This window comes from Lytechinus pictus, chromosome 12 (genome assembly GCF_037042905.1).
Source record: "Lytechinus pictus isolate F3 Inbred chromosome 12, Lp3.0, whole genome shotgun sequence".
In the NCBI taxonomy this organism is placed as follows: domain Eukaryota; kingdom Metazoa; phylum Echinodermata; class Echinoidea; order Temnopleuroida; family Toxopneustidae; genus Lytechinus; species Lytechinus pictus.
Genome location: NC_087256.1, coordinates 8,137,323 through 8,209,411, shown reverse-complemented (window position 1 = coordinate 8,209,411; position 72,089 = coordinate 8,137,323). Strand labels below are relative to the sequence as shown.

The following is a 72,089-nucleotide window of genomic DNA, read 5'->3' as shown; positions in this document are numbered from 1 at the left end:
ATTATCAAAAATAAATCAAATTCACATGACATAAACTTCAGATCAAGGGTCATCAGGTCATGTCATCAAAGGTCACCTGAAGGTCACAACGCGCGCGTACGCGCGCGTCAAAATTTTAAAATGCAAAAAATCACTTTTTGACCAAAACAGAGTACGTTTTAGGTCATTTTAAGCATTTCAAAAAATTGCGCGCGCAAACGTATGCGCGCGCGTTTCCGCGCGTAACGCCTTGAATGCAACTCAGAAACACCGTTTTTTTTATTTCATTGCATTGATCATATAATTTTGAGCAATTTGATACCTTGATCAACCTTCTACGACCATTAATAAGGAAATTAACACCCGTTAAAGTTTGCAGCACGTGTGCGCGCGAGCTCTCACTATAGGCCATATATGGGCAAAAACATGCCTATAGAAAATCCGCTGTAGCTCTTCAGAACGCATGGGGACCCCCAATTTTTTTTTCATATTTTGATAGAGTATGAACTAGAGATATAATTTCATGTCTCATTTGACCCTCAAGTATATTATGACGTCATCAAAATGGCGTCGGAATTCAAAAAATCCATTTTGCCTATTATGACGTCATTATAATTATGCAAATCTTGCTCTAACTCCGTGAATATTGGTCAATTTTCACCCAATTTTTGATATGTTGTAGCTTAGTTCTTACTCTTTCTGAGTTATTGCCTTTATTTTTCATTTTGATAGACAAATCATCCTCAAAAATTGCAAATAATAATGGCATGTCATTTTTACTCATTTTGCGTGTAATCTCTATGGGACATGACTTTTTCTCAAAACTAGATTCTACATTCTTCTATTTCGTAAGCCATATCTCCAATTTTTGTTGCTAGTTATCCCTGAGCTTTTAGTATGTTGTAGCTGAGATTCTAAGCTTTCGGTTGCGTTTCCTTCATTTTCCGATCAGATGTCGGGATCATGCCCGTAATTCACTTGCAAGATTGGATTTGAGATTCTGGTGTTTTGCTTACGTGTTAAGTCTATGGGAAATATTCTAGCTCAATCGGTTAGGCGTCAGACTTACTTCTCATTCCATCATGCAGGCAGGGGTTCGAGTCCGCGGGTGAACATGATTTTTTTTTTTTTTTTTTTTTTTTTAGCTATCTTGCCCACGATCAATTATAAGAATTCTAACAATTAATAGCTAAAATATTGCAAAATAAAACAGATTATAATTACTTTTTTATATCATATCTATTTATCTGTCTGTCTATCTACCTACATGACATATCTATCTCTCTGTCTAATATATATCTTTCTGTTTGAATACGTCCCTCTCTCTCTATCTATCCATATGTCTGTCTGTCTATCTACCTACATTGTATATCTATCTGTCTGTTTATCTCTCTCTCTCTCTCTCTGTCTAATATATATGTATCTATCTGTTTAGATATGTCTATCTATCTATCCATCCATCTGCCTGTCTCTATCTATCTATCTATCTATATATCTATCTATCTATCTGTCTGTCTGTCTCTCTATCTATCTATCTATCTGTCTATCTATCTATCTATCTATCTATATGTCTGTCTCTCTATTCATCTATATGTCTGTCTCTCTATCTATCTCTGTCTCGATCTCTATCAATCTATATGTCTGTCTCTGTATCTATCTATATGTCTATCTATCTATCTATCTATCTATCTATCTATCTATCTATATATCTATCTATATGTCTGTCTCTCTATCTGTTTATGTCTCTCTATCAATCTATATGTCTGTCTCTGTATCTATCTATATGTCTATAGATAGATATATAGATAGATAGATAGTATCTATCTATCTATCTATATATCTATCTATATATCTATCTATATGTCTGTCTCTCTATATCTATCTATATATGTCTATGTTTTATTAATATAACCACCTATAATTTATCTCTCCATCCATCACTCCATCCATCTAATATAATTATCTTTCTTGTATGTATCTGTTTGATTATGTAAATCTGTTTGTCTATCTATTTTTCAATCTAATATCTGTTTAAATATTTTTTTCCTGTTTATCTATCTATACGACAGACCACCTAATTCGTCCGCATGACGAATTAAAATCTAGTTTTTATTTCTTATTTTTATTTCCTCCATTTCTTGTGGACAGCAAATCTCAGAAAGTTCATATTCAATAATCATCAAAATATCAGCACATATCAACATCAATAAGACCTCAATTCTGCAAGAATCTTAATGTCATGACGTCATCATGACGTCATCTAGACGCCATTTTGTAAAATCACATTATCAATCATATCTCCATTATCAATTATCAAAAATAAATCAAATTCACATGACATAAACTTCAGATCAAGGGTCATCAGGTCATGTCATCAAAGGTCACCTGAAGGTCACGACGCGCGCGTACGCGCGCGTCAAAATTTTAAAATGCTCAAAATCACTTTTTGACCAAAACAGAGTACGTTTTAGGTCATTTTAAGCATTTCAAAAAATTGCGCGCGCAAACGTATGCGCGCGCGTTTCCGCGCGTAACGCCTCAATGCGACTCAGAAACACCGTTTTTTTTTATTTCATTGCATTGATCATATAATTTTGAGCAATTTGATACCTTGATCAACCGTCTACGACCATTAATAAGGAAATTAACACCCGTTAAAGTTTGCAGCACGTGTGCGCGCGAGCTCTCACTATAGGCCATATATGGGCAAAAACATGCCTATAGAAAATCCGCTGTAGCTCTTCAGAACGCATGGGGACCCCCAATTTTTTTTTCATATTTTGATAGAGTATGAACTAGAGATATAATTTCATGTCTCATTTGACCCTCAAGTATATTATGACGTCATCAAAATGGCGTCGGAATTCAAAAAATCCATTTTGCCTATTATGACGTCATTATAATTATGCAAATCTTGCTCTAACTCCGTGAATATTGGTTAATTTTCACCCAATTTTTGATATGTTGTAGCTTAGTTCTTACTCTTTCTGAATTATTGCCTTTATTTTTCATTTTGATAGACAAATCATCCTCAAAAATTGCAAATAATAATGGCATGTCATTTTTACTCATTTTGCGTGTAATCTCTATGGGAAATGACTTTTTCTCAAAACTGGATTTTACATTCCTCTATTTCGCGAGCCATATCTCCATTTCTGTTAGTCAGTTTTCTCTGAGCTTGGAGTATGTTGTAGCTGAGATTGTAAGCTATCGCAAGTGTGGTCTCCATTTTCCGATCAGATGCCGAGATCATGCCCGTATTTCGCTTTCAAAATTGGATTTGAGATTCTCGTGTTTTGCTTACGTGTAAAGTCTATGGGAAATATTCTAGCTCAATCGGTTAGGCGTCAGACTTGCTTCTCATTCCATCATGCGGGCAGGGGTTCGAGTCCGCGGGTGAACATGATTTTTTTTTTTTTTTTTTTTTTTTAGCTATCTTGCCCACGATCAATTATAAGAATTCTAACAAATAATAGCTAAAATATTGCAAAATAAAACAGATTATAATTACTTTTTTATATCATATCTATTTATCTGTCTGTCTATCTACCTACATGACATATCTATCTCTCTGTCTAATATATATCTTTCTGTTTGAATACGTCCCTCTCTCTCTATCTATCCATATGTCTGTCTGTCTATCTACCTACATTGTATATCTATCTGTCTGTTTATCTCTCTCTCTCTCTCTCTGTCTAATATATATGTATCTATCTGTTTAGATATGTCTATCTATCTATCCATCCATCTGCCTGTCTCTATCTATCTATCTATCTATATATCTATCTATCTATCTGTCTGTCTGTCTCTCTATCTATCTATCTATCTGTCTATCTATCTATCTATCTATATGTCTGTCTCTCTATTCATCTATATGTCTGTCTCTCTATCTATCTCTGTCTCGATCTCTATCAATCTATATGTCTGTCTCTGTATCTATCTATATGTCTATCTATCTATCTATCTATCTATCTATCTATCTATCTATCTATATATCTATCTATATGTCTGTCTCTCTATCTATCTATATTTCTGTCTCTCTGTCTATCTATATGTTTGTCTATCTATATGTCTGTCTATCTATCCATGAAGCTATCACGAGAAGGAGAACCATCTTCCAATTTCTCTCTTAATCCTTTGTTATCGCTTCCTTCGGGCGAAGGAACGATATCTAACATCAATTGGCGAGCCGCCAGGCGAAAGTTAGAGCCCGCTTACATAACGCGATAGGACCACGCAGCATGAAGCTATTACGAGATAGCTCGTAATAGCTTCATGATATGTCTGTCTCTCTATCTATATATATGTCTGTCTATCTATCTGTCTATCTATCTATCTGTCTGTCTCTCTTTCTATCTATATGTTTATATATGTTTTATTAATATAACCACCAATCATCTCTCTATCTATCTATATATCTATATATCTATCAATCTATCTCTCTATCTATAAGTCTGTCTCTCTATCTATCTATATGTCTGTCTCTCTATCTATATGTCTGTCTCTCTATATCTATCTTTATATGTCTATGTTTTATTAATATAACCACCTATAATTTATCTCTCCATCCATCACTCCATCCATCTAATATAATTAGGTGGTCTGTCTATGACAGATCACCTCTTATGTTTGTCCGAATTTTCTTTCTTTATTAGGTGGTCTGTCTATGACAGATCACCTCTTATGTTTGTCCGAATTTTCTTTCTTTATTTTTATTTATTTCTTATTTTTATTTCCTCCATTTCTTGTGGACAGCAAATCTCAGAAAGTTCATATTCAATAATCATCAAAATATCACCACATATCAACATCATTAAGACCTCAATTCTGCAAGAATCTTAATGTCATGACGTCATCATGACGTCATCTAGACGCCATTTTGTAAAATCACATTATCAATCATATCTCCATTATCAATTATCAAAAATCGATCAAATTCACATGACATAAACTTCAGATCAAGGGTCATCAGGTCATGTCATCAAAGGTCATCTGTAGGTCACGACGCGCGCGTCAAAATTTTAAAATGCTAAAAATCACTTTTTGACCAAAACAGAGTACGTTTTAGGTCATTTTAAGCATTTCAAAAAATTGCGCGCGCAAACGTATGCGCGCGCGTTTCCGCGCGTAACGCCTCAATGCAACTCAGAAACACCGTTTTTTTTTATATCATTGCATTGATCATATAATTTTGAGCAATTTGATACCTTGATCAACCTTCTACGACCATTAATAAGGAAATTAACACCCGTTAAAGTTTGCAGCACGTGTGCGCGCGAGCTCTCACTATAGGCCATATATGGGCAAAAACATGCCTATAGAAAATCCGCTGTAGCTCTTCAGAACGCATGGGGACCCCCAATTTTTTTTTCATATTTTGATAGAGTATGAACTAGAGATATAATTTCATGTCTCATTTGACCCTCAAGTATATTATGACGTCATCAAAATGGCGTCGGAATTCAAAAAATCAATTTTGCCTATTATGACGTCATTATAATTATGCAAATCTTGCTCTAACTCCGTAAATATTGGTCAATTTTCACCCAATTTTTGATATGTTGTAGCTTAGTTCTTACTCTTTCTGAGTTATTGCCTTTATTTTTCATTTTGATAGACAAATCATCCTCAAAAATTGCAAATAATAATGGCATGTCATTTTTACTCATTTTGCGTGTAATCTCTATGGGACATGACTTTTTCTCAAAACTAGATTCTACATTCTTCTATTTCGTAAGCCATATCTCCAATTTTTGTTGCTAGTTATCCCTGAGCTTTTAGTATGTTGTAGCTGAGATTCTAAGCTTTCGGTTGCGTTTCCTTCATTTTCCGATCAGATGTCGGGATCATGCCCGTAATTCACTTGCAAGATTGGATTTGAGATTCTGGTGTTTTGCTTACGTGTTAAGTCTATGGGAAATATTCTAGCTCAATCGGTTAGGCGTCAGACTTACTTCTCATTCCATCATGCAGGCAGGGGTTCGAGTCCGCGGGTGAACATGATTTTTTTTTTTTTTTTTTTTTTTTTAGCTATCTTGCCCACGATCAATTATAAGAATTCTAACAAATAAAAGCTAAAATATTGCAAAATAACACAGATTATAATTACTTTTTTATATCATATCTATTTATCTGTCTGTCTATCTACCTACATGACATATCTATCTCTCTGTCTAATATATATCTTTCTGTTTGAATACGTCCCTCTCTATCTATCCATATGTCTGTCTGTCTATCTACCTACATTGTATATCTATCTGTCTGTTTATCTCTCTCTCTCTCTCTCTGTCTAATATATATGTATCTATCTGTTTAGATATGTCTATCTATCTATCCATCCATCTGCCTGTCTCTATCTATCTATCTATCTATATATCTATCTATCTATCTGTCTGTCTGTCTCTCTATCTATCTATCTATCTGTCTATCTATCTATCTATCTATCTATATGTCTGTCTCTCTATTCATCTATATGTCTGTCTCTCTATCTATCTCTGTCTCGATCTCTATCAATCTATATGTCTGTCTCTGTATCTATCTATATGTCTATCTATCTATCTATCTATCTATCTATCTATCTATCTATCTATATATCTATCTATATGTCTGTCTCTCTATCTATCTATATTTCTGTCTCTCTGTCTATCTATATGTTTGTCTATCTATATGTCTGTCTATCTATCCATGAAGCTATCACGAGAAGGAGAACCATCTTCCAATTTCTCTCTTAATCCTTTGTTATCGCTTCCTTCGGGCGAAGGAACGATATCTAACATCAATTGGCGAGCCGCCAGGCGAAAGTTAGAGCCCGCTTACATAACGCGATAGGACCACGCAGCATGAAGCTATTACGAGATAGCTCGTAATAGCTTCATGATATGTCTGTCTCTCTATCTATATATATGTCTGTCTATCTATCTGTCTATCTATCTATCTGTCTGTCTCTCTTTCTATCTATATGTTTATATATGTTTTATTAATATAACCACCAATCATCTCTCTATCTATCTATATATCTATATATCTATCAATCTATCTCTCTATCTATAAGTCTGTCTCTCTATCTATCTATATGTCTGTCTCTCTATCTATATGTCTGTCTCTCTATATCTATCTATATATGTCTATGTTTTATTAATATAACCACCTATAATTTATCTCTCCATCCATCACTCCATCCATCTAATATAATTATCTTTCTTGTATGTATCTGTTTGATTATGTAAATCTGTTTGTCTATCTATTTTTCAATCTAATATCTGTTTAAATATTTTTTTCCTGTTTATCTATCTATACGACAGACCACCTAATTCGTCCGCATGACGAATTAAAATCTAGTTATTTCTTATTTTTATTTCCTCCATTTCTTGTGGACAGCAAATCTCAGAAAGTTGATATTCAATAATCATCAAAATATCACCACATATCAACATCATTAAGACCTCAATTCTGCAAGAATCTTAATGTCATGACGTCATCATGACGTCATCTAGACGCCATTTTGTAAAATCACATTATCAATCATATCTCCATTATCAATTATCAAAAAAAAATCAAATTCACATGACATAAACTTCAGATCAAGGGTCATCAGGTCATGTCATCAAAGGTCACCTGAAGGTCACGACGCGCGCGTACGCGCGCGTCAAAATTTTAAAATGCTAAAAATCACTTTTTGACCAAAAGAGAGTACGTTTTAGGTCATTTTAAGCATTTTAAAAAATTGCGCGCGCAAACGTATGCGCGCGCGTTTCCGCGCGTAACGCCTTGAATGCAACTCAGAAACACCGTTTTTTTTATTTCATTGCATTGATCATATAATTTTGAGCAATTTGATACCTTGATCAACCTTCTACGACCATTAATAAGGAAATTAACACCCGTTAAAGTTTGCAGCACGTGTGCGCGCGAGCTCTCACTATAGGCCATATATGGGCAAAAACATGCCTATAGAAAATCCGCTGTAGCTCTTCAGAACGCGTGGGGACCCCCAATTTTTTTTTCATATTTTGATAGAGTATGAACTAGAGATATAATTTCATGTCTCATTTGACCCTCAATTATATTATGACGTCATCAAAATGGCGTCGGAAGTCAAAAAATCCATTTTGCCTATTATGACGTCATTATAATTATGCAAATCTTGCTCTAACTCCGTGAATATTGGTCAATTTTCACCCAATTTTTGATATGTTGTAGCTTAGTTCTTACTCTTTCTGAGTTATTGCCTTTATTTTTCATTTCGATAAACAGATCATCCTCAAAAATTGCAAATAATAATGGCATGTCATTTTTACTCATTTTGCGTGTAATCTCTATGGGACATGACTTTTTCTCAAAACTAGATTCTACATTCTTCTATTTCGTAAGCCATATCTCCAATTTTTGTTGCTAGTTATCCCTGAGCTTTTAGTATGTTGTAGCTGAGATTCTAAGCTTTCGGTTGCGTTTCCTTCATTTTCCGATCAGATGTCGGGATCATGCCCGTAATTCACTTGCAAGATTGGATTTGAGATTCTGGTGTTTTGCTTACGTGTTAAGTCTATGGGAAATATTCTAGCTCAATCGGTTAGGCGTCAGACTTACTTCTCATTCCATCATGCAGGCAGGGGTTCGAGTCCGCGGGTGAACATGATTTTTTTTTTTTTTTTTTTTTTTTAGCTATCTTGCCCACGATCAATTATAAGAATTCTAACAAATAATAGCTAAAATATTGCAAAATAAAACAGATTATAATTACTTTTTTATATCATATCTATTTATCTGTCTGTCTATCTACCTACATGACATATCTATCTCTCTGTCTAATATATATCTTTCTGTTTGAATACGTCCCTCTCTCTCTATCTATCCATATGTCTGTCTGTCTATCTACCTACATTGTATATCTATCTGTCTGTTTATCTCTCTCTCTCTCTCTCTGTCTAATATATATGTATCTATCTGTTTAGATATGTCTATCTATCTATCCATCCATCTGCCTGTCTCTATCTATCTATCTATCTATATATCTATCTATCTATCTGTCTGTCTGTCTCTCTATCTATCTATCTATCTGTCTATCTATCTATCTATCTATATGTCTGTCTCTCTATTCATCTATATGTCTGTCTCTCTATCTATCTCTGTCTCGATCTCTATCAATCTATATGTCTGTCTCTGTATCTATCTATATGTCTATCTATCTATCTATCTATCTATCTATCTATCTATCTATATATCTATCTATATGTCTGTCTCTCTATCTATCTATATTTCTGTCTCTCTGTCTATCTATATGTTTGTCTATCTATATGTCTGTCTATCTATCCATGAAGCTATCACGAGAAGGAGAACCATCTTCCAATTTCTCTCTTAATCCTTTGTTATCGCTTCCTTCGGGCGAAGGAACGATATCTAACATCAATTGGCGAGCCGCCAGGCGAAAGTTAGAGCCCGCTTACATAACGCGATAGGACCACGCAGCATGAAGCTATTACGAGATAGCTCGTAATAGCTTCATGATATGTCTGTCTCTCTATCTATATATATGTCTGTCTATCTATCTGTCTATCTATCTATCTGTCTGTCTCTCTTTCTATCTATATGTTTATATATGTTTTATTAATATAACCACCAATCATCTCTCTATCTATCTATATATCTATATATCTATCAATCTATCTCTCTATCTATAAGTCTGTCTCTCTATTTATCTATATGTCTGTCTCTCTATCTATATGTCTGTCTCTCTATATCTATCTATATATGTCTATGTTTTATTAATATAACCACCTATAATTTATCTCTCCATCCATCACTCCATCCATCTAATATAATTATCTTTCTTGTATGTATCTGTTTGATTATGTAAATCTGTTTGTCTATCTATTTTTCAATCTAATATCTGTTTAAATATTTTTTTCCTGTTTATCTATCTATACGACAGACCACCTAATTCGTCCGCATGACGAATTAAAATCTAGTTTTTATTTATTTCTTATTTTTATTTCCTCCATTTCTTGTGGACAGCAAATCTCAGAAAGTTCATATTCAATAATCATCAAAATATCAGCACATATCAACATCAATAAGACCTCAATTCTGCAAGAATCTTAATGTCATGACGTCATCATGACGTCATCTAGACGCCATTTTGTAAAATCACATTATCAATCATATCTCCATTATCAATCATAAAAAATAAATCAAATTCACATGACATAAACTTCAGATCAAGGGTCATCAGGTCATGTCATCAAAGGTCACCTGAAGGTCACGACGAGCGCGCGTACGCGCGCGTCAAAATTTTAAAATGCTAAAAATCACTTTTTGACCAAAACAGAGTACGTTTTAGGTCATTTTAAGCATTTCAAAAAATTGCGCGCGCAAACGTATGCGCGCGCGTTTTCGCGCGTAACGCCTTGAATGCAACTCAGAAACACCGTTTTTTTTATTTCATTGCATTGATCATATAATTTTGAGCAATTTGATACCTTGATCAACCTTCTACGACCATTAATAAGGAAATTAACACCCGTTAAAGTTTCCAGCACGTGTGCGCGCGAGCTCTCACTATAGGCCATATATGGGCAAAAACATGCCTATAGAAAATCCGCTGTAGCTCTTCAGAACGCATGGGGACCCCCAATTTTTTTTTCATATTTTGATAGAGTATGAACTAGAGATATAATTTCATGTCTCATTTGACCCTCAATTATATTATGACGTCATCAAAATGGCGTCGGAATTCAAAAAATCCATTTTGCCTATTATGACGTCATTATAATTATGCAAATCTTGCTCTAACTCCGTGAATATTGGTCAATTTTCACCCAATTTTTGATATGTTGTAGCTTAGTTCTTACTCTTTCTGAATTATTGCCTTTATTTTTCATTTTGATAGACAAATCATCCTCAAAAATTGCAAATAATAATGGCATGTCATTTTTACTCATTTTGCGTGTAATCTCTATGGGACATGACTTTTTCTCAAAACTAGATTCTACATTCTTCTATTTCGTAAGCCATATCTCCAATTTTTGTTGCTAGTTATCCCTGAGCTTTTAGTATGTTGTAGCTGAGATTCTAAGCTTTCGGTTGCGTTTCCTTCATTTTCCGATCAGATGTCGGGATCATGCCCGTAATTCACTTGCAAGATTGGATTTGAGATTCTGGTGTTTTGCTTACGTGTGAAGTCTATGGGAAATATTCTAGCTCAATCGGTTAGGCGTCAGACTTACTTCTCATTCCATCATGCAGGCAGGGGTTCGAGTCCGCGGGTGAACATGATTTTTTTTTTTTTTTTTTTTTTTTTAGCTATCTTGCCCACGATCAATTATAAGAATTCTAACAAATAATAGCTAAAATATTGCAAAATAAAACAGATTATAATTACTTTTTAATATCATATCTATTCATCTGTCTGTCTATCTACCTACATGACATATCTATCTCTCTGTCTAATATATATCTTTCTGTTTGAATACGTCCCTCTCTCTCTATCTATCCATATGTCTGTCTGTCTATCTACCTACATTGTATATCTATCTGTCTGTTTATCTCTCTCTCTCTCTCTCTGTCTAATATATATGTATCTATCTGTTTAGATATGTCTATCTATCTATCCATCCATCTGCCTGTCTCTATCTATCTATCTATCTATATATCTATCTATCTATCTGTCTGTCTGTCTCTCTATCTATCTATCTATCTGTCTATCTATCTATCTATCTATCTATATGTCTGTCTCTCTATTCATCTATATGTCTGTCTCTCTATCTATCTCTGTCTCGATCTCTATCAATCTATATGTCTGTCTCTGTATCTATCTATATGTCTATCTATCTATCTATCTATCTATCTATCTATCTATATATCTATCTATATGTCTGTCTCTCTATCTATCTATATTTCTGTCTCTCTGTCTATCTATATGTTTGTCTATCTATATGTCTGTCTATCTATCCATGAAGCTATCACGAGAAGGAGAACCATCTTCCAATTTCTCTCTTAATCCTTTGTTATCGCTTCCTTCGGGCGAAGGAACGATATCTAACATCAAGTGGCGAGCCGCCAGGCGAAAGTTAGAGCCCGCTTACATAACGCGATAGGACCACGCAGCATGAAGCTATTACGAGATAGCTCGTAATAGCTTCATGATATGTCTGTCTCTCTATCTATATATATGTCTGTCTGTCTATCTGTCTATCTATCTATCTGTCTGTCTCTCTTTCTATCTATATGTTTATATATGTTTTATTAATATAACCACCAATCATCTCTCTATCTATCTATATATCTATATATCTATCAATCTATCTCTCTATCTATAAGTCTGTCTCTCTATCTATCTATATGTCTGTCTCTCTATCTATATGTCTGTCTCTCTATATCTATCTATATATGTCTGTTTTATTAATATAACCACCTATAATTTATCTCTCCATCCATCACTCCATCCATCTAATATAATTATCTTTCTTGTATGTATCTGTTTGATTATGTAAATCTGTTTGTCTATCTATTTTTCAATCTAATATCTGTTTAAATATTTTTTTCCTGTTTATCTATCTATACGACAGACCACCTAATTCGTCCGCATGACGAATTAAAATCTAGTTAGGTGGTCTGTCTATGACAGATCACCTCTTATGTTTGTCCGAATTTTCTTTCTTTATTTATTATTAGGTGGTCTGTCTATGACAGATCACCTTTTATGTTTGTCCGAATTTTCTTTCTTTATTTATTTTTATTTATTTTTATTTATTTTTATTTCTTATTTTTATTTCCTCCATTTCTTGTGGACAGCAAATCTCAGAAAGTTTATATTCAATAATCATCAAAATATCACCACATATCAACATCAATAAGACCTCAATTCTGCAAGAATCTTAATGTCATGACGTCATCATGACGTCATCTAGACGCCATTTTGTAAAATCACATTATCAATCATATCTCCATTATCAATTATCAAAAATAAATCAAATTCACATGACATAAACTTCAGATCAAGGGTCATCAGGTCATGTCATCAAAGGTCACCTGAAGGTCACGACGCGCGCGTACGCGCGCGTCAAAATTTTAAAATGCTAAAAATCACTTTTTGACCAAAACAGAGTACGTTTTAGGTCATTTTAAGCATTTCAAAAAATTGCGCGCGCAAACGTATGCGCGCGCGTTTCCGCGCGTAACGCCTCAATGCAACTCAGAAACACCGTTTTTTTTTATTTCATTGCATTGATCATATAATTTTGAGCAATTTGATACCTTGATCAACCTTCTACGACCATTAATAAGGAAATTAACACCCGTTAAAGTTTGCAGCACGTGTGCGCGCGAGCTCTCACTATAGGCCATATATGGGCAAAAACATGCCTATAGAAAATCCGCTGTAGCTCTTCAGAACGCATGGGGACCCCCAATTTTTTTTTCCTATTTTGATAGAGTATGAACTAGAGATATAATTTCATGTCTCATTTGACCCTCAATTATATTATGACGTCATCAAAATGGCGTCGGAATTCAAAAAATCCATTTTGCCTATTATGACGTCATTATAATTATGCAAATCTTACTCTAACTCCGTGAATATTGGTCAATTTTCACCCAATTTTTGATATGTTGTAGCTTAGTTCTTACTCTTTCTGATTTATTGCCTTTTTATTTCATTTTGATAGACAAATCATCCTCAAAAATTGCAAATAATAATGGCATGTCATTTTTACTCATTTTGCGTGTAATCTCTATGGGACATGACTTTTTCTCAAAACTAGATTCTACATTCTTCTATTTCGTAAGCCATATCTCCAATTTTTGTTGCTAGTTATCCCTGAGCTTTTAGTATGTTGTAGCTGAGATTCTAAGCTTTCGGTTGCGTTTCCTTCATTTTCCGATCAGATGTCGGGATCATGCCCGTAATTCACTTGCAAGATTGGATTTGAGATTCTGGTGTTTTGCTTACGTGTTAAGTCTATGGGAAATATTCTAGCTCAATCGGTTAGGCGTCAGACTTACTTCTCATTCCATCATGCAGGCAGGGGTTCGAGTCCGCGGGTGAACATGATTTTTTTTTTTTTTTTTTTTTTTTTAGCTATCTTGCCCACGATCAATTATAAGAATTCTAACAAATAATAGCTAAAATATTGCAAAATAAAACAGATTATAATTACTTTTTTATATCATATCTATTTATCTGTCTGTCTATCTACCTACATGACATATCTATCTCTCTTCCAAGTGTATGCATTCTGATCATGATTCCTCTTTCATCCTTCGGTCCACCTCATGTATTTTTACATGACTATAACCCGTCTCTCTCTCTCCTTCTCTATATCTATATTTTCATTAGATTTCATTATGATCATGATTTTGATCATAATCATTTCTCAGTATTTTGTTCATCAGTTAAGTTATCACTTCAGTTCAGGTCACAGTTCAATCTATCAGTTCATCAGTAATTCATTCATCAGTTTAGCTCATCAATTCAGTTCATTTCACATCAGTTCAATCTATCAGTTCATCAGTACTTCATTCATCAATTCATATCTTAATACATCATTTTACATTAACATTATATTGGATCATTGAATTGAAAATGAGCATGATCATAAAAATTGAAGACAGACCACCTAATTCGTCCTCATGACGAATTAAATTTCTAGTTTTTATTTATTTCTTATTTTTATTTCCTCCATTTCTTGTGGACAGCAAATCTCAGAAAGTTCATATTCAATAATCATCAAAATATCACCACATATCAACATCTATAAGACCTCAATTCTGCAAGAATCTTAATGTCATGACGTCATCATGACGTCATCTAGACGCCATTTTGTAAAATCACATTATCAATCATATCTCCATTATCAATTATCAAAAATAAATCAAATTCACATGACATAAACTTCAGATCAAGGGTCATCAGGTCATGTCATCAAAGGTCACCTGAAGGTCACGACGCGCGCGTACGCGCGCGTCAAAATTTTAAAATGCTAAAAATCACTTTTTGACCAAAACAGAGTACGTTTTAGGTCATTTTAAGCATTTCAAAAAATTGCGCGCGCAAACGTATGCGCGCGCGTTTCCGCGCGTAACGCCTTGAATGCAACTCAGAAACACCGTTTTTTTTATTTTATTGCATTGATCATATAATTTTGAGCAATTTGATACCTTGATCAACCTTCTACGACCATTAATAAGGAAATTAACACCCGTTAAAGTTTGCAGCACGTGTGCGCGCGAGCTCTCACTATAGGCCATATATGGGCAAAAACATGCCTATAGAAAATCCGCTGTAGCTCTTCAGAACGCGTGGGGACCCCCAATTTTTTTTTCATATTTTGATAGAGTATGAACTAGAGATATAATTTCATGTCTCATTTGACCCTCAATTATATTATGACGTCATCAAAATGGCGTCGGAATTCAAAAAATCCATTTTGCCTATTATGACGTCATTATAATTATGCAAATCTTGCTCTAACTCCGTGAATATTGGTCAATTTTCACCCAATTTTTGATATGTTGTAGCTTAGTTCTTACTCTTTCTGAGTTATTGCCTTTATTTTTCATTTTGATAAACAGATCATCCTCAAAAATTGCAAATAATAATGGCATGTCATTTGTACTCATTTTGCGTGTAATCTCTATGGGACATGACTTTTTCTCAAAACTAGATTCTACATTCTTCTATTTCGTAAGCCATATCTCCAATTTTTGTTGCTAGTTATCCCTGAGCTTTTAGTATGTTGTAGCTGAGATTCTAAGCTTTCGGTTGCGTTTCCTTAATTTTCCGATCAGATGTCGGGATCATGCCCGTAATTCACTTGCAAGATTGGATTTCAGATTCTGGTGTTTTGCTTACGTGTTAAGTCTATGGGAAATATTCTAGCTCAATCGGTTAGGCGTCAGACTTACTTCTCATTCCATCATGCAGGCAGGGGTTCGAGTCCGCGGGTGAACATGATTTTTTTTTTTTTTTTTTTTTTTTTAGCTATCTTGCCCACGATCAATTATAAGAATTCTAACAAATAATAGCTAAAATATTGCAAAATAAAACAGATTATAATTACTTTTTTATATCATATCTATTTATCTGTCTGTCTATCTACCTACATGACATATCTATCTCTCTGTCTAATATATATCTTTCTGTTTGAATACGTCCCTCTCTCTCTATCTATCCATATGTCTGTCTGTCTATCTACCTACATTGTATATCTATCTGTCTGTTTATCTCTCTCTCTCTCTCTCTGTCTAATATATATGTATCTATCTGTTTAGATATGTCTATCTATCTATCCATCCATCTGCCTGTCTCTATCTATCTATCTATCTATCTATATATCTATCTATCTATCTGTCTGTCTGTCTCTCTATCTATCTATCTATCTGTCTATCTATCTATCTATCTATCTATCTATATGTCTGTCTCTCTATTCATCTATATGTCTGTCTCTCTATCTATCTCTGTCTCGATCTCTATCAATCTATATGTCTGTCTCTTTATCTATCTATATGTCTATCTATCTATCTATCTATCTATCTATCTATCTATCTATATATCTATCTATATGTCTGTCTCTCTATCTATCTATATTTCTGTCTCTCTGTCTATCTATATGTTTGTCTATCTATATGTCTGTCTATCTATCCATGAAGCTATCACGAGAAGGAGAACCATCTTCCAATTTCTCTCTTAATCCTTTGTTATCGCTTCCTTCGGGCGAAGGAACGATATCTAACATCAATTGGCGAGCCGCCAGGCGAAAGTTAGAGCCCGCTTACATAACGCGATAGGACCACGCAGCATGAAGCTATTACGAGATAGCTCGTAATAGCTTCATGATATGTCTGTCTCTCTATCTATATATATGTCTGTCTATCTATCTGTCTATCTATCTATCTGTCTGTCTCTCTTTCTATCTATATGTTTATATATGTTTTATTAATATAACCACCAATCATCTCTCTATCTATCTATATATCTATATATCTATCAATCTATCTCTCTATCTATAAGTCTGTCTCTCTATCTATCTATCTATATGTCTGTCTCTCTATCTATATGTCTGTCTCTCTATATCTATCTTTATATGTCTATGTTTTATTAATATAACCACCTATAATTTATCTCTCCATCCATCACTCCATCCATCTAATATAATTATCTTTCTTGTATGTATCTGTTTGATTATGTAAATCTGTTTGTCTATCTATTTTTCAATCTAATATCTGTTTAAATATTTTTTTCCTGTTTATCTATCTATACGACAGACCACCTAATTCGTCCGCATGACGAATTAAAATCTAGTTTATTTTTATTTCTTATTTTTATTTCCTCCATTTCTTGTGGACAGCAAATCTCAGAAAGTTCATATTCAATAATCATCAAAATATCACCACATATCAACATCAATAAGACCTCAATTCTGCAAGAATCTTAATGTCATGACGTCATCATGACGTCATCTAGACGCCATTTTGTAAAATCACATTATCAATCATATCTCCATTATCAATTATCAAAAATAAATCAAATTCACATGACATAAACTTCAGATCAAAGGTCATCAGGTCATGTCATCAAAGGTCACCTGAAGGTCACGACGCGCGCGTACGCGCGCGTCAAAATTTTAAAATGCTAAAAATCACTTTTTGACCAAAACAGAGTACGTTTTAGGTCATTTTAAGCATTTCAAAAAATTGCGCGCGCAAACGTATGCGCGCGCGTTTCCGCGCGTAACGCCTTGAATGCAACTCAGAAACACCGTTTTTTTTATTTCATTGCATTGATCATATAATTTTGAGCAATTTGATACCTTGATCAACCTTCTACGACCATTAATAAGGAAATTAACACCCGTTAAAGTTTGCAGCACGTGTGCGCGCGAGCTCTCACTATAGGCCATATATGGGCAAAAACATGCCTATAGAAAATCCGCTGTAGCTCTTCAAAACGCGTGGGGACCCCCAATTTTTTTTTCATATTTTGATAGAGTATGAACTAGAGATATAATTTCATGTCTCATTTGACCCTCAATTATATTATGACGTCATCAAAATGGCATCGAAAGTCAAAAAATCCATTTTGCCTATTATGACGTCATTATAATTATGCAAATCTTGCTCTAACTCCGTGAATATCGGTCTATTTTCACCCAATTTTTGATATGTTGTAGCTTAGTTCTTACTCTTTCTGAGTTATTGCCTTTATTTTTCATTTTGATAATTAGATCATCCTCAAAAATTGCAAATAATAATGGCATGTCATTTTTACTCATTTTGCGTGTAATCTCTATGGGACATGACTTTTTCTCAAAACTAGATTCTACATTCTTCTATTTCGTAAGCCATATCTCCAATTTTTGTTGCTAGTTATCCCTGAGCTTTTAGTATGTTGTAGCTGAGATTCTAAGCTTTCGGTTGCGTTTCCTTCATTTTCCAATCAGATGTCGGGATCATGCCCGTAATTCACTTGCAAGATTGGATTTGACATTCTGGTGTTTTGCTTACGTGTTAAGTCTATGGGAAATATTCTAGCTCAATCGGTTAGGCGTCAGACTTACTTCTCATTCCATCATGCAGGCAGGGGTTCGAGTCCGCGGGTGAACATGATTTTTTTTTTTTTTTTTTTTTTATAGCTATCTTGCCCACGATCAATTATAAGAATTCTAACAAATAATAGCTAAAATAGTGCAAAATAAAACAGATTATAATTACTTTTTTATATCATATCTATTTATCTGTCTGTCTATCTACCTACATGACATATCTATCTCTCTGTCTAATATATATCTTTCTGTTTGAATACGTCCCTCTCTCTCTATCTATCCATATGTCTGTCTGTCTATCTACCTACATTGTATATCTATCTGTCTGTTTATCTCTCTCTCTCTCTCTCTGTCTAATATATATGTATCTATCTGTTTAGATATGTCTATCTATCTATCCATCCATCTGCCTGTCTCTATCTATCTATCTATCTATATATCTATCTATCTATCTGTCTGTCTGTCTCTCTATCTATCTATCTATCTGTCTATCTATCTATCTATCTATCTATCTATATGTCTGTCTCTCTATTCATCTATATGTCTGTCTCTCTATCTATCTCTGTCTCGATCTCTATCAATCTATATGTCTGTCTCTGTATCTATCTATATGTCTATCTATCTATCTATCTATCTATCTATCTATATATCTATCTATATGTCTGTCTCTCTATCTATCTATATTTCTGTCTCTCTGTCTATCTATATGTTTGTCTATCTATATGTCTGTCTATCTATCCATGAAGCTATCACGAGAAGGAGAACCATCTTCCAATTTCTCTCTTAATCCTTTGTTATCGCTTCCTTCGGGCGAAGGAACGATATCTAACATCAATTGGCGAGCCGCCAGGCGAAAGTTAGAGCCCGCTTACATAACGCGATAGGACCACGCAGCATGAAGCTATTACGAGATAGCTCGTAATAGCTTCATGATATGTCTGTCTCTCTATCTATATATATGTCTGTCTATCTATCTGTCTATCTATCTATCTGTCTGTCTCTCTTTCTATCTATATGTTTATATATGTTTTATTAATATAACCACTAATCATCTCTCTATCTATCTATATATCTATATATCTATCAATCTATCTCTCTATCTATAAGTCTGTCTCTCTATCTATCTATATGTCTGTCTCTCTATCTATATGTCTGTCTCTCTATATCTATCTATATATGTCTATGTTTTATTAATATAACCACCTATAATTTATCTCTCCATCCATCACTCCATCCATCTAATATAATTATCTTTCTTGTATGTATCTGTTTGATTATGTAAATCTGTTTGTCTATCTATTTTTCAATCTAATATCTGTTTAAATATTTTTTTCCTGTTTATCTATCTATACGACAGACCACCTAATTCGTCCGCATGACGAATTAAATATCTAGTTAGGTGGTCTGTCTATGACAGATCACCTCTTATGTTTGTCCGAATTTTCTTTCTTTATTATTTATTATTTATTTCTTATTTTTATTTCCTCCATTTCTTGTGGACAGCAAATCTCAGAAAGTTCATATTCAATAATCATCAAAATATCCGCACATATCAACATCAATAAGACCTCAATTCTGCAAGAATCTTAATGTCATGACGTCATCATGACGTCATCTAGACGCCATTTTGTAAAATCACATTATCAATCATATCTCCATTATCAATTATCAAAAATAAATCAAATTCACATGACATAAACTTCAGATCAAGGGTCATCAGGTCATGTCATCAAAGGTCACCTGAAGGTCACGAGGCGCGCGTACGCGCGCGTCAAAATTTTAAAATGCTCAAAATCACTTTTTGACCAAAACAGAGTACGTTTTAGGTCATTTTAAGCATTTCAAAAAATTGCGCGCGCAAACGTATGCGCGCGCGTTTCCGCGCGTAACGCCTTGAATGCAACTCAGAAACACCGTTTTTTTTATTTCATTGCATTGATCATATAATTTTGAGCAATTTGATACCTTGATCAACCTTCTACGACCATTAATAAGGAAATTAACACCCGTTAAAGTTTGCAGCACGTGTGCGTGCGAGCTCTCACTATAGGCCATATATGGGCAAAAACATGCCTATAGAAAATCCGCTGTAGCTCTTCAGAACGCATGGGGACCCCCAATTTTTTTTTCATATTTTGATAGAGTATGAACTAGAGATATAATTTCATGTCTCATTTGACCCTCAATTATATTATGACGTCATCAAAATGGCGTCGGAATTCAAAAAATCCATTTTGCCTATTATGACGTCATTATAATTATGCAAATCTTGCTCTAACTCCGTGAATATCGGTCTATTTTCACCCAATTTTTGATATGTTGTAGCTTAGTTCTTACTCTTTCTGAGGTATTGCCTTTATTTTTCATTTTGATAAACAGATCATCCTCAAAAATTGCAAATAATAATGGCATGTCATTTTTACTCATTTTGCGTGTAATCTCTATGGGACATGACTTTTTCTCAAAACTAGATTCTACATTCTTCTATTTCGTAAGCCATATCTCCAATTTTTGTTGCTAGTTATCCCTGAGCTTTTAGTATGTTGTAGCTGAGATTCTAAGCTTTCGGTTGCGTTTCCTTCATTTTCCGATCAGATGTCGGGATCATGCCCGTAATTCACTTGCAAGATTGGATTTGAGATTCTGGTGTTTTGCTTACGTGTTAAGTCTATGGGAAATATTCTAGCTCAATCGGTTAGGCGTCAGACTTACTTCTCATTCCATCATGCAGGCAGGGGTTCGAGTCCGCGGGTGAACATGATTTTTTTTTTTTTTTTTTTTTTTTTTAGCTATCTTGCCCACGATCAATTATAAGAATTCTAACAAATAATAGCTAAAATATTGCAAAATAAAACAGATTATAATTACTTTTTTATATCATATCTATTTATCTGTCTGTCTATCTACCTACATGACATATCTATCTCTCTGTCTAATATATATCTTTCTGTTTGAATACGTCCCTCTCTCTCTATCTATCCATATGTCTGTCTGTCTATCTACCTACATTGTATATCTATCTGTCTGTTTATCTCTCTCTCTCTCTCTCTGTCTAATATATATGTATCTATCTGTTTAGATATGTCTATCTATCTATCCATCCATCTGCCTGTCTCTATCTATCTATCTATCTATCTATATATCTATCTATCTATCTGTCTGTCTGTCTCTCTATCTATCTATCTATCTATCTGTCTATCTATCTATCTATCTATCTATATGTCTGTCTCTCTATTCATCTATATGTCTGTCTCTCTATCTATCTCTGTCTCGATCTCTATCAATCTATATGTCTGTCTCTGTATCTATCTATATGTCTATCTATCTATCTATCTATCTATCTATCTATATATCTATCTATATGTCTGTCTCTCTATCTATCTATATTTCTGTCTCTCTGTCTATCTATATGTTTGTCTATCTATATGTCTGTCTATCTATCCATGAAGCTATCACGAGAAGGAGAACCATCTTCCAATTTCTCTCTTAATCCTTTGTTATCGCTTCCTTCGGGCGAAGGAACGATATCTAACATCAATTGGCGAGCCGCCAGGCGAAAGTTAGAGCCCGCTTACATAACGCGATAGGACCACGCAGCATGAAGCTATTACGAGATAGCTCGTAATAGCTTCATGATATGTCTGTCTCTCTATCTATATATATGTCTGTCTATCTATCTGTCTATCTATCTATCTGTCTGTCTCTCTTTCTATCTATATGTTTATATATGTTTTATTAATATAACCACCAATCATCTCTCTATCTATCTATATATCTATATATCTATCAATCTATCTCTCTATCTATAAGTCTGTCTCTCTATCTATCTATATGTCTGTCTCTCTATCTATATGTCTGTCTCTCTATATCTATCTTTATATTTCTATGTTTTATTAATATAACCACCTATAATTTATCTCTCCATCCATCACTCCATCCATCTAATATAATTATCTTTCTTGTATGTATCTGTTTGATTATGTAAATCTGTTTGTCTATCTATTTTTCAATCTAATATCTGTTTAAATATTTTTTTCCTGTTTATCTATCTATACGACAGACCACCTAATTCGTCCGCATGACGAATTAAAATCTAGTTTATTAGGTGGTCTGTCTATGACAGATCACCTATTATGTTTGTCCGAATTTTCTTTCTTTATTTATTTTTATTTCTTATTTTTATTTCCTCCATTTCTTGTGGACAGCAAATCTCAGAAAGTTCATATTCAATAATCATCAAAATATCACCAGATATCAACATCAATAAGACCTCAATTCTGCAAGAATCTTAATGTCATGACGTCATCATGACGTCATCTAGACGCCATTTTGTAAAATCACATTATCAATCATATCTCCATTATCAATTATCAAAAAAAAATCAAATTCACATGACATAAACTTCAGATCAAGGGTCATCAGGTCATGTCATCAAAGGTCACCTGAAGGTCACGACGCGCGCGTACGCGCGCGTCAAAATTTTAAAATGCTAAAAATCACTTTTTGACCAAAACAGAGTACGTTTTAGGTCATTTTAAGCATTTCAAAAAATTGCGCGCGCAAACGTATGCGCGCGCGTTTCCGCGCGTAACGCCTTGAATGCAACTCAGAAACACCGTTTTTTTTATTTCATTGCATTGATCATATAATTTTGAGCAATTTGATACCTTGATCAACCTTCTACGACCATTAATAAGGAAATTAACACCCGTTAAAGTTTGCAGCACGTGTGCGCGCGAGCTCTCACTATAGGCCATATATGGGCAAAAACATGCCTATAGAAAATCCGCTGTAGCTCTTCAGAACGCGTGGGGACCCCCAATTTTTTTTTCATATTTTGATAGAGTATGAACTAGAGATATAATTTCATGTCTCATTTGACCCTCAATTATATTATGACGTCATCATAATGGCGTCGGAATTCAAAAAATCCATTTTGCCTATTATGACGTCATTATAATTATGCAAATCTTGCTCTAACTCCGTGAATATCGGTCTATTTTCACCCAATTTTTGATATGTTGTAGCTTAGTTCTTACTCTTTCTGAGTTATTGCCTTTATTTTTCATTTTGATAAACAGATCATCCTCAAAAATTGCAAATAATAATGGCATGTCATTTTTACTCATTTTGCCTGTAATCTCTATGGGACATGACTTTTTCTCAAAACTAGATTCTACATTCTTCTATTTCGTAAGCCATATCTCCAATTTTTGTTGCTAGTTATCCCTGAGCTTTTAGTATGTTGTAGCTGAGATTCTAAGCTTTCGGTTGCGTTTCCTTCATTTTCCGATCAGATGTCGGGATCATGCCCGTAATTCACTTGCAAGATTGGATTTGAGATTCTGGTGTTTTGCTTACGTGTTAAGTCTATGGGAAATATTCTAGCTCAATCGGTTAGGCGTCAGACTTACTTCTCATTCCATCATGCAGGCAGGGGTTCGAGTCCGCGGGTGAACATGATTTTTTTTTTTTTTTTTTTTTTTTTTAGCTATCTTGCCCACGATCAATTATAAGAATTCTAACAAATAATAGCTAAAATATTGCAAAATAAAACAGATTATAATTACTTTTTTATATCATATCTATTTATCTGTCTGTCTATCTACCTACATGACATATCTATCTCTCTGTCTAATATATATATTTCTGTTTGAATACGTCCCTCTCTCTCTATCTATCCATATGTCTGTCTGTCTATCTACCTACATTGTATATCTATCTGTCTGTTTATCTCTCTCTCTCTCTCTGTCTAATATATATGTATCTATCTGTTTAGATATGTCTATCTATCTATCCATCCATCTGCCTGTCTCTATCTATCTATCTATCTATATATCTATCTATCTATCTGTCTGTCTGTCTCTCTATCTATCTATCTATCTGTCTATCTATCTATCTATCTATCTATATGTCTGTCTCTCTATTCATCTATATGTCTGTCTCTCTATCTATCTCTGTCTCGATCTCTATCAATCTATATGTCTGTCTCTGTATCTATCTATATGTCTATCTATCTATCTATCTATCTATCTATCTATCTATCTATATATCTATCTATATGTCTGTCTCTCTATCTATCTATATTTCTGTCTCTCTGTCTATCTATATGTTTGTCTATCTATATGTCTGTCTATCTATCCATGAAGCTATCACGAGAAGGAGAACCATCTTCCAATTTCTCTCTTAATCCTTTGTTATCGCTTCCTTCGGGCGAAGGAACGATATCTAACATCAATTGGCGAGCCGCCAGGCGAAAGTTAGAGCCCGCTTACATAACGCGATAGGACCACGCAGCATGAAGCTATTACGAGATAGCTCGTAATAGCTTCATGATATGTCTGTCTCTCTATCTATATATATGTCTGTCTATCTATCTGTCTATCTATCTATCTGTCTGTCTCTCTTTCTATCTATATGTTTATATATGTTTTATTAATATAACCACCAATCATCTCTCTATCTATCTATATATCTATATATCTATATATCTATCAATCTATCTCTCTATCTATAAGTCTGTCTCTCTATCTATCTATATGTCTGTCTCTCTATCTATATGTCTGTCTCTCTATATCTATCTATATATGTCTATGTTTTATTAATATAACCACCTATAATTTATCTCTCCATCCATCACTCCATCCATCTAATATAATTATCTTTCTTGTATGTATCTGTTTGATTATGTAAATCTGTTTGTCTATCTATTTTTCAATCTAATATCTGTTTAAATATTTTTTTCCTGTTTATCTATCTATACGACAGACCACCTAATTCGTCCGCATGACGAATTAAAATCTAGTTTTTATTTCTTATTTTTATTTCCTCCATTTCTTGTGGACAGCAAATCTCAGAAAGTTCATATTCAATAATCATCAAAATATCACCACATATCAACATCAATAAGACCTCAATTCTGCAAGAATCGTAATGTCATGACGTCATCATGACGTCATCTAGACGCCATTTTGTAAAATCACATTATCAATCATATCTCCATTATCAATTATCAAAAATAAATCAAATTCACATGACATAAACTTCAGATCAAGGGTCATCAGGTCATGTCATCAAAGGTCACCTGAAGGTCACGACGCGCGCGTACGCGCGCGTCAAAATTTTAAAATGCTAAAAATCACTTTTTGACCAAAACAGAGTACGTTTCAGGTCATTTTAAGCATTTCAAAAAATTGCGCGCGCAAACGTATGCGCGCGCGTTTCCGCGCGTAACGCCTTGAATGCAACTCAGAAACACCGTTTTTTTTATTTCATTGCATTGATCATATAATTTTGAGCAATTTGATACCTTGATCAACCTTCTACGACCATTAATAAGGAAATTAACACCCGTTAAAGTTTGCAGCACGTGTGCGCGCGAGCTCTCACTATAGGCCATATATGGGCAAAAACATGCCTATAGAAAATCCGCTGTAGCTCTTCAGAACGCATGGGGACCCCCAATTTTTTTTTCATATTTTGATAGAGTATGAACTAGAGATATAATTTCATGTCTCATTTGACCCTCAAGTATATTATGACGTCATCAAAATGGCGTCGGAATTCAAAAAATCCATTTTGCCTATTATGACGTCATTATAATTATGCAAATCTTGCTCTAACTCCGTGAATATTGGTCAATTTTCACCCAATTTTTGATATGTTGTAGCTTAGTTCTTACTCTTTCTGAGTTATTGCCTTTATTTTTCATTTTGATAGACAAATCATCCTCAAAAATTGCAAATAATAATGGCATGTCATTTTTACTCATTTTGCGTGTAATCTCTATGGGACATGACTTTTTCTCAAAACTAGATTCTACATTCTTCTATTTCGTAAGCCATATCTCCAATTTTTGTTGCTAGTTATCCCTGAGCTTTTAGTATGTTGTAGCTGAGATTCTAAGCTTTCGGTTGCGTTTCCTTCATTTTCCGATCAGATGTCGGGATCATGCCCGTAATTCACTTGCAAGATTGGATTTGAGATTCTGGTGTTTTGCTTACGTGTTAAGTCTATGGGAAATATTCTAGCTCAATCGGTTAGGCGTCAGACTTACTTCTCATTCCATCATGCAGGCAGGGGTTCGAGTCCGACTCCTGCAACTTTTTTTTTCTTTGTTATTCTTTTTTTCACCTTATTTCTTATGTCCATTGGAATGTATATAGGTACACATATTGCAATAAATAACCATTTTAAAGGTCATTTTCCATGTTTTTCATATAATTTCTCAGTATCAAGCCTTTTTTACGTATCTAATGCCTATACCACCATCTTTCTTGATTATGTTCATTTCCTATGTTCATTTTAATCACATGGATTATGATAGTGATCCTGATGATGCTGTTGATGACCATGCTGATAATAATGATGTTATGTATGATCATAATGATGATCGTTATGTTGCTTATCTCTGGTAATATCAAATGGTCATGAGCATATTAATGATCATGATCATCATAATAAACATATTACAGAGAGAGAGAGAGAGAGAGACAGAGAGACAGAGAGAGAGAAAGAGAGACAGACAGACAGAGAGAGAGAGAGAGAGGTTAAAAGAGGAAAGATTTTTCTTTCTCTGTTTCTCTTTGTTTTTAACATTACCATCATCACCATCATTACCAATTTTATCATGGTCACAAGCTGCGTTGTATTTATCATTAATCTTAGTTTATTCTGATCTGTCACTATCAATTTTTCCCGAAAATTATCATCGCCGTATCATTTTATGATATTTTTGCCATCATCAAAGGTTTGGGGCAAAAGCCTCCTACCAACCACCAATGAAGTCCGTTGAAAAAGAGAGAAAAGAAACAAATAAAAGAGGAAAATAGAAATGATAGATCATGGTCGACTTTCCTCTTTCAGCATATCTTCTGTATTTTTATCATCATCACAATCCCTTTTTTCATTATTGCCATGATTATCAACATATTCATCATCATAATTGTCTTTAATATGGTTCTCATTTTCCAAGTATGTTTATCAAGGTAGCACAAATATCTCAACATTCCAGCTTATCATTATGTGTGTGCGTGTGTAATTAAGTTTATACAGACGTGTATCAATCAGATATGATTATTTACGCCCGAGACCGACCTTTAACGTCAACGTCCGATAGACGTGACTAGGGCCCGAACCTCGAACATCTGCAGCAATTTATAACTTCCTCAATGTAGCTTAGATTACAGGCGCACGTCACAACGCCCATGCAATTAACTTCTGATATAAGTGGTGATGACGTCTCAAGATGGCGGTATACCACTAATCACAATGGAATTGTTCGTTGCTTTTTAAAGAAAAATTCATACTTTATGTTGTTCCATCAGTTGTAAAACAACAGTAGATTTTTTTTGGAAAAGAAAGGAAAAAAAGGGGGAAAGGGGAACAGAGGATCAGGTACATGGTCTAAAATAATTGTCATCGCTGTCATTATCATGATCATCATTATAAGTGATTAAAGGCAAGGGAGCACCGCCTTTACACTTTAGTGATAAAAAAAGAAAGTACTCCTCCGCCCCCCCCCCCCCCAATAAAAGCGGGGAAAAAGGAAACGTAAAAGAGGTGCGTTAAAGGACAAGTACTTCATTTTTCCCATTTTTGACATCATTTTGTCCCTCATTGTATTAAGTCTCGACCTTCCCCACTTTTTTTTTTTTTTTAATTATCCTTGGATTTTTTCCATATTTTTTCTATTATTCAAATGATTTGCCATGATAACAATAAAATTGTTCGGATGATAATAAACAACTTTATTCAAAGTGACCCAGGACAGACTTTAATTACATTATTTACGGGTGCTAATGTCCTCCAGGTGGTCTCTTCTCTGACAAAGGTACTGATTCACAGTCAACAAATTAAAGGGTCTGAAGCATTCATGGGCAGGGATTTGCGTGGTAGACAATGAGACTGACAGGCAATGGTTCATAAACCTTTCTCTTTCAAATAAGTGCACGAGTGGTGAGGAGTCACTCAATTCTTGGAAGTCTTTTGTTTAGAGTGATGATAAACTTGACATCAAAGACTAAATTGGGGAGGGAGCTTTACATAGCTTTGACACATGTTCAATTATTTAAATTTCAAGAGTGCTTATTTAGTTCTCATGATCAAAGTTGTCAATAAAATAAAATTTCTAAATTATCATTATCATCATCATAATCATTATCATCATAATCATTATCATCATCATAATCATTATCATCATCATCACTATCACCATCATCATCATCATCATCATCACCATCATTATCATTATCATCACCATTATCTTCTTAATTATCAATTCAAACATCAACTGAATTTTATTACTTCATTTAATACTTCACTATTATAATCATGATTATCATTATCACAGATTATTTCCATTTCCTATGCACTTTTTTTTAGCAAAAGGATCATGATAATGATCATGATCATCATCACTATCACCATCATCATCATCATCAACATTATCATTATCATCACCATTATCATCTTAATTATTATCAATTCAAACATCAACCAAATTTTATTACTTCATTTAATACTTCACTATTATAATCATGATTATCATTATCACAGATTATTTCCATTTCCTATGCTCTTTTCTTTTAGGAAAAGGATAATGATAATGATCATGATAATGCTGTTGATGACCATGATGATAATGATGATATTCATGATCATTATTGTTATATTGCTCATCTCTGGTACATATTTAATGGTCACGAACATATTGATGATCATGATGATGATGACATCAATTATGATGACGTTTTTAATGACTATTCATGTATGCTTAAAAAAAAAAAAGAAGATAAAAAAGAAAAAGAAAAGAAAGAAAACCAATACGAGAGAGACAGAGAGAGAGAGGTTAAAAAAAGAGGAAAGATTTTCTTTCTCTCTTTCTCATCGTTTTTTAACATTACCATCATCACCATCATTCTCTATTATGACATGATTATGCTACTGATGACCATCATGATAATTATGATAATATTCATGATTATGATTGACAAGTTGACTGACAGACCACCTAATTCGTCCCAATGACGAATTAAATATCTAGTTTCTTATTTTTATTTCCTCCATTTCTTGTGGACAGCAAATCTCAGAAAGTTCATATTCAATAATCATCAAAATATCAGCACATATCAACATCAATAAGACCTCAATTCTGCAAGAATCTTAATGTCATGACGTCATCATGACGTCATCTAGACGCCATTTTGTAAAATCACATTATCAATCATATCTCCATTATCAATTATCAAAAATAAATCAAATTCACATGACATAAACTTCAGATCAAGGGTCATCAGGTCATGTCATCAAAGGTCACCTGAAGGTCACAACGCGCGCGTACGCGCGCGTCAAAATTTTAAAATGCAAAAAATCACTTTTTGACCAAAACAGAGTACGTTTTAGGTCATTTTAAGCATTTCAAAAAATTGCGCGCGCAAACGTATGCGCGCGCGTTTCCGCGCGTAACGCCTTGAATGCAACTCAGAAACACCGTTTTTTTTATTTCATTGCATTGATCATATAATTTTGAGCAATTTGATACCTTGATCAACCTTCTACGACCATTAATAAGGAAATTAACACCCGTTAAAGTTTGCAGCACGTGTGCGCGCGAGCTCTCACTATAGGCCATATATGGGCAAAAACATGCCTATAGAAAATCCGCTGTAGCTCTTCAGAACGCATGGGGACCCCCAATTTTTTTTTCATATTTTGATAGAGTATGAACTAGAGATATAATTTCATGTCTCATTTGACCCTCAAGTATATTATGACGTCATCAAAATGGCGTCGGAATTCAAAAAATCCATTTTGCCTATTATGACGTCATTATAATTATGCAAATCTTGCTCTAACTCCGTGAATATTGGTCAATTTTCACCCAATTTTTGATATGTTGTAGCTTAGTTCTTACTCTTTCTGAGTTATTGCCTTTATTTTTCATTTTGATAGACAAATCATCCTCAAAAATTGCAAATAATAATGGCATGTCATTTTTACTCATTTTGCGTGTAATCTCTATGGGACATGACTTTTTCTCAAAACTAGATTCTACATTCTTCTATTTCGTAAGCCATATCTCCAATTTTTGTTGCTAGTTATCCCTGAGCTTTTAGTATGTTGTAGCTGAGATTCTAAGCTTTCGGTTGCGTTTCCTTCATTTTCCGATCAGATGTCGGGATCATGCCCGTAATTCACTTGCAAGATTGGATTTGAGATTCTGGTGTTTTGCTTACGTGTTAAGTCTATGGGAAATATTCTAGCTCAATCGGTTAGGCGTCAGACTTACTTCTCATTCCATCATGCAGGCAGGGGTTCGAGTCCGACTCCTGCAACTTTTTTTTTCTTTGTTATTCTTTTTTTCACCTTATTTCTTATGTCCATTGGAATGTATATAGGTACACATATTGCAATAAATAACCATTTTAAAGGTCATTTTCCATGTTTTTCATATAATTTCTCAGTATCAAGCCTTTTTTACGTATCTAATGCCTATACCACCATCTTTCTTGATTATGTTCATTTCCTATGTTCATTTTAATCACATGGATTATGATAGTGATCCTGATGATGCTGTTGATGACCATGCTGATAATAATGATGTTATGTATGATCATAATGATGATCGTTATGTTGCTTATCTCTGGTAATATCAAATGGTCATGAGCATATTAATGATCATGATCATCATAATAAACATATTACAGAGAGAGAGAGAGAGAGAGACAGAGAGAGAGAAAGAGAGACAGACAGACAGAGAGGGAGAGAGAGGTTAAAAGAGGAAAGATTTTTCTTTCTCTGTTTCTCTTTGTTTTTAACATTACCATCATCACCATCATTACCAATTTTATCATGGTCACAAGCTGCGTTGTATTTATCATTAATCTTAGTTTATTCTGATCTGTCACTATCAATTTTTCCCGAAAATTATCATCGCCGTATCATTTTATGATATTTTTGCCATCATCAAAGGTTTGGGGCAAAAGCCTCCTACCAACCACCAATGAAGTCCGTTGAAAAAGAGAGAAAAGAAACAAATAAAAGAGGAAAATAGAAATGATAGATCATGGTCGACTTTCCTCTTTCAGGATATCTTCTGTATTTTTATCATCATCACAATCCCTTTTTTCATTATTGCCATGATTATCAACATATTCATCATCATAATTGTCTTTAATATGGTTCTCATTTTCCAAGTATGTTTATCAAGGTAGCACAAATATCTCAACATTCCAGCTTATCATTATGTGTGTGCGTGTGTAATTAAGTTTATACAGACGTGTATCAATCAGATATGATTATTTACGCCCGAGACCGACCTTTAACGTCAACGTCCGATAGACGTGACTAGGGCCCGAACCTCGAACATCTGCAGCAATTTATAACTTCCTCAATGTAGCTTAGATTACAGGCGCACGTCACAACGCCCATGCAATTAACTTCTGATATAAGTGGTGATGACGTCTCAAGATGGCGGTATACCACTAATCACAATGGAATTGTTCGTTGCTTTTTAAAGAAAAACTCATACTTTATGTTGTTCCATCAGTTGTAAAACAACAGTAGATTTTTTTTGGAAAAGAAAGGAAAAAAAGGGGGAAAGGGGAACAGAGGATCAGGTACATGGTCTAAAATAATTGTCATCGCTGTCATTATCATGATCATCATTATAAGTGATTAAAGGCAAGGGAGCACCGCCTTTACACTTTAGTGATAAAAAAAGAAAGTACTCCTCCGCCCCCCCCCCAATAAAAGCGGGGAAAAAGGAAACGTAAAAGAGGTGCGTTAAAGGACAAGTACTTCATTTTTCCCATTTTTGACATCATTTTGTCCCTCATTGTATTAAGTCTCGACCTTCCCCACTTTTTTTTTTTTTTAATTATCCTTGGATTTTTTCCATATTTTTTCTATTATTCAAATGATTTGCCATGATAACAATAAAATTGTTCGGATGATAATAAACAACTTTATTCAAAGTGACCCAGGACAGACTTTAATTACATTATTTACGGGTGCTAATGTCCTCCAGGTGGTCTGTTCTCTGACAAAGGTACTGATTCACAGTCAACAAATTAAAGGGTCTGAAGCATTCATGGGCAGGGATTTGCGTGGTAGACAATGAGACTGACAGGCAATGGTTCATAAACCTTTCTCTTTCAAATAAGTGCACGAGTGGTGAGGAGTCACTCAATTCTTGGAAGTCTTTTGTTTAGAGTGATGATAAACTTGACATCAAAGACTAAATTGGGGAGGGAGCTTTACATAGCTTTGACACATGTTCAATTATTTAAATTTCAAGAGTGCTTATTTAGTTCTCATGATCAAAGTTGTCAATAAAATAAAATTTCTAAATTATCATTATCATCATCATAATCATTATCATCATAATCATTATCATCATCATAATCATTATCATCATCATCACTATCACCATCATCATCATCATCATCACCATCATTATCATTATCATCACCATTATCTTCTTAATTATCAATTCAAACATCAACTGAATTTTATTACTTCATTTAATACTTCACTATTATAATCATGATTATCATTATCACAGATTATTTCCATTTCCTATGCACTTTTTTTAGCAAAAGGATCATGATAATGATCATGATCATCATCACTATCACCATCATCATCATCATCAACATTATCATTATCATCACCAATATCATCTTAATTATTATCAATTCAAACATCAACCAAATTTTATTACTTCATTTAATACTTCACTATTATAATCATGATTATCATTATCACAGATTATTTCCATTTCCTATGCTCTTTTCTTTTAGGAAAAGGATAATGATAATGATCATGATAATGCTGTTGATGACCATGATGATAATGATGATATTCATGATCATTATTGTTATATTGCTCATCTCTGGTACATATTTAATGGTCACGAACATATTGATGATCATGATGATGATGACATCAATTATGATGACGTTTTTAATGACTATTCATGTATGCTTAAAAAAAAAAAAGAAGATAAAAAAGAAAAAGAAAAGAAAGAAAACCAATACGAGAGAGACAGAGAGAGAGAGGTTAAAAAAAGAGGAAAGATTTTCTTTCTCTCTTTCTCATCGTTTTTTAACATTACCATCATCACCATCATTCTCTATTTTATCATGGTCACAAGCTGCATTGATCTTAGTTTATTCCGATTTGTTGATTACTTTCATTCGTAACATAATCACTATCAATTTCTTCTCGAAAATTTTCATCGCCGTATCATTTTATGATATATTTGCCATTATCAAATGTTTGGGGCAAAAGCCTCCTACCAACCACCAATGAAGTCCGTTGAAAAAGAGAGAAAAGAAACAAATAAAAGAGGAAAATAGAAATGATAGATCATGGTTGACTTTCCTGTTTCAGCATATCTAATGTATTGTTATCATCATCACAATCCCTTTTTTTTTCATTATTGCCATGATTATCAACATATTCATCATCATATTGTCTTTAATCAAATAAAATTTCTAAATTGTTTTTCCTGTTTGTAGACAAGTGTTTTGATGATATTAAACATTATTATTCATTACAATACCCAGCATTTATCACCAAGGGCTGGTATCCTCCAGCTGCTCCGTTCACTAACAATTTCAGGGATAAACATGGTCAGCACATTACTCACAGGGGCTATAGCATTTACAGACACCAGACTTGTAAATTATGATCATCAACATCGCCATTATCATTACCACTACCATAATCATCATTCACCATTAAACCACCATGACCTTCTTTGCTATTATTACCTAATCTCTTTCACTGTTTTTTTTTTTTCAGGCTTATGGTGTGGTTATTACTTTAAGTACAATGATAAGAGGAAATAATTTCAAAATTTAAGGAAAAATTGAATTTACTGCATCACACTAAAAGAAAATACTCTTTAGTATTTTTATTTTCTATCTTTATTTGTACAATCAAAAGCCATAAAAGATAATGACAGATTTCTGAACATAAAAAAGAAAATATAAATACAATAACAATGATCAACAAATAATTCATAATAATCAAAATAAAAGGTTCACAGCATTTTAACTGTTACCCAAAGCCCTCAAGGCTTGGGCTTACATTGTTATTCCAATATCATAGGGATCCTAAATACATACACAGACTACATACATAAAGTTTCATTCATATAATGTATTATTGCAAAATACTGCATCTAAACAGAAAAGTGATGCTTAGTTTAACAATTCACTGGGAAGAGGGGGGGGGGGGCCTGGTGGAGGTAGACCATTTTTGTTGTTTGATATTTTTTGCAAAAAGTCCATTAAGCGAAAAGCAAAAATTCATTACAGATGCATACACAATCAAAGTTACAAGATCATCTACAAAATTGTAAAAGTAAAAATGAGTATTTTTATCTATTTTTTTTTAATTTTGTGAACTTGACCTCTGACCTCATGACCTTTAAACTGATGAGATCTTCTTCACCGCCATTCCATACAGGATTCAAGTTTCAAGTGAATCCATGAAACTGTTTTTGAGTTGTAGCAAGAACAGAGTATTTATTATGTACTTGCTTGAACTTTCTGACCTTGACCTTGATCTGTTAACCCTAAATAATGAGATCATGTACCAACAGAATATGAATATTAATTTTTTTCTAACGATACATACATGCATACGCATGTGTGAAATCATTTTGAGCACCTAATGCATATATGGTCCAAGTTGAAGTTGATCTGTGAAATGGTTTTTGAGTTACTGCGAGAACAAAAATGGAATGAACAGACAGATGAACGGATGGACGAACAGACGGATAATCCAAAACATAATGCCACCGGCAACCACTTTTGATGAGCAGAGGAATAAAAATTATTTAGCTTGCTTTAGACAATGTCAGTTACTGATGTATAAAGAGAAACTAAAATAATAACTTTCCTTTATGAATAGTGGGATGTTTTACCATTCACGCAGGTCAATTCGTAATGAAGATCTCTTTAAATATAACTGGCTTAATTTTTTGTGGTGTTAAATCAACTGTGAAAACTGACAATGTTGAGAACTCATCAACACAGTGGTTCAACACAATTTACATACAAGCTTTGCACATTGTTCCATATCAAATTCATATATGTGGTTCTCAAGTTATGCAATATTATGTAAATGACTGTCAGGCTTTAAAATGCTGTAATGATCAAAACAAATCAAATAAACTTTTCTCCCAAAATTCATAAATGTGTCATTATTTCTACTTTTACTCAGTCAAAACAATCTATGTTTTTTGGTGATTAAAATGATGTTGCCACAATTCTCATTGAAAACTAGATAAATCTCGACTGTGCACGGTCAAAATGTATGCCTCCGCCACTGCCCGACCAGAAAAATATTTCTTACTTTCTATTTCCATGAACAAAAAAACACTATAGACCTTCAATCTTCACACTTTGAAATCTAGTCAGGTAACTGTTTCTCCAAAAGGGAGACATATGAACTGAAATCTAAAATGGATGCAAATTTTCTTTTTTACATTCAATCACCATTTCACAAAAGAATCACAACAGCAAAACTGAATTTCCAATTATCTGAATACATTGGTAATCACGAAACACTCAAGTGCAGTGACAAATAAAACAGTAGTAAATGGATAATATAAAACAATACAAAAATGTAACATAAGTAACCAATTTAAGACACTTTCCTTAAAGGAGTAGTCCACCCCCAACAAAAATTGATTTGAACCAAAAGAGGACAATCTAGGAAACATTATGTCACACACTTAATACAAATTGCATGGAAAATAAGAAAGTAATGTAATTTTAAAATATTGGTTATCTTATACAAAACAGTTATAACCAAATCGTGGTCATGTCCAAATCAATGAGTTGATGATGTCACATACTCACTACTTCTTTTGCATTTTATTACATAAATCATACCAAATTTCATGTTTTTGAAAATATGATAACACAGATACACTTAATTTCTTCACAACAGGTTTTATCAATGGTTTATGAAGAATGTGAGAATAGAATCAAACTTGGTTTGTTTCCTAAGGAGGAAAAAAATGAAATATTTCATATTTTATTTAATAAAAATACAAAAGAAATAGTGACTTGATGTCATCACTTTCTAAATTGCATACAAAGCATGATGTGTATATAACTGTTTTGCTGAATACAGAAAAACTTTGAACTGACATAACATTCAATTTTGATGAAATTTTCAGCATAAAGCATGTTCGTTTGATTTTTCCCTTTTCGTCCAAATCCATTTGTTCTTGGGGTGGACATGGTTTTTATAAGTCTTGAATCATTGATTTACTTTTGATTTCTTTTTGTATTGCACATCTCAGTTGGGGTTTACGTATGAAGCAGATTGTGAACTATAATTTAAAAAACTGTTGAAAATCAAAATAAACAAAAATTCTGCAATGATAAGAAAGCTGAAATTGTTCAGATGATAATAAACAAATTTATAGAAAGTGACCCATCACAGAGTCCAGTTACATTTTAGACGAGCCAATGTCCTCTAAGTGGTCTTTTCTTTGACAATTTCAAGGACCTGTAGCATTTGTGGGCAGGCGATTTGTCTGGTAGCCAATGAGACTGACAGATTATGGTTGATAAACGTTTTTCTTTGAAATAAGTGCGCAAGTAGTGAGGAGTTAGTCAATCCTTGTCTTGAAGGTGTGTTCTTCATTAAAGTCTTTTGTTTAGAGTAATGATAAACTGGACGACAAATGATTAACTGGACGACAAACACTAAATATGGGTGAGAGGGGATTACATATCTGTGACACATTTTCAATTATCTAAATTTCATAAGTTATCATCATCAAATCTTGTCAATAAAACAAATTTCTAAATTGTTTTTCCTGTTTGTAGACAAGTGTTTTGATGATATTAAACATTATTATTCACCACAATACCCAGCATTTATCACCAAGGGCTGGGATCCTCCAGCTGCTCCGTTCACTAACAATTTCAGGGATAAACCTGGTCAGCACATTACTCACAGGAGCATTTACAGACACCAGGCTTGTATGGCACCGATTGGGATTGGATATAAATTTCATCAATACAAACCAATGGAGTGAAACTGCATAAATGAATGGCTTTGTACACTATGCACACTCCTACATGGTCCCAAATCATTAGATGAAAAGCGGTCTAATAACCGCAAGTCAGGCAGTAATCCCCAAGAGGAGTTATCACATTGTTGGTGTTTGGGTTCTTGTTGGTACCTGTACTTAATAGTAACATTGAGAGAACAACATTATTACACAGTGTATTACAGAAACTGCAAATGGTATGTAAAGAAAATTAAGAACTATTACACAATACACTTATATATCTTTGTCCCATAACCCCCTCCCCCTTGGACTACCTTTTTTCTGAGTCGATGTATACCATGTAGTCATTATAAATTACAAGATTTCTGTATTCATTGAAAATAAAAGCACATTCTTAGTAGAAAGTTTTCATTTCTTTCACTTCCAAACTAGATTCAAATTCTGTTTCATTTCTTTTTGATAATTGCTGTTGCAATAATAAACTGATGCTTCTTATGACACCATGTATTGTAAAATAAAATATCTTTGCAGTAGTAATTGCATTTTGAAACCAGACGAATCTTTGACTGCGCACGGTCGAAATGTACGCCTCCGCCACTGCCAGACGAGAAATATATATCCTAGTTTCTCTTTCCATAAAGTATAAAATAGTAGACCTTTGATCTTGCGACTGCAGAATCTAGTCAGATAACATATAAACTTCACTGAATCCTGTGACCTTGAGACCAAAAATCTGAACAGATCACTGTCACTTGTATATGCACACATGAAAAAAGTTGGAAGTTGATCCTTCAAAGGGTTTAAAAGTTATCATTAGAACAATCTATTTCTTATGCATTTTATTGAATTTTATGACCTTCACCTTTGACCTTGAGACCCAAAATCTACTCAGATCATTGTCAGCTGTATATGCACACATGAGCCAGTTTTGAAGTTGATCTGTTAAAGGGTTTTGGAGTTATCATGAGATCGGTCTATTTTTGATGTATTTTATTGAATTTTATGACCTTGACCTTTGACCTTGACATTCAAAAAATTTAATCAGCTCATCGTCTATTGTATATGTACACATGAGCCAAGTTTAAAGTTGATCTGTCAAAAGGTTTTAGAGTTATTACAAGAATAGTCTATTTTTTATGTATTTTATTGAATTTTATGACCTTGACCTTTGACCTTGAGACCCCAAAACTTATCAGCTCATTGTCACTTGTATATGCACACATGAGCCAAGTTTGAAATTGATCTGTCAAAGGGTTTTTGATTTTTTGTGAGAAAGGTCTATTTCTTATGTATTTTATTGAATTCTATGACCTTTGACCTTTGACCTTTGGACCCAAAAACTACTCAGCTCATCGTCACCCAGATAGGTGTCCTCGAGCCGAGTATGAAGTTGATTAGTTGACTGGTTTTTAAGTTATCGCGAGAACGAAAGTGGGACGGACGGACGGACAACCCGAAAACATAATGTCTCTGGCAGCACCTTTGGTGGGTGGAGGCATTGTCATAATGTCCTTTACATGAAATGTAATGTTTTGAACTTGATTTAAATATACTTGGTTGAATATCCTTTTTTTTTAAATTAATGTATTCATAAATGCAGAGCTCTTTTGAAAATTGCCTTTATTCATAATCTATGCAGACTTTCATTTATCAAAATATGTTAAATTTTTCATTTTGCAATCGTAACTATTTGATCAATACAAAATTAAATCTACACTTACCCTTTATTCTTTCCTTCTTGCTTTTCTAAGATATCAGATAAACATTCTCCTCCCTTTTGACATCTGTATCGTACGATAAATAACAGTCAAGATATTTTAATACATTAACAAACTGCATTCACAATCATATTACACTCAATATGATTTTTTTTTACATGCCTCAAAATTAATGCTTCTTGATTTAGGATGTTACTATAATGTATCTTAAGTAAACACTTCCAAAATTCAATAGAAAACGGGTACATGAGTATTTTTATTTCATTTCATGTCAACTAAAATATTACTTGAATTGCTTCATGATAACTATAATACACAGGAATGACTTCAGCTTCTAATGAGTCTAATCCCTTACTGTAAACATGATCTATTAATGTTCCACTCTCTGTTGTAGGATTCATAACATGCTGTTTGTAACCATTCATAGACATTAACTGATGTATCTTTGATGATCCTTTCATCAAATTTTCATTAAAATCACCTGTTATAATACATCTTGTGCATCTTTTATTCAGTTCATTTATCAAATCAGTCAAATTTTGACAAAAATGATTAATATCATAAGAAGGAGGTCGATATACGACTGAAACAACAAGAGAAGGAGATCTACTAATAAGAACTGCAATAAACTCCAAATTATCCACATTTATGTTTAATCTGCTCGTGTCAATTTTCTTCACATACATTCCAACGCCGCCGTGTGCTAGGTCTTTAAATTTGCCTGAATTTCCAGATTCATTGTATGAAAGACTACGTGGCTGATGGTAGAATTTATGTTCATCCATAAAAATATTTAAAATGTTGTCATCATTAATCCATGTCTCAGTCAAACAAATTATGTTTGCATTCATAAATTGTTGTTGGGAACGAAGATCTAAAAAATGTTGTCTTAATCCTTGTATATTGTGCAAAATTAAAGTGAACTTATCGCTCTCACTCTTTTCAGCTTCCAAATTTTCAATAAATGGTTTCATGTTATCCAATCTTTCTTTGATTTCAGGATTACAATGTATGCTTTTAGATTCAAAATTTTCTATAGTAAGGCCAGATAATGAAGAAACACGACTAAGCCCAACATATGCTTGACCAGACTCAAATGTCCTTTTCAATGATACCACAGCTTTGTCTAAGGTCAAACCTTGTACTTTATGTATTGTACATGCATAAGCAAGTTTCAATGGAAACTGTCTCCTTGAATACTTCTTACCCAGAAATTCGTTACATTTTTCAATGGAATGTATACCAACATTTTCCTTGTCAAATTTTACTCTGATGCAAACATATTTAGAATTTGTTTGGTCCATAATTATTTCACAAACATTTCCAAAGCATCCATTTGTAAGGCCTTTGCTAACATCAATGTTCTTGACCAACATGACTCTTGCATCGATGGCAATCCATAAATAACTGGGTAATTGGCTTCTACAACGTGTGACAGGTTTTTCGCGAACTGTACTTCCCTTCTTCGAGTCTCTTTCTGTGTCTTCGGCTTTCAAGCATATCACATTGGAACATTTCTTATGCAACAATTTCCTGTTCCATTCATCTACTTCCTTATTACATGAATAAATATGAAGAGCGTCTTCATTTTCTTCACCAGTTTCACAGGATTTTAGCACTGCCAGGTCTTCATCAGAAAGAATATCATCTCGTTTTTTTACTCTTAATCTGTTCAGTAAAAGAGCAAATTTTGCATCGTCTTTTTGTCTCATAATTTCTTGAAGTTCTACTTTTTTAAAATTGTCATTCCATAACACTCCTTCAAGTGTATCTTTATATAAAGGGCTTCCAAAGACAGGAGGTAATTGATACATATCTCCAACAGCAATAACGGAAACACCAGCAAAAGCAGTCTGATCTCGTGATTGTTTTATTTGCCGTAGACGACTGTGGACATAAAACATCAATTTTTGATTTACCATGGACACTTCATCAATGATTAGAATTTGCAACTGAATTAGCTTGTTGCGAAGAATGCTTATTTTTTCTTCACTTAATGGCTGGTAAGGCATCTGTGCATTAGGTGGAATAGACAAAATACTGTGAATAGTATGACCATCTATATTATAAGCTGCTACTCCAGTGGGAGCCATTTTCAACACTGAGACATCATCAGGATTATGCATCATTCTGGCTAATATACGTGTTGATTCATAGTATATGCATTTGACTAAATGGCTTTTTCCAGTGCCAGCTCCACCTGTGATAAATACATGAAAGGGTTCAACTTGTTTTCCATTTATTTTATCGAGACACCACTGCCGTATCTTATAAAACACAATTTTCTGCTTCTCATTCATTGACCTAATGATACAATGCCTATCTTCTTTTGAAATTTTATGAGTCCTAATTTCCACTGCAAAGTTTTCTTTATTTTTGGATTCTTTTAGATCAGGCATAGCAAGTTCTTCATCCTGGTCTTCGGCATCAACATACACGTTTGGATGTTCAAGTCTCTGTACTTCACTTTCAGGACATAATAGGCCCCATGCATCTTCTGGTACACCAAAACGATCTAAATGCTCTTGTGCCAGTTCGATAGAATCTGCTTTGATTTCAAATTTTTTCATGTTATTACTGATAACTGAGCTAACCCTTTGCAAGTCATTTCCAGATAATTTTACACAACCTGTCTCATAGAACTCTTCATAACTTTTGAACCCAGGAGGCTTCAACTGCTCATCGATATAATGTGGCAAAAAAAGTTGCAATATACTCATGAAATACGTTTCAGGTGATCTGGTGGACGAGAATCGTGGATATCTTACGACTGCATCTTTGGAACGAGTTCGTCTTTGAATGTATCCCAAATTATTTCTGAGTTTAAAGATGTTTTTGTGCACTTTGCTTTTCATATGGCAAGCGGTCAATATCCTATATTGAGAACAAAAAGTTGCAAGACACATCTTTTTGAACATTGCATCTTTAGGTCGAGCTTTGTATCTCTCAATTTTGCTAGGAAACCAAATATTTTCTTCATCATCATCACAATCAGGTCTGTTTCTTATGACATTTAACGGTAAACTCATTCTTATGGGATCAGGACCAACAGATATAAATTCAACTTTCCTAGAACATTCTTTCAGTCTTAGACTGCAAACACGGAATACACTTTCTTGAGCCGATACTTCGCGGTTGTGCATGTACACTTGCCCGACTGATTTCATACTTTCTTTAGCATCTTTATTTCCATCTTTCATCTCAGAAACTGTTTGCTCTAAAAGCATTCCCATTTCTCTTTCTGCCTTTGACATGTAGGACACAATGTAAATAACACAGGCATAGGCATTTGTCACATATTGTAAGTCCATGTTAGCATTCCAACACCTCAATAAGTTAGGGTTATACTGATTTATCCATACATCGCCAGGCTTTCTTCTGATTACCACACTTTCCTGTGATGCAATCTCGTGATGTGCCTCTTCAAACTGGCTTTGTGTAATTTCAAGTTTATCAAAAAGTTCTTTAGTACTATTATATTCAGTTCCATCCGACAAGGCATTTTTAACAGAATTCAACAATTCTTTTGCATTTTCTGTAGCCTTTTTCTCAGCATCTTCATTATTTTCACCCTTTTTCTTTTTGTTTGTTTTTCTATCATCTTCTCCATTTTCACCCTTTTTCTTTTTGTTTGTTTTTCTATCTTTAACTTTAATGATAAACGTCTCTTCTGAAGGTGGTCTCGGGAAATTAAATCTACAAGTCGTTCCTTTTTTTCTGCACGATTTAGAATGCGTTTTACTGTGTTGCTGTACAGAACAAACAATTTCATGCAATTCTGGATCGTCTTCCTTATCAGGCGTCACACAAGAAATATACTTATCTATAAATTGTACAACATCTTCATCTTTGTCTTTTCCTAATTGTGGGGCGTCAACCCAGAACAAAATATGGCAATGTGGACTTCCTCTTTGTTGAAACTCATATCTGTATGCAAAGTCTTGGATGTTCCCAATAGGAGCAGATGGTGATAAAATGACTTTATGAAGAAAAGTATGAAATCTTTTCTCAAACATCCTTGCTAATGTTACTGGATTTGAGTTCATCAGCTTGCATTTTTGTGCCCAATCTAAGGTACTTGACTTTCTGCTATCTCCTTGCTGTTTTAGTAATGTGTTCATAATCTCTGGCCATCTCATATCAGCACAAGAAAATGAAGCAAACCAGGTTGGTTTTCCAAGCTGTCGAACCATTGCTAGAATATCTTTTTGTGTTTTCTGCCAGTAAGGAGGTGTCCCTCGAATCTGCTTAAGAAATTTATATCCTTTGTCTGATTTTAAAACATTTTTAATTTTTTCAGGACATCTCAAATCTGAGGCAGTAATTGGTGAGGAATCATCTTTTTTGTTGCAACTTTGTCTCAATGCAATAGACACTTGTGACAAAACTTGTTGAATTTCATAGATATACTGAGCATAAAAAATAAAATCTGTATTTTGAGCAAACCTGTTGTCAACATGCATCAATCGGTTCAGCAGATAACGTCCTAATGTTATCCTCTCTTCCCTTCTATCATGGTACGTCGGCTGACCTTTGGGAAACAATATAGGAAAACATTTAGCTTCATTAGTTTCATCTTGCAGAACGGATACAGGATTTTTTCCTTCACAAGGGGCACAGCATATTATTTCATCAAAATATTGATCAAGAATTTCCTGTCCAATATCAACTGGTTGAAGACATGAATCTAGATGCAAACCATGGAAACGGTCTTCCTCGTCAGTGATGTCTTTTTTTTCATCATTGATGTCATTTTTGTTTGATTTTGTATTTGGCACGTTGGCACTCTGTCTGAAGTTTTCATCATTTTTCTTGTCCTTAGACAAAATACTGTCAATATCTTCATTCCATTTTTTCCAATAATTTTTCCAATAATTTCTTAATTGAGTCTGAGCACTCATTTCGCTTTCCTGTTCTTCTTCAGTTTCATCATCATTTTCATTTTGTTCCATTGAATTTTTCCATCCCTCATTCACAGTGATATTTGAATAATATTTGTTATTTAGTTTTAGATAATGCAAAGCACAAAGCAGTTTTTCTTTATTTACAAATTTATACTCGTAATGACCTTTGTAAGACAATTTTCTTTTCAGTTTAACACGAATCAATTGATCTTCTGATTGTGCTCTTGGTAAAATATCTGCAGTTTCATAAGAATTTGAAGGGACACACACGACTGGACCATGAACTCCGTTTTGACCACCTTTAGGCAATGCCATCAATTTCATGAAGGGAATATTTAGTGCTATTAAATGCTGTTCCAATGTGTTTAAGTTCGCAAGTTCTTTTGGAATTTCATGTAATTGCAAGTTATTTAGGTTTGCTTCTGCAGGTACTCTGTCAGATTTCAACTTTCTATGGCAAGTAAAGCATATCCATAAAGATGATCTAGCTGAGGTTTTTACTGGACAATCTCCTCTACATTCTGAATTACAAACATGCAAATACTTTGTACTAATACAGATCTGAAACTTATAATCATCAATTACACATTTCTTGACTTGATTTTCAAAAAGAAGTTTAAAGCATACAGCACATACATATTCTGGACCATGAGATACAATTTCTCTAAATTCTTTGATTACATTGTTAAATTTACACAATTTTTCCTTTTTAGCAATAGTTCTTTTAGTATTTCGTTTTATTACACTTTCTCTAAACTTTTTGATTTTTCTATATTTCTCTTTTGACATTGCCAATTTCCTTTGTCTATATTGTCTATTTTTATATCTCCTTAAAGACATGAATTTCATGGTATTCCTTTTATTTTGTCTGAACTGCGCATCTTTTGCATACTTTTCTTTAAGCATGTGTTTCATGGTATTCTTTTGTTTTTGTCTGAACTGCTCATCTTTTGCATACTTTTCTTTAAGCATGTGTCTCATGATATTCTTTTGTTTATATCTGAACTTCAAATCTTTTGCATACTTTTCTTTAATCATGTGTCTCATGGTATTTTTCTTTTTCTGCTTGTAATTTTCTTCATTCTGATATCTGGTTTTCATAGTCTCTTTCACTTTTTGTTGGAAGTCTTTATCTGTCATATATCTTGTTTTATTTGCATTAAGTCGACGTGTTTTATATTTCAAATTAGATTGATACAGATTTTTCATGGTAGCACATTGTTTTACCTTAAAATCAGAATCAGATGTGTATTTGTAGTTTCCTTTGACCATGTTAATTTTTTCCATTCTCCAGATAATATCTTCATGATATCTTGATTTTTTGCTCTCTTTTTTTCCTTTCTTAGGTGTATTTGCATCTTTGACACAAGCCTCTACTTTGTTTTCATATACCCTACCACGAATTTTTCTCATAAACTCCTTTTTGTATTTCATTCTTTGTGTACAACTTCTTTTACGTCTTTTCTGCATTTTCGTACTGCTTCTATCACTTTTCATGTCAGTAATATTTCTTTCATTGATATTTTCCGTTCTCTTAGAATTTCCATCTTTAAGGACAGAACTGTCTCTGTTTATGTCCTGCGATCTAAATTTCTTTGTTACTTGGCAAACATCTATGTTAGCTTCTATTTCTTGCTCCAAAGTATCCAGTTTTCGTTTTCTTGTCAGATTACAACTTCCATTTTTTTCTAAATTCTGTGGCTCATTGGCACACCGATTAAAATCATTAGCATCAGTACTTTCCATACTAATGTCTTTGTCTGCAGGGGAGCTTTTCATAGTCCATGTTGTCGATTCTGTAGCTTCTTTTATCATATTGCTTTCATCACAAAAGATTATGTTATCCACTTCATCAACTGGACTTAATAACTCGTCTTCATCAATTAATTTGTCAGAAAAAACACTTTGTTCTATTGTTCCAACATTATCACAGATATCATTTTCTACGTGTATTGCATTGTCACTCAGTAATGGATCTTGGGGCAATGAAATGCCAGGTAACTGAAAGCGACCATTCAATGTCTCATTCTTGCCGGAAATTGTTCTTGCAATAACACCTGTGATTTCATATTGCGTATATTCAGAGCAACCCAAAGTCCTTGCCAACCTCATACAATGCTTGTGAACACCTTGCCAGCTTGGACTTTCTAGTACTACACTAAAGCCATCCTCTATGAGTAAGCCTCTTGAGTTTCTTGAATGAGAATCAAATACAAAAAAAGATTCAAATGCAGATATGACAACAAAAGTGTTCCCAGAAAATGTTACAAAGCTAGCATTGACATCACTGCATAACTCTTGCTCTAGTGCTTGTTTCAGTGGCAATGAAATTGAGTCCACCAAAGTTGATTCATCTCCTTCTAGCAAACCAGGAATCGATTCACGATATTCAATCTCGAACAATTCATCATAGGCTTCCAAGAGTTTTGGTAGATCAGAAATCAATAAATATTCGTCTTGGCGTGAAACAAACTGCCTTATGTTACGATACAATTCATCCCCGTTGATCAAAATCCTATCCAAATCATCATTATTCCAATCAGCCGCATTTTTCACTTTGCTGTACAACAGAGCTGATAATGAATTAGCAACACATTGCTTTCCAGATGAACAACCAAATCTTTCATGACCTTGATTGAATCTTCCCTGTGCAACTGGTTTGACTCGTGTATCTACTGCTGTACTCACATCTTGTTTTGTTTTTGTGGTCTTTGATGAATCACTACCAAGACTCTTAACAGATTCAACTACATTAAAATGATTATTATCTGTGTATTGTAGAAAAATGCCTCTCTCAGTTGTAATAACATTTATGCTGCCAGGTTTCTTAGCAGAGTACAACTGCCAACACGGTACTTGGTCATTATAAGAATAGATATCAGTATCAATTAAGTTGGCCAATGCACTCATCTCCGTGTCCGTAGCCCAAGTTCCATCTTCCGATATTCTCTTTTCAACAACATATTCTCTGACACTTCTGAACTCACTTCTCAATGTATTCCTAAACATATCGTTAGTTTCTAATAAATGATTAACGGTAAGTCTCCGCAGAATCGCATGATGACGTTCAGTACCGGAAATTCCATACGAAATTGCACGAAAGAAACAGTTGCCATCTCTAATTATAATTTTTATGCACGAAGGAATCCCAATATTCTCGTCTTTATTAAAACTTTCATGCCAGCTCTTCTGTGCACAATTAATATTCATTTTTTTACAAATCGCTTGTTTCTCATTCATCTCGAGGGGTACAAATTTGAAAGACTTGTCTGGTCTATCGCACATTCCAAGATCTGATACAAACTCTACTTCGTCTCCTGATTCATTCGAACAGATTTCAACTTCATTTTCTTCTTCAACAATGTCTGCTTTGATATCAGATTCCAAGGAAATTTGCACATGAGAGTAATCAATACACTCATCTCCCGTATTCAAAATTGCATTGCTTGTATTTTCGTTCAGTCTTGCATCTGGAACAATTTCAATGTGACACGTTTCATCAAGTACATGCTGTGTACCAATACCCTGACATGACTCTTCACTTTTAATTGAACTACAAGGTATAACTGCAACAGTTTCAATGCTGGTGTCTGAATCTGAATCGATGTAATTCCTACGATTACGTTTGATAGGTGTATCAATGTCAATGTCTCTACCGCTTTCCTCATTCTCTTCAATAACATCCTGCAAATCGACTTGCCTTACTCCATTGGTGACATTCATGTTTTCTGCACTACCGATACTTTGTTTTCTAATTTCACCTGTTCCATTCTCATTTAATGGCATGTTTGGAGGATGACCGTCATTACTGCCTCTTGATTCTCCTTTATCTTTGCCTACTGTGATCGATTTATCAGAATTGTTTGATTGATTAGAAACTTTTTCTTTCTCTGAAGAATTTGTCACTTCATTGTGGATCATATCTGTGTTCAACTCTTTTACTTCCTTCTTTGACGATTTTGAAAAAGTGCAATCGACATCATCTACCCTTTTTTTCACTTTGATAAACTGACCTTTCTTGTTCCTTTGTTTGCCTCCTGCATGAACTCTGTACCGTCTCAAATCCTTCATCTTTCCCAGAATATTACACGTTCTTCGGTTGGAGTGCTCAGCAGAATCTGGTTTCGACAATGGAGACAACTTAGTAGTTACATTAGCATAGGATCGATTTTGCATTTTCTCAAATTCCTTACTGGCATCATTACAAAATTTCATGGAAAGCGGAGATTTCACACTGCAAGCATAAATGCTCAATAGAGTTTCTGCATAGGATTGGACACCAACATGTTTTTCTTCATTTTTCATTTTGTGGTTCTCATCATTCTCTTTTTTCTGTACTGTGTTTTTCCTCTTACGACTTCCATAAAATGTCTTGAATGCTGTGCCAATGTACGTTACACCTGGTTCCAACAATACACCATTGACTGATCTTTCCTGCCTTTTGCCCTGATCATTTCCTTGTTCTGAATTTGATTGCAACCTTTCTTCCCTTTTTCTTGCCATTAGTTTTGCTCTCTTGCATTTTACTTTCACCCAGCTATTGTCAAATTCTTCACTGAGCAAGTTTTGAGACAGATTGTCTGTTACACCATTTTCATATCTGCTACATTTCTCTGAAAGCACTGTGCTGTTTTTAACTTTAACATACCTCTTCTTTGCTCCCTTTACTCGTCTTCTCTGTTTGAAGGTTTCAATGTTCTGATCATCATTATCATCCTCATCACCATCATCATCATCTGCTGCCAAGAGAGGCTCATATCTGTTATAATGAGATGGAATACATACTCTGTCAAATATGCGATCTCCAATGTTGCTATGACCACAACACAAGCAAATCCAAATCAATGTCTGGTCGGCAAATTTGTCATTGTTCAAGTATCCCTCACAAATGACATGGAAATGGTTGGTACAAGATTCGCACGTTACATAGGTGTCACTTTCATTGATCTCATCCATGCAATGATAGCATTTACCAATATCTAAGTTGATCATCGATGTGTAACTGGAAAGCATGCTTAGAATTTCATGAACAATAGAGCTGAATTGAGTGGCAGCCATTTTCAATTTCTTTATTTCAACAGACCATAAAAAACTGTAAAATACGAATTTACACAATAACTAATTGTATTTTTAAAAAGTCCCTTGATGTTTTATTATAGCAAATATCTTAACAATAATTTCAACAATTTCACGTACAACACTTTGCACTATTTTGTAATATTATTCCCCTCAAATTAGTCTGCAATTCCCTTTTTATATTTATTTTATCAATAAAACACACTTGTATTTGGAGGATCTTTCAACTGTGTACTCCAAAATCTGTATTAAAATTTCCTCTCACAACTCTAAATTTTCTTACCAAGAACTCTGAGTACCCTGAGACAATTTCCTTTTAATCTGTTCTACGTAAAGCAGTATTATATTTGCAAGATTCTCAAACTCTCTATCCAAAATTTCGAATACTTTGTAACACTCACAATGATTTATTAAATCAAATTTAGTATCTCCAAGTCACTTGCTTTTAACAAACACTGAATATATTCCCAAGATTTCTTCTATACTTGGCCTATTACTATATAATGAAAACTATTAATTGCAACTATTGAGATCCACTTATATTTTGTGCCTGGTTCTCCTTCAGAATTTCCTTTCTTTAATATTTGAGTACTTTTTTTCAACAATTCTGTCAGCAACAATCCTCTTTTCAACAATTTGAGAGGACTTTTCAACCTTGTTCTTATACTTCAATTTTCCAAAAATCAATCTTTTTGATAATTTATCAAGCTAACTTCTGTTATCAAATATCCTATTTCCAGGTATGCAAGTGCACTTGTATTTCTCAACCCTGTTCTTTAACCTCAATTTTCCTCACTTTTTCTCAATTATCAAGGTCACTGCTTTATACAAATATTTCAACAATCAAATATTCTACTATTCTAATTGCTCACTCTTAATTACAAATTTTCACTATCCTCACACAAATGTTATCCTCTTAATCAATCACGCTCTTGTATTCCTACAACTGTAAATATGGGAAGCTGCTTCCACCTTTCAAACACACGCTTATATTTCTCAAGTTGAAGTGTGTAATATCAATATCCTAATATTGTTTGTAATCTACTCAAGCCTGTTTGTTTAATTTTCTCTCTCTCCGTCTTTTACTTAAATGTTTCTCACCAGTTTTGTAATCTATTAATCTCGTTTTTTTTTAATTATTACTCTTAATAATCAACCTCTTTGCAATTACTCAAGCCCACTTGTATTTCTAAATCGTATTCTCTTATTTCAAAGTTTCACAATTTTTTGGGTACTTTTATAGACTCACTTCTTTTATAAAATAAAAATTACTGTCGACAATAAAGTACCCTGCTTGTCTTCCAAATGCTTGCTCTTATCACTTCTTTTCAAATTTCCAATATCCTCATACAATATTTTCTTTCTTTTCTTGACCAAAATAGGACTTTACAAAACTTGATATATATTGATTTAATTTCTTTGATACTCTATTTTCAATCTAATTAACTTATATTTTCAACTATCTCTCTCTCTCTCTTGTATAACAGAAACCTCTCAATTTGTTTTGAACCAAGCTCACTTATATCTATGACACGATATGTGTCTGGATCAAATTTTCTCTGTATGTGATCAGTGAAGCTCACTGATATTCTTTTTCTAATCAAACTGGTCCTTTTCTACACAATTTTCAATCAACCAATCAAACACTTATTCTCTGTCAAATCTAATTCCAGCAAATGCTTCAGTCAATCAAATCAATTTCTTACAAACACCTAAATATATACTTTGTTCAAATGGTTCAGTCTTTTCAATTAAGTTCTATTCAAATCTGATGTTCTCAATTGTCTAAAGCTTATTTTAGGGTCTCAAGTTAATCTCAAGGTCTGAAGCTAATCTCAAGGTCTCAAGCTAATCTCAAGGTCTGAAGCTAATCTCAAGGTCTCACTGTCTTGCTATCTGTCACAACTCTTCTGGACTCACCCTAGCCTCAAATTGCTATAGTTATTGTCATGAGCTGCTAACTGATAAACTTTGTTCAAATAGTTCAGTTCTTTTCAATTAGGTTCTTTTCAAATCTGATGTTCTCAATTGTCTCAACCTTATTTTAGGGTCTCAAGTTAATCTCAAGGTCTCAAGCTAATCTCAGGGTCTCAAGCAAATCTCAAGGTCTCAAGCTAATCTCAAGGTCTCAAGCTAATCTCAAGGTCTCACTGTCTTGCTATCTGTCACAACTCTTCTTGACTCACCCTAGCCTCAAATTGCTAAAGTTATTGTCATGAACTGCTAACTGATAGACTTTGTTCAAATAGTTCAATTCTTTTCAATTAGGTTCTTTTCAAATCTGATGTTCTCAATTGTCTCAAGCTTATTTTAGGGTCTCAAGTTAATCTCAAGGTCTCAAGCTAATCTCAGGGTCTCAAGCAAATCTCAAGGTCTCAAGCTAATCTCAAGGTCTCACTGTCTTGCTATCTGTCACAACTCTTCTGGACTCACCCTAGCCTCAAATTGCTAAAGTTATTGTCATGAGCTGCTAACTGATAGACTTTGTTCAAATGGTTCAGTTCTTTTCAGTTCTTAGGTTCGTGTTCTTGTTGGTTCTTGTTCTTTTTGGTTCGTTCTTTTAGTTCATTCGTTTTTCTTATTTTAAAATTCTTTCTAGTTCAGTTGCTTTGAAAGGAGTTCTATTGAAATTCTAGATGGAGTTCTCAATGACTGTTTTTTCTCAAAACCTTTTAGTGTAAAGGTTTGAGAATGGAGATGAAATCTAATTCCAGCAAATGCTTCAGTCAATCAAATCAATTTCTTACAAACACCTAAATATATACTTTGTTCAAATGGTTCAGTCTTTTCAATTAGGTTCTTTTCAAATCTGATGTTCTCAATTGTCTCAAGCTTATTTTAGGGTCTCAAGTTAATCTCAAGGTCTCAAGCTAATCTCAGGGTCTCAAGCAAATCTCAAGGTCTCAAGCTAATCTCAAGGTCTCACTGTCTTGCTATCTGTCACAACTCTTCTGGACTCACCCTAGCCTCAAATTGCTAAAGTTATTGTCATGAGCTGCTAACTGATAGACTTTGTTCAAATGGTTCAGTTCTTTTCAGTTCTTAGGTTCGTGTTCTTGTTGGTTCTTGTTCTTTTCAATTAGGTTCTTTTCAAATCTGATGTTCTCAATTGTCTCAAGCTTATTTTAGGGTCTCAAGTTAATCTCAAGGTCTCAAGCTAATCTCAGGGTCTCACTGTCTTGCTATCTGTCACAACTCTTCTGGACTCACCCTAGCCTCAAATTGCTAAAGTTATTGTCATGAGCTGCTAACTGATAGACTTTGTTCAAATGGTTCAGTTCTTTTCAGTTCTTAGGTTCGTGTTCTTGTTGGTTCTTGTTCTTTTTGGTTCGTTCTTTTAGTTCTTTCTAGTTCAGTTGCTTTGAAAGGAGTTCTATTGAAATTCTAGATGGAGTTCTCAATGACTGTTTTTTCTCAAAACCTTTTAGTGTAAAGGTTTGAGAATGGAGATGAAATGGTATGATATGAGTGAAGATGATATTGATTTAACAAATAACAGAAACAACACAAATACGATACAAAAGAAAAAAATAGTACGCAATTAAAATTAAAACTCAGTTTATAGGACATGATGAACAGTTACAAATGGATGTGATATTAAATCTCTTGTGCCTACAAATAATAGAACAAATGGACATGTGACATTATCACAAATTTGCTCACTGCATATCTATAAAAATAAGCATATAACTGTTTAACCAAACAAATCAAAGCTTTAAATCATCATTAATCATCTGATTTTAATGATTTTTCTCATCTCGATTTTAACCCACTTATGAAATCATATTATTTTTCCCCTAGAGTACCCCATGATAACATTATCATTTTTCATCCGATTTTCATGATTTTTCTCATCTCAATTTTATTCCTTCAAATTAAATCATATTATTTTTACCCTAAAGTACTCGTTTAACCTGATGAAATTACCTGCTTACGATCTGCAACTGCAAATTTCTGGAAATCAGTTAGTAACCTGGGGAAAAAAGGAGAAAACCAGAAAAATCAAGCAATTACACTTCACATTTATTCCAACTAGAAAGATTCTTAATCTTAACTACTTAGAATTAAATTTACGTTTCTGCCGTCACACAATTAAGTACATTGTAGATAATTTCTCTGCATTTTCAGATTTCTCTTCATTTTATCAAATTGAAAAAAAAATCATCAGTCCCCCATCAATCCTTATAAAATTATATGTACAGAGTACATTCACAACATTTTAAAATTTGATGATCTTTAATGGAAATTATAAATTTCCAATCGGATTACTATGAAATCAATTAATAGTACATATCAAAATATATGCCAAAAAACATTTTTTCTTCAACGTACTTTTTAATCAGTCATGCAAAAATTCTTACAATGCATTAAATATAATGATGTTGATCAACATGATCATTCTTAACACTAAAAGCAAAAATTTATTTCTCAAGTGGTTAATAAAACAACAGTTTGTCTATTACATTGTGTATTAATATTAAAATGACTGAATAATGAAAAAGAATACTAATTAGTACATACTATTTATTTGATTTTTAAAAAGGGTCCACAAAGAATCAATGTCGCTTTGCGAATCAATGCTCTATACCATTCATATACACTTAACAAATAACTAACACCCAAAATTTTATACTTACGGCTCAATGCACTTGGCCAATATCACTGCCTTTCACTTCAAAGGTACTACCTGTCTATATAGAAAGAAAAAAGAAAAAAAAATTGGACACTGACCAGTAACCAAAATATTTATTCACAAAGAAACCCTAATCTTGCATGCTACTCTCAATTTGAATGTGTGCAGAACATTTGTCACAAAAAACGTGTGCCAATGGTATACAACCTTCAAATTTTTTCCACAAGAAATATGCTGTACACATACAGATCAAGAATGGATTCTCTACACTTATCTCTACCTTTCGCACAGTGTAACCACCTTTTATGTACTGAAACTTACCAGTACACAACATAGTAAAAATAGAATCTTAAAAATGTAATTCTTGTAACCAAAAAATCTTGTTTGTGTTTTTTATTATTATCTTGGCTGTCAGCTTCTTTTTTAGTCACAGGAACACTCGAATCTTGAATTCTGACCACATTCTTCCAAGGCCCTCTACAATATCGAATTGTAAAATCCAAGTAAATACACTACTGGGCCTCACAAAAAATATGCTCAAAATTAAAAGATGTCAGCAATCTGGTGAATAAAAAACAACACAACAGCCAAAATACAAATGAAAGACAGATCATTTGTGATTATTTTTCTCTTTTATTTATTACAATAATACTATTTTAAAGAATTTTTTTTCGTATTGGTTATGTGCTGCCTTCTTTTTGTACACAGAGTCAAACAGCACAAGCTTGTATCACAACCTTGTGCATTGGACGTATGGTGTGCTGCATATATTCTCTACAAACATGCCGCATAAGACAGATACAGGCATGCAGGGTAATTCATAAGCACTACAGGTGCAGTAAACTATTTAACCATTGCAGAATGCAAGCACTCGTACAATGCAAGGAGTAACCTTGTGCTGCTTTACCACCCTGTCTGTACAAAAATTAGACAGCTCATAAACAATTCTAAAAAAAATAAATCTTAAAAATATGATTCCTGTAACCAAAAGATAAAAAAATAATAATAAGTAATGAATGATCTATCTTCCATTAGTATCTTGTCTATTAGGCCTATGTTGTTTTTTATTCACCACAGTGCTGAGATCTTTAATTTTGTGGATATTTCTGTGAGGCTCTCTAGGATTTTGACTTGGTATTTATGATTCCTCAGAGAGCGTTGCAAGAATCTGCTCAGAATTAAAGATTTGAATACTCTTGTGAATAAAAAACCTGTTAGCCAAGATAATAATAAAAGTCACATAATTCATGAGTGGGATATTTTTTTTGTTACAAAAATGTATGACCCCTAATTTACCAGATGACTGGCTTGCAATCCAAAACACTCCAACCTTTTTTGTTTGTAGCCTATAGGCCTACCATAACCTGATCTCAATTTATCACAGAAATAAGAAAAAGTATCAGAAAATAAATTACTATTAATCACTTAGCCTATAACCTTTTGACCTCATGGCTGTTGTATAGTTTTTTTATTCACCAGATTGCTCAGATCTTTAATTTTGAGCACATTTTTGTGTGGCCCTCTAGTGTATTGACTTGCTTTTTACAATAACAATTAATTTTATTACACTTATAGAGCGCCTTGCAACATATATGGCAAAATGCCCCGTGTCTCTGCAGTCCAGTGCCCATGTGTGTGCATATATGCGTATCTGGGCGATTTTACTCAAACAAAACTTGCAATGAACTCAAAACATTCCATCTTCAAATACGAGATAGATATTCATTGAAATCCGAGTAAAAATATTGAAGAAATGTTAAATTTCAGACACTTTATACACAAGCCTGAAATGCAATCTTCCTCAACAAAAATCTACAAAGTGTGTGCAAAGTGAATAAGAATGCAGACATGGGCAGTATTGCCTCTTCAATCTCAAAATGACAAGACTGCAATTTCTTGTACAAATTGACATATTTGCCCTAATTTTTGACGAGATTTTATCCTAAGAATACAAGGAATAATATGAAATAATAATATGAAATAATATGATTGTCACACTACTTCCGCGATGAGCTACGGCAGGTGAATCAAAGACTGCAACAGCTTTTTGTTCTAAAGTCTTCTAATATCGGATTTCTTGAATGGATATGATGGACCTAGGCCTAGGTGTAATCAACTGATTTTAGAAATTTCGATGAATTTTGCCAATTTTTTCCCTTTTGGTCATTCTTTTACCCCCTGTAATCGATTCTTGTCATTCCCATGGATACTGCGTTAATTCCCACACGCGTACCATTTGTAATGCGCAATGTGGTCGGTTTAAAAAAAGGTGGTCGATATGTGGTGGACCTAGGTACCATACATCAGCGCGAGTGCTGGTTACAATAATCACATTCTCAAAACTCTTTTTTTTTTTCTAATTAGGCCTATGGGCTATGTCATATGTACTGGTAAGCCTACTGCAAACTTTCAATACACAAAAAGTGATTGCACAGTACATATGAGTGCACTTGGTAAGCATGTGGTTTTAAAAGCACAGACAGAGCCCTGCTATGCTACATAGATTCTCCACACAGCTTAACTTTACTACCTGTGGCTCCATGCATGCTCCATGTAGCTCCAACAGTGTTGTTGGCAACACAGGCAAAATAGTTCAACAAGACAACAGCACCTAGGTCATGAGGCTCACCCTGACCCAACATCTTTGTAACAACACATTAATAAGGGCGAAAAGAAACTTACCAAATTTTTGAATTATCAAAACTCACAATATCAACACAACCTAAGGTGATAACAACCAATATTTCTGAATTTCGGAAAAACTTTGATACACTTCCAACTTTCACTAACGTTACGTTAGGAGAAACAAGTTGCACATATCATGCAAACACGCGCGCACGGCCGGAACGGTCACAGTCGTCGTATCAAAGTATCGATCACCAAAGTATCGATCATCATCGATGACCAAATAAAAAGCAACCAAAGAACTATAACTAGATGTCACCAAATATTTCCATATCAATAATATTTCTTCTTCTGTTTTTATTTGGAAAATATTATTACTGCCCATTTTTCCCGAATTTTATCTGTCTGTTGCCAATAATGTGACGACTGGATTATCCGGGGATTATCATAACTTTAACATTAATTTTTGTATAGATGTTAATATTAGGTAGTCAGTATATGAGAACAGAATTATTCAAGAAAACTTTGCTGACAAAAAAAATAGCCATTAAGAGACTCAAGGGGAAAAAAAAGATTTTGGTTTCATTTTTAATACTTAAACTTTTTATCTGAAATACCTCAACTTCAACTTTTATCAAAAATTAGTTTATATGACCTCAACTCAATTATCTGTGACAAAAAAATCTTATGCTAATTATAGCTGTTTATTTTGTACATGTACCAAGATGATTCTGAAGGTAAAATTGGCCAGTGTTATATTTGCAAGTATCATAAGGCAAAACATATAAGCCTATCTATTTTTTCACACTTTTCGAATTTCATTTCATTTCAAATAGCAATTTACAATATCACTTTTCTCCATTGTAATATTCCAATAAAACATACTTTCACCTGTGAATTGCCCCCCCCCTTCCGATTAGTCACTTTCATCACATTAACGCATAAAATCCGATATTTTTTTGAAGAATATTTTCTATGTTGAACATATCATAATGAAATAAATTTTAATTATTTCATTGTTGCATTCAAGAAGATCATCCACAAAGACATCAAGTGTTTCTTTCAATTATGACTCCATCACCATCACCACCACCACCATATTTCCATCATCTTTGTGAACATCCTCCCTTTACATTACAAATCACACAAATTCATACCAAATTGCCCAGCTTGACACTGACATTATAAAATCTCAAGGTAATGCTAAGCCACTTAATTACAATTGCAACTGTTAGTAAAGGTGCCATGGCCAACTGGCCTACAGAAATGTGAGGATCAAAATTCTCATCTCCAGCACGGTATTTAGTTATGCCATTGAGCAAGGCATTTTAACCACATTGCTGTTTTATTCTACATAAAATAATCAAAAATGCTATATGCACTATGGAAACAAAGGAAGGTATGGGAGGGGGGGGGAAGACTGTTCTTTGCTTTTCACATTTCGAAAAGATTTCCAATAAGAAATTTCTCCACAGGTATACGGGCACACAGCCGTGCATACAGGGGGGGGGGGGGGAAGGTTCAAGGCCCAGTTGACCCCTCTCCCCTGCAAAAAAATTGATAATTTTTTCCTTTTTATTATGCTGCTTGTCAGATTTCAAAAAGGAATAACCTTTTTTTTCTTCTATACATCTATTTCCTATAGAGACAAAAAGGGTAAACCTGAATCAGTTTTACCTTCTTTCCAACATTTCACCTCCACAAATAAGATTTAAAAACCTCAACACAAATGGACAAATCAAGCAACAAGATAACCCTTTCGATATATTTCACAAACATCAACCTACAAAAAAAACAAAAAAAAAAAAAAAATCCTCAACACCATTTTCTCTACTCACCTACACATTACCATTATCATCAACCTATAATGATATCAATAAAATCATCACTATTATCACTCATATGACTTTCACCATCATTTCATCATTATCAAAATAAAAACCACTCAATACAATTATCATTAACATTCCCAATAAAATCTTCTCTTCATTATTATTACCTTTACACCATCAACAATTTCTTCATCCGATCACAATTTTCTTTTACAAAATTCTTTCTTATCCAATATGGCATTACATTTCATATGACAAATTTAAAGCATAACATCGACAACCAGGAAAAGACGTTACATTCTCAACAAATCATTACAAAATGCCACCATACTAATACAAACACAAACGTATCTCCAAAACTTACATGCAAACATACATTGCACAAGGTAAAAGGTGCACTTACCATCTTTACACGTAAAATGAATAAAACCTGTAGAGAGTCCTCCAAATATGAATGTGTCCAATAATATTCCATATTCCCAGTAACCAAACAAAATCACCACACATATCACAAAAACTAACTTGGCTATAAGCACAAGCCACATTCTAATTTTTCGCTGACCAATAATCAAGACAACAAAAGAGATAATATTGTTCTCCACAGATGAATATTGCAATAGAAATACTTGAGATGTTCAAGATGAACACTTCCTCCACATGAAATCATACAAACAAAATGTTTCACGAAAATAACATTCCAAAATTCATATATTGTCACAAAAAAACCCCAAACAACTGTAAGAAATGACGAAGAAGAGAGAAGTTGTTTTCAACTTTCTTCTGATGGAACATAGTGATTAAGGAGAATACAGACAAATTCACGAAATGTGCAGTGAATCACAGATAAATGTGCTCTCTCATTTCTTGGCATATTTATGACCAGAAAGTCGACTCATATTCAAGGAGACTGTCTGACCTCTTGGACACATGAAGGACGGTCAAATTTCGAAAATGCATCAGTCTCCACTTATAACAGAGAATAAAATGAAACCGTACACTACATAGAAAATACGTATTGTCCATATGAAAAATTATATTTCGGAATTAAAATGAAAGACCTAAACATAGAACTTCTGAATGTCCATTTCTCTTTCCTAACAAATGTGTCTCACTACAGGCTGATAAAAAGAATAAGAGATGCTAGTGGTTTTAAAGTTTACCAAGTATTCACTTAAAAGGTTCAATATTCTCAGAGGTATATATAAAATTGCTTCCGAAACAACACACTCAAAATGTGTGCCTTCGCCACTCCCACACCAGTGGGGCATTTCATCAAACAATTAGTCAGTCATGTTCACCGACTAATGTTATAAGCTACTGGAAATCCTTGCATCTGATTGGCTGAAAGCAAATTAGTCGGTGAAAATCACCGACTAAATGTTTCATGAAACGCCCCCCAGAAATATATTGACTGATCAATATTCTCTTTCTATGGGCGCTCATGTTTTTTTACAAATCTGATCAAGGGATCATTGTCAACTTTTGCCCCAACATTAAATTTCAAATTACCCGTTTTCCGTCTACATCCAAACCCTACGACTTTCTAGCAAGCTTACCTGTTCACCATTAGACGCCCACAATCCACGTTCTTTATACGTCGATATTGCAAATGCTTAAAGACGAAGTCCAGGCTAAAAATGACTTCATTTAAAAAAAAAAATGTTTAAAAAAAAAGACAAAAATACTGGTCAAAGTTTGACGAAAATCTGTCAAATAATACCTAAGTTATGGATATTTCACATTTCCGAATTGTGACATCACATGCAAACAGTTCCTCCATAGGTCATGTAATAAATAATCTATAAATTCGATTTTTTTTTTCATGATCCATGACAAAAACATATATTTCCTCCTCAAAAAGTAGTAAGAAATTATATTTCTGATGATATATCAAATGCTCACAAAAAATAATTTGAATTTTCTGAGAAAATGGCATGTTACTTATTTTTTACCATATAACATGTAGAAGAGTTGCTCGCATGTGACGTCACAAAATCAAAACTTGAAATATTCATAACTTTTCTATTATTCAACGGATTTTCGTGCAACCATTACCAAAATTTTTCGTTATTTTTTCTACATTCTTTTACAATCAACTTATTTTCAGCCTTGACTTCCCCTTTAAATATTGTGTGTCCACTTCTAGACTGTATTATTGAATAATATTCCACTGTTTTTTTTTTTTTTTTTTTTTTTTTTTTTTTTTTTTTTTTCGAGCGTACAGATCAGTGGAGTCCCGCGATTAGCGGTCTTCCACTGTGACTGTATAGTATGCGAATCAGTGGGCGTGTGAATGTAGGGGATCTGAGAAGCGGACAATTAAAATCGGCCAATATCTCTGGACTAAACTGTTGTACCAAGCTTGCCTGTTCACCACTAGAGGGCCGCAATCCATGTTCTTTTTAAGGCCATACCCCATGCATCATTCTCGATTATCATCTCCATTTTCTATGCTCCTTTTTTAGCAAAAGGATCATAATAATGACATGATTATGCTACTGATGACCATCATGATAATTATGATAATATTCATGATTATGATTGACAAGTTGACTGACAGACCACCTAATTCGTCCCAATGACGAATTAAATATCTAGTTTATTAGGTGGTCTGTCTATGACAGATCACCTCTTATGTTTGTCCGAATTTTCTTTCTTTATTATTTATTAGGTGGTCTGTCTATGACAGATCACCTCTTATGTTTGTCCGAATTTTCTTTCTTTCTTTATTTCTTATTTTTATTTCCTCCATTTCTTGTGGACAGCAAATCTCAGAAAGTTCATATTCAATAATCATCAAAATATCAGCACATATCAACATCAATAAGACCTCAATTCTGCAAGAATCTTAATGTCATGACGTCATCATGACGTCATCTAGACGCCATTTTGTAAAATCACATTATCAATCATATCTCCATTATCAATTATCAAAAATAAATCAAATTCACATGACATAAACTTCAGATCAAGCGTCATCAGGTCATGTCATCAAAGGTCACCTGAAGGTCACGACGCGCGCGTACGCGCGCGTCAAAATTTTAAAATGGTAAAAATCACTTTTTGACCAAAACAGAGTACGTTTTAGGTCATTTTAAGCATTTCAAAAAATTGCGCGCGCAAACGTATGCGCGCGCGTTTCCGCGCGTAACGCCTTGAATGCAACTCAGAAACACCGTTTTTTTTATTTCATTGCATTGATCATATAATTTTGAGCAATTTGATACCTTGATCAACCTTCTACGACCATTAATAAGGAAATTAACACCCGTTAAAGTTTGCACCACGTGTGCGCGCGAGCTCTCACTATAGGCCATATATGGGCAAAAACATGCCTATAGAAAATCCGCTGTAGCTCTTCAGAACGCATGGGGACCCCCAATTTTTTTTTCATATTTTGATAGAGTATGAACTAGAGATATAATTTCATGTCTCATTTGACCCTCAAGTATATTATGACGTCATCAAAATGGCGTCGGAATTCAAAAAATCCATTTTGCCTATTATGACGTCATTATAATTATGCAAATCTTGCTCTAACTCCGTGAATATTGGTCAATTTTCACCCAATTTTTGATATGTTGTAGCTTAGTTCTTACTCTTTCTGAGTTATTGCCTTTATTTTTCATTTTGATAGACGAATCATCCTCAAAAATTGCAAATAATAATGGCATGTCATTTTTACTCATTTTGCGTGTAATCTCTATGGGACATGACTTTTTCTCAAAACTAGATTCTACATTCTTCTATTTCGTAAGCCATATCTCCAATTTTTGTTGCTAGTTATCCCTGAGCTTTTAGTATGTTGTAGCTGAGATTCTAAGCTTTCGGTTGCGTATCCTTCATTTTCCGATCAGATGTCGGGATCATGCCCGTAATTCACTTGCAAGATTGGATTTGAGATTCTGGTGTTTTGCTTACGTGTTAAGTCTATGGGAAATATTCTAGCTCAATCGGTTAGGCGTCAGACTTACTTCTCATTCCATCATGCAGGCAGGGGTTCGAGTCCGCGGGTGAACATGATTTTTTTTTTTTTTTTTTTTTTTTTAGCTATCTTGCCCACGATCAATTATAAGAATTCTAACAAATAATAGCTAAAATATTGCAAAATAAAACAGATTATAATTACTTTTTTATATCATATCTATTTATCTGTCTGTCTATCTACCTACATGACATATCTATCTCTCTGTCTAATATATATCTTTCTGTTTGAATACGTCCCTCTCTCTCTATCTATCCATATGTCTGTCTGTCTATCTACCTACATTGTATATCTATCTGTCTGTTTATCTCTCTCTCTCTCTCTCTGTCTAATATATATGTATCTATCTGTTTAGATATGTCTATCTATCTATCCATCCATCTGCCTGTCTCTATCTATCTATCTATCTATATATCTATCTATCTATCTGTCTGTCTGTCTCTCTATCTATCTATCTATCTGTCTATCTATCTATCTATCTATCTATATGTCTGTCTCTATTCATCTATATGTCTGTCTCTCTATCTATCTCTGTCTCGATCTCTATCAATCTATATGTCTGTCTCTGTATCTATCTATATGTCTATCTATCTATATATCTATCTATCTATCTATCTATATATCTATCTATATGTCTGTCTCTCTATCTATCTATATTTCTGTCTCTCTGTCTATCTATATGTTTGTCTATCTATATGTCTGTCTATCTATCCATGAAGCTATCACGAGAAGGAGAACCATCTTCCAATTTCTCTCTTAATCCTTTGTTATCGCTTCCTTCGGGCGAAGGAACGATATCTAACATCAATTGGCGAGCCGCCAGGCGAAAGTTAGAGCCCGCTTACATAACGCGATAGGACCACGCAGCATGAAGCTATTACGAGATAGCTCGTAATAGCTTCATGATATGTCTGTCTCTCTATCTATATATATGTCTGTCTATCTATCTGTCTATCTATCTATCTGTCTGTCTCTCTTTCTATCTATATGTTTATATATGTTTTATTAATATAACCACCAATCACCTCTCTATCTATCTATATATCTATATATCTATCAATCTATCTCTCTATCTATAAGTCTGTCTCTCTATCTATCTATATGTCTGTCTCTCTATCTATATGTCTGTCTCTCTATATCTATCTTTATATGTCTATGTTTTATTAATATAACCACCTATAATTTATCTCTCCATCCATCACTCCATCCATCTAATATAATTATCTTTCTTGTATGTATCTGTTTGATTATGTAAATCTGTTTGTCTATCTATTTTTCAATCTAATATCTGTTTAAATATTTTTTTCCTGTTTATCTATCTATACGACAGACCACCTAATTCGTCCGCATGACGAATTAAAATCTAGTTTATTTTTATTTCTTATTTTTATTTCCTCCATTTCTTGTGGACAGCAAATCTCAGAAAGTTCATATTCAATAATCAGCAAAATATCACCACATATTAACATCAATAAGACCTCAATTCTGCAAGAATCTTAATGTCATGACGTCATCATGACGTCATCTAGACGCCATTTTGTAAAATCACATTATCAATCATATCTCCATTATCAATTATCAAAAAAAAATCAAATTCACATGACATAAACTTCAGATCAAGGGTCATCAGGTCATGTCATCAAAGGTCACCTGAAGGTCACGACGCGCGCGTACGCGCGCGTCAAAATTTTAAAATGCTAAAAATCACTTTTTGACCAAAACAGAGTACGTTTTAGGTCATTTTAAGCATTTCAAAAAATTGCGCGCGCAAACGTATGCGCGCGCGTTTCCGCGCGTAACGCCTTGAATGCAACTCAGAAACACCGTTTTTTTTATTTCATTGCATTGATCATATAATTTTGAGCAATTTGATACCTTGATCAACCTTCTACGACCATTAATAAGGAAATTAACACCCGTTAAAGTTTGCAGCACGTGTGCGCGCGAGCTCTCACTATAGGCCATATATGGGCAAAAACATGCCTATAGAAAATCCGCTGTAGCTCTTCAGAACGCATGGGGACCCCCAATTTTTTTTTCATATTTTGATAGAGTATGAACTAGAGATATAATTTCATGTCTCATTTGACCCTCAAGTATATTATGACGTCATCAAAATGGCGTCGGAATTCAAAAAATCCATTTTGCCTATTATGACGTCATTATAATTATGCAAATCTTGCTCTAACTCCGTGAATATTGGTCAATTTTCACCCAATTTTTGATATGTTGTAGCTTAGTTCTTACTCTTTCTGAGTTATTGCCTTTATTTTTCATTTTGATAGACAAATCATCCTCAAAAATTGCAAATAATAATGGCATGTCATTTTTACTCATTTTGCGTGTAATCTCTATGGGACATGACTTTTTTTCAAAACTAGATTCTACATTCTTCTATTTCGTAAGCCATATCTCCAATTTTTGTTGCTAGTTATCCCTGAGCTTTTAGTATGTTGTAGCTGAGATTCTAAGCTTTCGGTTGCGTTTCCTTCATTTTCCGATCAGATGTCGGGATCATGCCCGTAATTCACTTGCAAGATTGGATTTGAGATTCTGGTGTTTTGCTTACGTGTTAAGTCTATGGGAAATATTCTAGCTCAATCGGTTAGGCGTCAGACTTACTTTTCATTCCATCATGCAGGCAGGGGTTCGAGTCCGCGGGTGAACATGATTTTTTTTTTTTTTTTTTTTTTTAGCTATCTTGCCCACGATCAATTATAAGAATTCTAACAAATAATAGCTAAAATATTGCAAAATAAAACAGATTATAATTACTTTTTTATATCATATCTATTTATCTGTCTGTCTATCTACCTACATGACATATCTATCTCTCTGTCTAATATATATCTTTCTGTTTGAATACGTCCCTCTCTCTCTATCTATCCATATGTCTGTCTGTCTATCTACCTACATTGTATATCTATCTGTCTGTTTATCTCTCTCTCTCTCTCTCTGTCTAATATATATGTATCTATCTGTTTAGATATGTCTATCTATCTATCCATCCATCTGCCTGTCTCTATCTATCTATCTATCTATATATCTATCTATCTATCTGTCTGTCTGTCTCTCTATCTATCTATCTATCTGTCTATCTATCTATCTATCTATCTATATGTCTGTCTCTCTATTCATCTATATGTCTGTCTCTCTATCTATCTCTGTCTCGATCTCTATCAATCTATATGTCTGTCTCTGTATCTATCTATATGTCTATCTATCTATCTATCTATCTATCTATCAATCTATCTATCTATATATCTATCTATATGTCTGTCTCTCTATCTATCTATATTTCTGTCTCTCTGTCTATCTATATGTTTGTCTATCTATATGTCTGTCTATCTATCCATGAAGCTATCACGAGAAGGAGAACCATCTTCCAATTTCTCTCTTAATCCTTTGTTATCGCTTCCTTCGGGCGAAGGAACGATATCTAACATCAATTGGCGAGCCGCCAGGCGAAAGTTAGAGCCCGCTTACATAACGCGATAGGACCACGCAGCATGAAGATTACGAGATAGCTCGTAATAGCTTCATGATATGTCTGTCTCTCTATCTATATATATGTCTGTCTATCTATCTGTCTATCTATCTATCTGTCTGTCTCTCTTTCTATCTATATGTTTATATATGTTTTATTAATATAACCACCAATCATCTCTCTATCTATCTATATATCTATATATCTATCAATCTATCTCTCTATCTATAAGTCTGTCTCTCTATCTATCTATATGTCTGTCTCTCTATCTATATGTCTGTCTCTCTATATCTATCTATATATGTCTATGTTTTATTAATATAACCACCTATAATTTATCTCTCCATCCATCACTCCATCCATCTAATATAATTATCTTTCTTGTATGTATCTGTTTGATTATGTAAATCTGTTTGTCTATCTATTTTTCAATCTAATATCTGTTTAAATATTTTTTTCCTGTTTATCTATCTATACGACAGACCACCTAATTCGTCCGCATGACGAATTAAAATCTAGTTAGGTGGTCTGTCTATGACAGATCACCTCTTATGTTTGTCCGAATTTTCTTTCTTTATTTTTATTTCTTATTTTTATTTCCTCCATTTCTTGTGGACAGCAAATCTCAGAAAGTTCATATTCAATAATCATCAAAATATCACCACATATCAACATCAATAAGACCTCAATTCTGCAAGAATCTTAATGTCATGACGTCATCATGACGTCATCTAGACGCCATTTTGTAAAATCACATTATCAATCATATCTCCATTATCAATTATCAAAAATAAATCAAATTCACATGACATAAACTTCAGATCAAGGGTCATCAGGTCATATCATCAAAGGTCACCTGAAGGTCACGACGCGCGCGTACGCGCGCGTCAAAATTTTAAAATGCTAAAAATCACTTTTTGACCAAAACAGAGTACGTTTCAGGTCATTTTAAGCATTTCAAAAAATTGCGCGCGCAAACGTATGCGCGCGCGTTTCCGCGCGTAACGCCTTGAATGCAACTCAGAAACACCGTTTTTTTTATTTCATTGCATTGATCATATAATTTTGAGCAATTTGATACCTTGATCAACCTTCTACGACCATTAATAAGGAAATTAACACCCGTTAAAGTTTGCAGCACGTGTGCGCGCGAGCTCTCACTATAGGCCATATATGGGCAAAAACATGCCTATAGAAAATCCGCTGTAGCTCTTCAGAACGCGTGGGGACCCCCAATTTTTTTTTCATATTTTGATAGAGTATGAACTAGAGATATAATTTCATGTCTCATTTGACCCTCAATTATATTATGACGTCATCAAAATGGCGTCGGAAGTCAAAAAATCCATTTTGCCTATTATGACGTCATTATAATTATGCAAATCTTGCTCTAACTCCGTGAATATCGGTCTATTTTCACCCAATTTTTGATATGTTGTAGCTTAGTTCTTACTCTTTCTGAGTTATTGCCTTTATTTTTCATTTTGATAAACAGATCATCCTCAAAAATTGCAAATAATAATGGCATGTCATTTTTACTCATTTTGCGTGTAATCTCTATGGGACATGACTTTTTCTCAAAACTAGATTCTACATTCTTCTATTTCGTAAGCCATATCTCCAATTTTTGTTGCTAGTTATCCCTGAGCTTTTAGTATGTTGTAGCTGAGATTCTAAGCTTTCGGTTGCGTTTCCTTCATTTTCCGATCAGATGTCGGGATCATGCCCGTAATTCACTTGCAAGATTGGATTTGAGATTCTGGTGTTTTGCTTACGTGTTAAGTCTATGGGAAATATTCTAGCTCAATCGGTTAGGCGTCAGACTTACTTCTCATTCAATCATGCAGGCAGGGGTTCGAGTCCGCGGGTGAACATGATTTTTTTTTTTTTTTTTTTTTTTTTAGCTATCTTGCCCACGATCAATTATAAGAATTCTAACAAATAATAGCTAAAATATTGCAAAATAAAACAGATTATAATTACTTTTTTATATCATATCTATTTATCTGTCTGTCTATCTACCTACATGACATATCTATCTCTCTGTCTAATATATATCTTTCTGTTTGAATACGTCCCTCTCTCTCTATCTATCCATATGTCTGTCTGTCTATCTACCTACATTGTATATCTATCTGTCTGTTTATCTCTCTCTCTCTCTCTCTGTCTAATATATATGTATCTATCTGTTTAGATATGTCTATCTATCTATCCATCCATCTGCCTGTCTCTATCTATCTATCTATCTATCTATCTATATATCTATCTATCTATCTGTCTGTCTGTCTCTCTATCTATCTATCTATCTGTCTATCTATCTATCTATCTATCTATATGTCTGTCTCTCTATTCATCTATATGTCTGTCTCTCTATCTATCTCTGTCTCGATCTCTATCAATCTATATGTCTGTCTCTGTATCTATCTATATGTCTATCTATCTATCTATCTATCTATATATCTATCTATATGTCTGTCTCTCTATCTATCTATATTTCTGTCTCTCTGTCTATCTATATGTTTGTCTATCTATATGTCTGTCTATCTATCCATGAAGCTATCACGAGAAGGAGAACCATCTTCCAATTTCTCTCTTAATCCTTTGTTATCGCTTCCTTCGGGCGAAGGAACGATATCTAACATCAATTGGCGAGCCGCCAGGCGAAAGTTAGAGCCCGCTTACATAACGCGATAGGACCACGCAGCATGAAGCTATTACGAGATAGCTCGTAATAGCTTCATGATATGTCTGTCTCTCTATCTATATATATGTCTGTCTATCTATCTGTCTATCTATCTATCTGTCTGTCTCTCTTTCTATCTATATGTTTATATATGTTTTATTAATATAACCACCAATCATCTCTCTATCTATCTATATATCTATCAATCTATCTCTCTATCTATAAGTCTGTCTCTCTATCTATCTATATGTCTGTCTCTCTATCTATATGTCTGTCTCTCTATATCTATCTATATATGTTTATGTTTTATTAATATAACCACCTATAATTGATCTCTCCATCCATCACTCCATCCATCTAATATAATTATCTTTCTTGTATGTATCTGTTTGATTATGTAAATCTGTTTGTCTATCTATTTTTCAATCTAATATCTGTTTAAATATTTTTTTCCTGTTTATCTATCTATACGACAGACCACCTAATTCGTCCGCATGACGAATTAAAATCTAGTTATTTCTTATTTTTATTTCCTCCATTTCTTGTGGACAGCAAATCTCAGAAAGTTGATATTCAATAATCATCAAAATATCACCACATATCAACATCATTAAGACCTCAATTCTGCAAGAATCTTAATGTCATGACGTCATCATGACGTCATCTAGACGCCATTTTGTAAAATCACATTATCAATCATATCTCCATTATCAATTATCAAAAAAAAATCAAATTCACATGACATAAACTTCAGATCAAGGGTCATCAGGTCATGTCATCAAAGATCACCTGAAGGTCACGACGCGCGCGTACGCGCGCGTCAAAATTTTAAAATGCTAAAAATCACTTTTTGACCAAAAGAGAGTACGTTTTAGGTCATTTTAAGCATTTCAAAAAGTTGCGCGCGCAAACGTATGCGCGCGCGTTTCCGCGCGTAACGCCTTGAATGCAACTCAGAAACACCGTTTTTTTTATTTCATTGCATTGATCATATAATTTTGAGCAATTTGATACCTTGATCAACCTTCTACGACCATTAATAAGGAAATTAACACCCGTTAAAGTTTGCAGCACGTGTGCGCGCGAGCTCTCACTATAGGCCATATATGGGCAAAAACATGCCTATAGAAAATCCGCTGTAGCTCTTCAGAACGCGTGGGGACCCCCAATTTTTTTTTCATATTTTGATAGAGTATGAACTAGAGATATAATTTCATGTCTCATTTGACCCTCAATTATATTATGACGTCATCAAAATGGCGTCGGAAGTCAAAAAATCCATTTTGCCTATTATGACGTCATTATAATTATGCAAATCTTGCTCTAACTCCGTGAATATTGGTCAATTTTCACCCAATTTTTGATATGTTGTAGCTTAGTTCTTACTCTTTCTGAGTTATTGCCTTTATTTTTCATTTCGATAAACAGATCATCCTCAAAAATTGCAAATAATAATGGCATGTCATTTTTACTCATTTTGCGTGTAATCTCTATGGGACATGACTTTTTCTCAAAACTAGATTCTACATTCTTCTATTTCGTAAGCCATATCTCCAATTTTTGTTGCTAGTTATCCCTGAGCTTTTAGTATGTTGTAGCTGAGATTCTAAGCTTTCGGTTGCGTTTCCTTCATTTTCCGATCAGATGTCGGGATCATGCCCGTAATTCACTTGCAAGATTGGATTTGAGATTCTGGTGTTTTGCTTACGTGTTAAGTCTATGGGAAATATTCTAGCTCAATCGGTTAGGCGTCAGACTTACTTCTCATTCCATCATGCAGGCAGGGGTTCGAGTCCGACTCCTGCAACTTTTTTTTTCTTTGTTATTCTTTTTTTCACCTTATTTCTTATGTCCATTGGAATGTATATAGGTACACATATTGCAATAAATAACCATTTTAAAGGTCATTTTCCATGTTTTTCATATAATTTCTCAGTATCAAGCCTTTTTTACGTATCTAATGCCTATACCACCATCTTTCTTGATTATGTTCATTTCCTATGTTCATTTTAATCACATGGATTATGATAGTGATCCTGATGATGCTGTTGATGACCATGCTGATAATAATGATGTTATGTATGATCATAATGATGATCGTTATGTTGCTTATCTCTGGTAATATCAAATGGTCATGAGCATATTAATGATCATGATCATCATACATAATAAACATATTACAAAGAGAGAGAGAGAGAGAGACAGAGAGACAGAGAGAGAGAAAGAGAGACAGACAGACAGAGAGAGAGAGAGAGGTTAAAAGAGGAAAGATTTTTCTTTCTCTGTTTCTCTTTGTTTTTAACATTACCATCATCACCATCATTACCAATTTTATCATGGTCACAAGCTGCGTTGTATTTATCATTAATCTTAGTTTATTCTGATCTGTCACTATCAATTTTTCCCGAAAATTATCATCGCCGTATCATTTTATGATATTTTTGCCATCATCAAAGGTTTGGGGCAAAAGCCTCCTACCAACCACCAATGAAGTCCGTTGAAAAAGAGAGAAAAGAAACAAATAAAAGAGGAAAATAGAAATGATAGATCATGGTCGACTTTCCTCTTTCAGCATATCTTCTGTATTTTTATCATCATCACAATCCCTTTTTTCATTATTGCCATGATTATCAACATATTCATCATCATAATTGTCTTTAATATGGTTCTCATTTTCCAAGTATGTTTATCAAGGTAGCACAAATATCTCAACATTCCAGCTTATCATTATGTGTGTGCGTGTGTAATTAAGTTTATACAGACGTGTATCAATCAGATATGATTATTTACGCCCGAGACCGACCTTTAACGTCAACGTCCGATAGACGTGACTAGGGCCCGAACCTCGAACATCTGCAGCAATTTATAACTTCCTCAATGTAGCTTAGATTACAGGCGCACGTCACAACGCCCATGCAATTAACTTCTGATATAAGTGGTGATGACGTCTCAAGATGGCGGTATACCACTAATCACAATGGAATTCATGCTCCTTTTTAATGAAATATGTTATGAAAGTGATCATGATGATCTTGTTGATGACGCTGATGGTGATAATGACGATTGTTATGTTGCTAATCTCTGGTACATATTTAATGATCTTTTCTAATTCTTTTTTATCTGTTATCTATGCTAAATCTTCATCTTAAGGATCATGATGAAGATCATGATCAATTCTATTGCTAATTTTGTCTACACTGCTTCATTTGATCACTTCATTTCTCGCACATTTCATCTGTTCATCAACATCACCATAGTCGTGATGCAAATCTCTGATTGTATTGACGATGTTCATAGTGTTAATTTTTCAGTACTGCAGTGCATTAGGTAATTTTTATTGCTACATGTATTTTATTACATCATTTCTTCAATTCGTATTACTTTTGCATTGCATCTTCTCATTTAACTGATAGATTTCCTTTCATTTCTGTCATTAAACACTTCATTATTATTATCCTGTGTTATTATCAGTATCATATCTTTATCACAATAATCATCATGATTGAGCAATTAATAATAATCATTATGATCAAGCAATTCATTTTAGTAGTGACATCATTACTCCTTCCAATGTTCCTTCAAG

General features: G+C 33.9%; 1 protein-coding gene and 1 long non-coding RNA gene across 2 annotated transcripts; both read right to left on the bottom strand.

The window, feature by feature from the left end:
• Positions 1 to 34,422: 34,422 nt before the first annotated feature.
• LOC135156132 (uncharacterized) lies at positions 34,423 to 48,297 on the bottom strand. The gene is made up of 4 exons (XM_064107544.1): positions 48,199 to 48,297; positions 43,728 to 43,812; positions 39,285 to 39,347; positions 34,423 to 37,734 (listed from the first exon to the last, which is right to left on the bottom strand). Exons 1-4 carry the CDS (start codon positions 48,254 to 48,256, stop codon positions 37,566 to 37,568), a joined length of 375 nt encoding a protein of 124 aa, XP_063963614.1. The 5' UTR covers positions 48,257 to 48,297; the 3' UTR covers positions 34,423 to 37,565.
• Positions 48,298 to 48,853: 556 nt separating this feature from the next.
• Positions 48,854 to 56,757, bottom strand: LOC135156133 (uncharacterized). Its single transcript, XR_010295273.1, has 4 exons — positions 56,577 to 56,757; positions 53,899 to 53,952; positions 53,189 to 53,234; positions 48,854 to 48,944 (listed from the first exon to the last, which is right to left on the bottom strand). It is a non-coding gene; the product is annotated as an uncharacterized LOC135156133 (long non-coding RNA).
• Positions 56,758 to 72,089: the final 15,332 nt, after the last annotated feature.

What these genes read in the sequence shown, in the direction of transcription:
- LOC135156132 (XM_064107544.1), bottom strand. Translation starts at nt 48,256, where the DNA reads ATGAAGGATTTGAGACGGTACAGAGTTCATGCAGGAGGCAAACAAAGG. An exon ending in TTGATGCATGTTGACAACAG is followed by an intron (nt 39,348 to 43,727) that starts GTTTGCTCAAAA and finishes CGTACGATACAG; the next exon opens with ATGTCAAAAGGGAGGAGAAT. An exon ending in CAAGAAGGAAAGAATAAAGG is followed by an intron (nt 37,735 to 39,284) that starts GTAAGTGTAGAT and finishes TATTAAGTACAG; the next exon opens with GTACCAACAAGAACCCAAAC.